We start from the raw sequence: 72,089 nt of genomic DNA on the forward strand, positions 1-72,089 counted from the left end.
CAACAAAGGCGGCTTTGGTATATTGAAGACCGAAATCCTGAAGGTACTATTTATATTTGAGCATGGCACCCATTAAACCCTAAAATCCAAATAAAATAGTATCTAAAGTTCAAAAGATAATATATCTAAAATCCAAAAGATAATTATCTAAAGAACAAAAGATAATATCTGGTTTTATTCTCATTTAATTCCAAATCAAAAGTAATTATGACTTATTCAATTTAGCATTTATAACAATAAATGAGATCACCATTATATAAATCATTTAATTTAAAATAGCATAGGATTAATCTTTGCATACAAGCGATTAACGCTTACAAGTCATACAAGTCCTGAAAATTCCTAATCCTTAAAACGCTCCTCTTATGGCACGTATGTTACACGCGCCTCCTTAACAGATTTTCCAATCAATCAACGCGCAAATATATAACTTTCTTTTTCGAAATGATTTTGTTTCCATTTTTGAATTCATTCTGCGCTTCTTGTCTTCTCTCTTCGATCTCTTTCGTGCGTTTCTCTCTCCCTTCTCCTTTGCCGTTTACGTAAGTTTCTCTCTCTGTTCTATTTTTTCGTTTTCTCATTTTCCATTGTTTCTTAAATTAAGCTCTGAAATCGTTTTGAAGATAATGGATTATTCAACTTTAGATTATCAGCTGAACCAGAGCGAAGTGGATTTTGAATTTGAATTCAATGAAGTTCCTAAGGTGTGGTTTAATTCCAGTTAATAATTGAATTTGAATTTGAATCCAGTTAGTAGTTTATAATTGTGTAGTTGAATAATGTGTGAACCTTGTCTGTGAAATTTTTTGTTTATTATTCCTTGTTTGAATTGAATCTAATGTACTAGTTCTGATGAATTTTCTGCATTTTATATCAGACGTTCGGGTGTAAATCAGGAATATTTGGGTGTATTTTAGGAAAGTTTGGGTGTATTTACAGTTTATGATTTTTCATCTCACTGAGGGTGAATTGTCTTATTCTTTTAGTTGAATTGTGTTTAGTTTCTGTTTAATGATGATTCATGAATCTGATTTTTGTTATTTTTTATGATGGTTTTATAGTTCTATTTGCATTATATAGTTTATGCTTGTTTTAATATAGTGTATTTTGGGTGTATTTTACAGCCCTTCTATAGTATTGATGAGAAATTTGTTCTCCACATACAAGCATTTTTCTCATACCATTACAAGAAAATAGCTCTATTGCCACGCTTTTAAAGCGTGGCGAAAAGCTGAAAAAGCGTGGCGATAGCTTTTCGCCACGCTTTTTGAGCTACCGCCACACTTTTGAAAGGGTGACCTCTGAAAGGGTGGTGGTTGCTCTATCACCACGCTTTTGGTAACCTATCGCCACGCCTTTTTTTGTCACGCTTTTACAGATTGCCCCGCTTAAAAAGCGTGGCTATAAAGAGATAGGCCACGCTTTTAAAGTGTGACGATAGCGAGAGATACGGCCACGCTTTTAAAGCGTGGCAATATAGAGAGATACGGACACGTTTTAAAAGCGTGGCGATAGCAAGAGATACGGCCACGCTTTAAAAGCGTGGCGATAGCCTTGTCAAATTCAAAAAAAAAAAATCCTTTTTTCAATCCTTTTTTATTACCAAACCTATAAATATAGTATGCAATTTTTATTACAAGACAAATCAAACAGTAATTAGTGACATTTTTTGGTATAATTGTTTTATACATTAATCCTCATACAAAACTTTCCAGGTTTTTTCAGTAACAAAAAACCCTTCAACCTCCTATCCAGCCGAAATTCACTAACTAAGCAAAATACATGTATAATTACAAAAGGAATGCAAAATTAATAGCAGGTCTGTGGTCTCAAGATCACGTCAGGGTCCCTTATTTTCTGTATTTTATCTTTTTCTTACAACCTTGTGCCCAACAAGTACATAACCGAGCTCAATATCCCTCTTTCAGAATGATTCCCAGCAATATTTGGTGGAGCTGAAAAAATGACACCAACATCAACAAAATGATTTCATTTCCTTTTCACAGAACATAATAATAAAAATGCTGACAATCACCAACCAAAGACATAACAATGAAGAAACAAGGAATAACCCTATTGGCAAGCAAGCTCAGTGCTTTTTTTCCTTTTGCAAAAAAGAAACAAAAAAAAGGTAAAAGGAACCATTGAATTACCATGCAAAAGGGAGAAAGGAATCTAACCAATTAGTAATGTAGGATGCAATGCAAGTAGGTAGAGATCAAATGTCAGGAAACAATTTAAGCAGAAATTAGGTATACTTGTCATATAAATACGAGAAGGTTCTAAAACTCGACGGACAGAATCAGAATTACCTCTTGAATGGTTTTCTTTAGATCAAAAGCATCTTTCACTCGAGCATCCAATAAGGCCCATGTATCATGGAAGTCTAACAAGAAACAAACGAAAGATGTATTAAGAAATGTCCTCACTTGTTACAACACCACATCAGAGCCACAAACAGCTTGTTATCCATCCAAATATAAGATACTATATTAATGGAGTAGGGTGGGGTGGGGCATAAAAGAATAAATTCCATTGTTTTCCCCCTGATTACATACTTTATCAAGATACTACTCAAATTCATTGCCATGAGAAAATTGGCTACTATGATAGGCTCAGTTCAAGAAAATAAGGAGAGTTTGAGAGAATGGCTACTATGACAGGCTCAGTTCAAGAAAAACTAGTTGGAACATTCACTGGTTGAGCTTGTAATGCATAATAACATTACTTTGTTAATTAGTTTCTAGCATAATTTTCTATTTTCGATCAAATAATACATCAAAAAATTCGTGTAAACGACAAGCAAAAATACGCACAGGAATCAAATACGGTAAAATAATTGAAATTACCAATTCTGAATAATATAGTCACTTATCATAAAAACCTAGCTATAACAAAGGAAAAAAAATCACTACCAAAATCTAGCAGCATTTCAGCAGCAAATTGGCTATTTCCTAAACTCAATCAATCAAATCAAATTTCATATGAATGCTTTAATAATTAAATTCATCAACATCATATATGCATGCATAGGAAGTGAGCAGAAGAGGAAATGCAAATTGAGAAATCAGCAGCAGCCAATGATTAAGGATGTAATGAGCATGAATGCATAATAAGCACAAAGAATCACAACGAGGAAACGAGTTGCTAACACATGGCACGAAGTAGCAACACTTATTAAACAGCAGCAGTAAATAGCATGTTTCCCAGGTTCAAGCAAGCAGCAAATAGAATTCATATGACTTAACCAGTTCCACAAACTAAAATCATTGCAGTTCATATAATATGGACCAAGCAACAAGCAAAGCAGCACTCAGCAACAACAAACCAAGAAAAATTAATGAAATAGTAACACTTTCATAGCATCTATTTTGGACAATGAACAAAAATACAATAAACAGCAATCACAAGTCCAGAATTCAACACCAAAATAGCACAATAAACAAGTTCATCCAGGGCAACATTCAGAGAAAAGACAAATTCATTCCGAACAGCAGCAGTAAACAAAACAAAACCTACATCCACTAACCAGTCCAGATTCTCTAATTAACCACCTAATTCAACTAAACTAAATTAGTTGAACTAAACAAGCTAAACAGAATGAGCTAAACCAGATTAATCAAACAGAAATAAAATCAAATGAGATGAAAGGGGAACCTGAGAAGTAGGGAATTGGAACAGGGGAAGGGAAGAAAAAGATTGATGATGATGAGTGAATGGCCGGAGCAACACGGTGGCGGCCTAGTGGTGGCGCTGGGGAAGGGAAGGGAAAAATTGATGATGATGAGCACCATTGCCTGATTGACTCTTTTAAAAATATTAAACAATTGTATCCAGCATGCATATTTCATTTTTTAGTTTGAGCTATTTTAAGTTCATGCATGATCAATCAATTATTGGTGAGAGCATGGAAACAATAGAGTGCAGTATTACACAAACTACACCATAAATTACATATGAGCTACAGTTTTCAAAGAAAAATAGGGGCCAAGAAAAATATGAGCTACACCATAATATAATACTCTATCAAACAAAAGGCCGTCCAGCAACCAGATCAGAAGAAAAATTAGATCAGACAATAAGGCCGGTGAACAGTCAAGACAACAAGAAAAACAAAAAATAAACACACAAGCTATGCACATTAAATAAAATCAGTCAAGTTCAACCAGATCTTAGATCTCCACAGTAGAAGTTTGGAATCAGAGTTATCAGCATGCTATATACAGTTAAACATAGCATAATTTCTAGATCTACTAGGTCTCTTCATTACAATAAGTGCTAAATACAAAAAGAGAAGTTGAAATTAAATGAGAAAACATAATACATATAGTAGTAGTGGTAAGAGTTGCCTATAGACTATAGGGTTCCCTCCAATCTATATTTCTCTTATTTAATTGCCATGTTACTACTATAAAATTGTACACATACAATATGAAAATAATCCATTAGGTAGCAGGTACCCTATTCTGAATGCTTGTTCTTTATAAACTAACAAATATTTAATTTAACCTTACCATCCTTTACTCTGAGTAAAACCAAACAGATTGCTGATATCAATATCATGGTCCAATCCAGAAAAGAAAAAGAAAAAGGAACAAATATATGTTATATAAGGATAAGAAACACTTAAATATATAAAATTGAAGGTGCTACCTTATTCATAGCTGTCATTGCCTTACTAGCTCCTTGCATACTAGCAGCAACAGAAGAATGGGCATGCATAGCCTGAATCAAAATTCTAACCACACCAAAGAGCATTAAACTGATAAACATCTCTACCTACATAAACAACCATCCGAAAAAGAAACAAAGACATCAACAATCTACCTGTGTGTGAGTTGCTATGCCTCTCATCTGAGCTCGACTACCTTGAAGGTTAGCAATCTGCTGCCTAAGCCTTGCTAACTGTCGAGCAAGAACTTTAGTTGCAGCCTGAATATTGCACAGGAAAAGAAGAATATATTAGCATGTTTGGCACAATAGATTATCTAGAGACTAGAGAGAAATAACAGTTTTTAATACTTTCAAAACTTTTGACAGAAGGCTCTTTCAATATATAAGATGTTTCGAACCGAAAGTAAGCTTATTCGAACACATTCAGATCAACGTGACAGCTTCTCAAGTAATTATGCATAAGAAACCTATGAGAAAACGTGGATCATACCTCATTTCCCGTCTTAGCAGTTATCTTTATCTCAGCAAGAAGCTTCCTTTCCTAAAAACAGTAAGAAAGAAAAATATTAGAGATAATCCCAAAGTTCAACAAGAAAATAATCAGTGATCAATGAATAACTGCTTCACATACTTCCAATTGTAATGCTCCAATTTTCCTCTCTATACCTGAAAAACATCACCAAAAATCAATCAATAAATAATTTCTATGAGTATTATCTATCCCATTCATATGTTGAATTAGCATACTAAAAAGTTATTCAATATGAAAAGTCTATTTTCTATTTTTCTTAGTACACATTACAAGTTTAATGTGACCCTAAAATTAGTTAAATACTCCAAACCTAATCCGAAGCATCAAATTCGTCATAAACAGTAATCCATCCCAATTCGCGAGAAAGTGTAAACGAGAAACTGAATAGAGTAAAGTAACATGTACAAACCTCAAAGAAATCCTGGGAGCAATCTATCGATTCCTCTCAGCAGAGAATCGAGCGAAGCAAAAACGGCGAGGCAGGGAATGGCAGAGACGAACGCACCAGTAGGGAAAATCGAGTAAAGCAGAAATGGCGAGGCAAACACAAACGAGGGATGTAGCAGATGCGAGGCGGAGGCACTGTGGAGGGGATGACAAAGAAGACGGTGGCCAGCGCAATGTTAAGAGTTAGGGCATGGTGGCCAGAGTAGGAAGATGGCCAGAGCAGGAAGGCGATGACAAAAGTAAGGTGAAACCACAAGGAAGGAGAGCAGAGAAGACGACACTGGTGACGATGCAGAGGAGATCGGCGAGGAGGACGACGCTAGTGACGAGGTTAACGAGGACGACGCTAGTGACGAGGAGGAGACGAGGCGGAGGAGAGGCTAATGGCTCAGCAAGGATGGTGCTGGTGACGGCGGGGATCTGAGCGACCAGGGTTGCCATGGAGTTGAGAGTTGAGTGACGATGGTAACTTGGTAAAAGCTGAGAGTGAGAGAGTGCCAAAAGGGTTTTCAGATCGAAGCTTGCTTTGGGGTTATAACTAAGGGTTTTATTTTTCAAAAACCTTTTGGCCACGCTTTAAAGCGTGTCAAAAGAGTCCCTCTTTTCCTCTATGGCCACGCTTTTGAAGCGTGGCCATTCCAACCAACTGCTACCCTTCCAAAAGCGTGGCTGTTGACCCTTTTCGCCACGTTTTTGAAGCGTGGCAAGAAAAAACGTAGCCAAATCTCTATGCAATCGCCACCCTCACAAAAGCGTGGCCATTGACCACTTTTAGCCACACTTTTAAAGCGTGGCAAAAAAAAAAGCGTGGCCATATCTCCAATCAACTGCTACCCTTCCAAAAGCGTGGCCATTGACCCTTTTTGCCACGTTTTTGAAGCGTGGCAAGAAAAAATGTAACCAAATCACTATTCAATCGCCACCCTCACAAAAGCGTAGCCATTGACAACTTTTGGCCACGCTTTTGAAGCGTGGCAAAAAAAGCGTGGCCATAGGGCTTTTTTCTTGTAGTGTACAAGTCTTCTCCTCCTTTTATTGTTTTGAATCCAATCAAGTGGCTGAGGTATGGTTCAATTTAGAAGAAAAAAAGTAGCATTAGAGAAAACATTTTTCTGTACAAAAATGCTATTTGTACACTAAAATCAGCTACTAAAATCAGCCACTAATGTATTTGTGTATAAATACATGTGTGGTTTAATTTATTTTTAATGTATATTTGTATTCCAATATGTATTTTATACTGGTGGCTGACTTTGGTGGCTAATTTTAGTGTACATATAGCATAACTCATTTCTGTATTTGCAGCAAATTTGGGTGTAAAACGAAGATATTTGGGTGTAACACAAAGATATTTGGGTGTATTTTAAAGAATTTTGAGTGTATTTTTATTCTGATAAGTTCTGCATAATTTAGAAATCTTTCTCTTCCTCCTCCTCATCTTCTGCTACTTCTTTTTTTCATGATCTTCTTCTTCTTCTTCTTCTTCTTTTCTTATTCATCTTTTTCTTTTTGTTTACCTTCTCAAGTTTCTTCTTGTTTTACTCTCTTAACAAGAATAAAAATAAAAAATCAAACAAAGAAAAAGAAGAAACACATAATGCTCCAAAATTACTTGGAAAATGATGAACTTACATTCATTTAACTAAAAGAAAGAAATAAATAAAGAAAAGAAGAAGAAAAAAATACAGCATTAGAGAAAATATTTTTCTGTACAAAAATGCTATTTGTACACTAAAATCAACCACCAATGTATTTGTGTATAAATACATGTGTGGTTTAATTTATTTTCAATGTATATTTGTATTCCAGTATGTATTTTATACTAGTAGCTGACTTTGGTGGCTGATTTTAGTATACACGTAGCATAACTCATTTCTGTATTTGCAGCAAATTTGGGTGTAAAACGAAAATATTTAGGTGTAACACGAAGATATTTGGGTGTATTTTAAGAAATTTTTATTCTGATAAGTTCTGCATAATTCAAAACTCTTCCTCTTCTTCCTCCTCATCTTCTGCTGCTTCTTTTTTTTTTTTCATCATCATCACCATCTTTTTCTTCTTTTTTTCTCATTCATCTTTTTCTTTTTGTTTTACCTTCTCAAGTTTCTTCTTGTTTTACTCTCTTAACAAGAATAAAAACAAAAAAATCAAAAAAAGAAGAAGAAGAAACACATAATGCTGCAAAATTACTTGGAAGAGGATGAATTTATATTCATTTAATTAAAAGAAAGAAAGAAATACGGAAAAGAATAAGAAGAAAAAATGCAACATTAGAGGAAATATATTTCTGTACAAAAATTCTATTTGTACACTAAAATTAACTACTAAAATCAGCCACCTTATGTATAAATATATGTGCGCTTTAATTTATTTTCAATGTATTATTTGTATTCCAGTATATATTTTATACTGGTGGCTGACTTTGGTGGTTGATTTTAGTGTATATGTAGCATAACTCATTTCTGTATTTGTAGCAAATTTGGGTGTAACACGAAAATATTTGGGTCTAAAATGAAGATATTTTAGTGTATTTTTATTCTGATAAGTTATGTATAATTCAGAACTCTTCATCTTCCTCCTCCTCATCTTCTGATGTTCTTCTTCATCTTCTTATTTCATATTCTCATAATTCTTTTTGGGAGAAAATAATCAAATAAAGAACAAAAAAAATACAAAATGTTGCAAAATCAAAAAAAGAAGAAGGAGAAACACGACCATGAAAATGAAACACGCGAAGAAAAAAAGAGAAGAAATACAAAAAAAAAAGGAAAAGAAGAAGGAAGAAGAGGAAGAGGAGGAGAAACGCGAAGAAAAAATGACAGTTATAATTTTCATCGAGGAAGAAGAAGAAGAGTCATTCTTAATGGTGAGGGAACGTTTTAAAAATGTGATGCGCGTATTAATACGTTTTTGTGGATGAACGTAACTTCTATTGAGTTTGACCCAACTTATAAAACTTATAAACCAAGAAAACTTATATGTATAATATGATTAATTTTATAATTATAATTAATATATATATTACCCACAAATAAATTAGTAAATTAAATAATTTCCTACCACATGCAAGTCAAACATGTTACTAGGTATTATGAGTAATTTGCCTGATAAAGTATTCTTTCTTATCTATGAACCGGTATTATAATAAATTATGCCACGATTATAATTGATATACTAGACAAAATCGCATTTAGACCCATGATTTATATAAATTTAATATTGCTTTACCTACTTATTATCAGTGAATTATTATCAGTGAATAATTAGAATGTATTTTGATATTCATAAGTATTATATATCACACCTTATTCATATCATTAATGAATATTAATATTATTATTTAATTATACTATATGGACACTAAAATTAATAATTAAAATCAATTATTAGTATAAAATATATATTAAAATATAAAATATATATATTAAAAATAAATTAAATAATATATGTATTTATACATAAATATATGATAGCTGATTTTATTGTACAAATAATAATTTTTATTATTGTTATATTTATTATTATTTTCGATTATGCTACATATACATCAACATCAGTCATCAATATAAAATACATATTAAAATATAAATACACATTAAAAATAAATTAAACTATATATATTTATACACAAATATATTAATAACTGATTTTAATGACTAATTTTAGTATAAACTCCTAATAATATTTTTGTATTATTTTATGTCAAAATATTAATATCGAGCTTTTCCTATCACATAAAATCCACCATATTATACCCAGCTTGAGCCCAGTTTATTTTCAAATAGAAGTCCAAAATCTAACGTCATTTACAATTAACAAAGCCAGCTCACCACTCGTTCATCTAATCCAATAGACATAAATTACAAATATAAGAAATCTTGGGACAGATTATCCTATAAAAAATTTTATCGTACGGATACAAAAAAGACCACTAATTTCGAATATTTTTACCCGTGGTTACAGAACTAGAATTGAGTTTCCTACCATAGACATTCCCTAAACATAAATGGCCGAAAAAATAAAATTAGAAACTAGGATAACAAACCCTAAAACCTGAAATATTTCATATATCTTACTCTCGAAGTTTTTGGCATACATTTCAATTTGAATTGGTCAAATAATTAATATATTTATCTATTTAAATAAGTGTTATTTTGTGTATATAATAATTTATTAGTTAGATTTTTAAATAGGATTCTGATTCGTAAGAAATTAATTATTAATCTACTAGACTGAAAGCGAAACTACAAAATGAATATTGAACGTGATAAACAAGTTCCTCTAGAATCATTAACCATGATCATTGTAAAATATGTTTTTACTTTTTACAGTAGCATGTGGCGGGGGTTGGGTTGGTCATTTCCTTTTTTGGTCAGAGGGTTCATTATTTTTTTTTTTTGGATTAAGGGTTGGTCATTCTTAAATTTGGCTTCTCCTTAGCCGTAGAACTTTTTTTGGTCTGGGCCTCAGCTCTTGAACTTGAACTCAAATACAGAGACCAGATCCTCATTTTTTGGGATGCCTACTTTGCCCTCTTTGAGGGACCTCTTTATTTTAGTAATAATCAAATGACCCAAAGCAAATCTAGACCAAAAATTGATCTACAACAAATATAAAGCCCAACCACAAACGGAAAATAGAAATAAGTTGTAGTTGGCTGATTATGAAGAAAAAACAGACCGATTAATTTTCTTTTTAGAAAAATATATTGTTGACCGAATTGACTCATTTTTATCCAATGCTGTTAATTTTTATTCTATTTCCCAACATTTATTTTCATATAGGTATTGATGCCAACACTCAATTTATCATCTTTAATTTTTTAGGTGTTCCCCAATATATCAAAACACTAAGTCGAATTCAATACTAAAATAAAAAATATTTGACTTTAAATGTACAAGTAAAGAACATCAACACAAATTTGTCGGAGTTTACTTGCAATTAAGCCTAAGTTATTATTGTCAATGTCACAATTTGGAAAAAAAGAAAAATTAAAATCGACGTGGTAGGAGAATATACCAATGATGTCTCTTGGTGCCATTCTGCAATTCTGCCATCACCAATTGCTAAAGGATATACCCTTTAGATGCTTGCACATTTATTTATTTGTACGAGAAAATTCATCAGTTTGTATAATAACAATACACGTTGCTACATTTTTATAATATTAAGGTAAGCCGTAAGCCCGTAAGCACGTGGCTGAATATTTTATTATATATTTTACTTTTACTATATAGAATTAGGGTTTTTCACTTTTTCTAACGAAAAGTAATATTTATATTATTTTTTATATATTTTATTTGTATATTTTTTTATGATATAAAACATGTATTTTTATTTTAGAGTAAAGTATCGTTTTTGTCCCAACGTTTGAGGTAAATTCTATTTGTGTCCCTAATGTTTAAATCGTCATATTTGTATCCCTAACATTTGTAAAAGTGATTCAATGTTATCCTACCGTCAATTACACCTTATGAGCGCTTTAGTTTGAGTTTTAAAAATCTCTTCTTGAAGTTAGAATACATATGTCTAGGATAGAATTGATGATCTACTCCGAAAAATAGCTCATCAAATGTTGAAACTAATTCCTACAACATTTACATAATTCACTTTTCTAAGGACATAATTGAATCTAAACACAAATAGTTGGTATAATATTAAAATCGAACACATCCAGGTGAGATTTTTTTTTTTTTGGTGACTTCAGAATTTTTCAGGTGAGATCTAATTGAGAATAAATACATCTAAATGAGAATAATTAAAAAATATAATATAATTTGTTAGTATAATTGATAGTAGGATAACATTGAATCACTTTTATAAACGTTAAGGATACAAATAGGACGATTTAAACGTTAGGGACACAAATAGGACTTACCCCAAATGTTGGGACAAAAACAATACTTTACTCTTTATTTTATTTCATTTTTTATTAATTATTTTTAAATTCCAAAAATAAAAATATAAAAAATACATAAATAATATATATAATATTCATTATTTGAATTTTGACTTTGACATAATTTTTTCAGCAACCTCATTATTAGTCATTTTGTTATGGACTAAATTTTTATAAAATAAAACAAAAGAATTTAATCACATTTTTATATATGATGAAAATTATAAATTTAACAACAATTTATTATTTATTTATTCTTTATAATTTTTCTTATTATCTAGAGGAGTTTTTCTTATTATTGTGATTGTTGTCATGCTCTACCACGGTTTAGTTTTTTCTTTATTTTTCTACTTTCATGCAAATTTATTACTAGTTATTTTGAGCGGGACAATATTTATCTGTTTGATGAATGATGACTAAATAATTAGTGAAAATTTATATGTAATTATTTTTATATAAAATTAATATTTGAGAATGGTTAAAAAGCATCAGAATCTTTAGAGTAAGTAGTAATAAATACGATAAATGGTCTCAATACATATACATATTTGGTAAAAGGATATATTTTTTTTTTTTGGTGACTTGGTAAAAGGATATATAATAGTAGTTAGTTGCACTTTATTTTCACAAGAAAACACCTTTTTCATAATTTAAAAAATTCATATTATTCAATATATTTATTATTTAACAATATCTTAGTCATCAATTATGAAAATTTGATGCGTAAATAGCACATTATCGTAATTGATGGAGAAAGATGAGACTCTGAAAACATGAAAAGAATGGATTATGGCAAAGTGAAGAGAAATATTGCGAATTATTGGTTGATGGATTACACGTAAAAGTCGTAGAAACACACGCACTTCGGCACTTGTCCATATATATCCATTTGGAAAGAAGAAACATCCAGATTTAAAAGAGATCGAATAATAGACTAGAGAAGAGACTTTAATGCCAAAATTTGCTGTTTAACAATCTCAAACCTAACCAGATAAAAATAATCGGTTAACTGACCAATCACCATCTATCAATGTATGACTATCAATCAAATATTTTATTATTTTTTCAATTATTGTTAATATTATTTAAAATTAATATTTTTTTTACTAGAATTTAACTAAGAAAAGAAAATAAATTGTGAATAAATTAAGTTTGTACCTATCAATAAATAATTTTTAATTGGTATTTTAAAAAAAAATCATATTAGACGTAATCAATTTTAGTACAAGTATCATGTTAATTAATAATTCATTATTTATATCTATTATATTATATATTATTTTAATGAGACTTACATATGTATATTATCGAACCCTAAACTATTATATAGGATTAATAGTCAAAATAATCTCTAAAAAATAGATATTTTTTTAAAATTTATTTTTAAAAAATTTTATCAATCAAATTAATTTTTAAAAATTATATAAATTAATTATTTTTTATCTTTTCATCATTCAATTAATAACTTTCGTCAACAATTGATAATATAAAATGTTAATTGATAGCATATATAATACATAGTATATTTAATTGGACACTAAACAAATATATTTATAAAAATCTATGAATTTAGTCAATTTTTTCAATTATATAAATTCTAATTCTAATATAACATAATATAACGACACTAAATTAATAAATTTTTATAAATATATTTGTTAAGTGTCTAACTAAATATATTAGGTGTCATGTATAATGTGAATTAACGTTCTGTTTTATTAATTGTTGACGAAAATTGTTAATTAAGTGACTAAAAGATAAAAATAATTAATTTATAATTTTAAAGAACTAATTTGATTGATAAAATATTTCAAAGACAAATTTAAAAAATAGACCATCTTTTAAAGACTCATTTTAATATTATCTTAATTTTTAAAGTATATCAAGACCTCAAATCATTTTCAGGTAACGTATATATAATATAATTTTAGTTTTTCTTCAAATATTTTTTTATTTTTTGTTTAGAATTTAATTTTTATGAATTGACAATATAAAAGAATTTATACATTTATTAATCTTGTATTGCCACATTAACTAAATAATTGATTTTTTAATTTATTATTTAAAAAATCATCCATATACATAAATTTGATTAAATAACTACGTTAAATTTTTATATATTAAAATTAAATATTTTTATATTAATTTATCTAGAATAAAGAAATATTTTGATTTACTGAAAATAAGACATTAAATAAGTTCTCAAAGTTATAGCAAAAAGAAATATTCTAGTAAAAAAAATAAAAAATGATATAAATATGGGTTTTTACAATAAACTAATTTTTCAACAAACAATTTGTAAATAAAATAACAAATGAATAAATATTAAATTAAAAAAAAAAGAAAAACAAGTTTCTAACCAATATTTTTTTAAGTTTTCCTTTTAGTATTTTAATTTTTACTCATTAGTACTATATTAATTAAAAAAATTACTTCAATGACAAAATCATTCTTTTTTTTTTTTTTCGTTAAAGACCGGATGGTCCTTGCAAAAATGAATGGCAGCGAGACATTTTGGAATAAGAAATATTTGAAATTAATATTTGTAGTGAAAAAAGAAATTAATTAATATGGATTCAAAATTTCATATACAAGTTAAACATCCAAAACTAATTTAGATTAATGGAGTAATTAGTTAGTTTATCCACTTAATCTCGTCTTGTCTGTAGAGCAAAAAGCAACAGAAACGCTGAAATATATACATACGAAATATATAAAAAGTTAAATACAGTGAAAAAAATATTGTTGAACTACATTATTTATTGAAAAGTGAAGCAGAGATATCATAAATTTATGGAATGAAACGTGTTTTAATTTCAGAAGAATACAAGTAGTTGCAGAATAGAATACTCGAGTCTAGAGTATAACAACACTCGCTACTGGTTCTGGTTGTTGGTTGGTTGGTTCATGGTTGGTTGGTGGTGCATGCTCCATTTTCATTTTCAGTTTCAGTTCTGAGCTCACTAAAAGCCACTCATTCCCATGCCGATGACGCTGTGTCCCTGTTTCGGTGACCGGAACACCGACGACGACGAGCCGGCGGATCGCGACCCCGTGCTTCTTGTCTCCGGCATGGGAGGCTCCATTCTCAACTCCAAGCCCAAGAAGTTCGGCTTCACCACCAGAGTCTGGGTTAGGTTCTTCCTTGCTGACTTGGAGTTCCGCAAGAAGATCTGGTCCGTTTACAACCCCGACACAGGTTCTCTAACTAACTCTAACTAACTTTGTTATCAAGCTCCACAGCCAGTGAGGTGACTCCAGAGTTTGATAAACTTGATTAGTTCTGATTCCGAGTCAGATTGTGTTCAACTTTTCAGGTTACACCGAAACACTTGACCAGAAATCTGATATTGTGGTCCCTGAAGATGATCATGGCCTCTATGCAATTGATATTCTAGATCCATCCTTGGTAATTTATTCAATTGTTAATTGATTAAACCAATAATCAACAGTTCAACACAGCCTGTTTTATTTTATTTTTTTGTTTTTTTTTGGGAATTTTAATTAAGTGATTTGATTTGATTTTCTGCTGTTATGTGGAATGTTGTTGCAGTTTACGAAATGTATACATTTGACAGAGGTGTATCATTTCCATGATATGATTGACATGCTTGTTGGTTGTGGCTACAAGAAAGGAACCACATTGTTTGGTTATGGTTATGACTTCAGGCAAAGCAATAGGTAAATTGCTCGGCCCCTTCAGCATAATATCAAGTTTAATCAGTGATTTATTTATTTGTTTAGTGGTTTCCCAAGGGTATTCCACCTTTCAATTATTAAGGAAGGAAACTAATCCCCTTTTGTGTGTAGTTAGGATCACTCTCCTAATTGGTATTTGCTTCCGGAGCACAACATTGGTTCTCGGGGTGCCACGTCGTGCCTTGATCACTATGCCAACAAATTTGGTTAACAAATGAGTTTAAAAGAATTAACTATGTGCCTTATTTTTGTTGGTGTTGGCAGAATTGACAAGCTGATGGATGGCCTTAAAGCCAAGTTGGAAACTGCTTACAAAGCCTCTGGTGGAAGGAAAGTTAACTTGATTTCCCATTCTATGGGAGGAATCATGATCCTGTGTTTCTTGTCTCTTCACCATGATGTGCGCTTACAAAACTCATGCTATTTCTACTGTATATTGCATAGAGTTAGAGAAGAGAGTTATCCCATGTAGTTTGAAAATACTTACCAGTGAGTTTGGACATTGTTTTGGCAGGATTTTGTCAAATATGTGAATAAGTGGATTTGCTTGGCTTGTCCTTTTCAAGGTGATTCCTCTGTTCTTTTTTTTATGCTCTTCTTATCCTGCAAGTAGGTCGTACTTATTGCTTATTGCTTAATACTACGCAATAAATCGGAATCTTAATTGGGTATTTGGATGTGTGGAACTAAACTCACATCTTCTAATATTTCATATATTTTTGTTGTGCTATCAAATATTTTGATTACTCTATAAACACTCATTTAGGCAGAAACTCGCCCATCTTGAAAGTCGTACATATGGTAGTCCATGCTGCATAATTTCTTGGCAATAATGCATTTCAAATTTATGAAGTGAGAATGCTAAGGCTAAATTATCTTGCCTTTTCACTTCAAAGCTTCGTTTTTTCTTTAGTTCATTATGCTCTTTGGTATGACCTTGGTCTTTTAATGACATTTTCCCCAGATTGCACAAAAATAAGTACCAGAGCATGTTCATCTTCCATTTTTGTTTGCTTCCTATGAATAACATGTCACTTTTCTTTGATGACTTTTTTTATTTATGGTCCAGAGTATAAATATAGTATGTGATGATGAAAGTTACAAAAGAATGCAGTTGGTTGTAAAAATTCCCATACTCTGGTTCATGGGCTTAGCATTCTTTTCCCTATATACTCTTATTTTCCTCCTTTCTTGATTCCATAACCTTCTGGATTTTACGTTCCTCATGAACAGGAGCCCCTGGATGCATCAATGATACTTTATTAACTGGACTAGAGTTTGTTGATGGCTTTGAAAGCTATTTTTTCGTATCAAGGTGGACTATGCATCAATTGGTAAATTCTTGATCTCAAGTGATTTGTACCGTCAGAATCTTTGTCTGTTTGAATTAAATCCTGGGATAATTTTTCCTGACAAACTCAGAAAAGTATCCAACTATACTTGCAAAACCGTCACAATTTTCATGCTCTTTTTGTAACATTTTCCGAAGATTTGAGATAAACTTTCTTACCATGTTAGCTAGTTGAATGTCCATCAATTTATGAGATGATGGCCAATCCGGATTATAAATGGAAAAAGCAACCAGAAATTCATGTTTGGCAAAAGCAAACCAAGGAGGATGGGGAAAGCAACATCAGTTTGGAATCTTATGGACCAGTCCAATGTACGTCTTTATTTGATGAAGCACTGAAGAACAATGAGGTACTAATCTGCACTTTTCTTCAGATTGATGAATGTAAGACGAATGGGTATATACAGTTCCAAAATCCAAATGTTAAATAAATTCCTTGTCTTTAATTTTGTTAAGTGATGCACAGTGAGGTGCTAATCTGCACTTTTCTCCACATGGTTGCTGCCTTCTTGCATCCTCAAGTATTTTCACATTTGATTTCCATTTGCTTTTATTTTAAGATCTTTTTCCTCTCGCAGTTTTAATTTCTCATATCCAGAATACAGTAAATGTTTATCAAGCTTGAAATGGAATGGTGGAATAATGGATAAATGAAAATAGAAATATGATTGTGAGCAGGGAAGTGAACAGAGCAGAGTTTCGGCCAATTATGGTTAGTAGATAGAAAATGAACAGAGCTTAGACCAATCTCAGGTTGAAACACTCAACCAACCGGTTCAATTTGGTCCTGTTCTCAACAGTAGTTCTAACTCAAGAAAAGGCTAAGCAAATGACATTGTGTGAATTTTATACTTAACTCCAAGAAAAGGATTTTCAGTTCAGTATAAAAATGATACTACCCAGTCTCCGTCCTTGTCTAAGTTACTTTTCAATATTATTCTTTGCAGCTAACATATGATGGGAAGACGGTATCACTGCCTTTTAACTTTGATATCCTCGAATGGGCTGCTGGAACTCGAAAAGTAATAAACAATGCTAAACTGCCAGATGGGTTCAGCTTCTATAACATTTATGGAACAGCATTAGATACACCTTTTGATTGTTGGTATGTGAATTAATTGCTCATGAAAAAAATGAATATTTTTGTTTTCGTTAATACCTATAAACAAGGCAAATGAATTTTTAGGTTGAGAGATGAGAAAGTTAGTTTATAGGTGGAACCTGGATCTCTTACAAACTTGATATTGGGGTGTTTATAATTCTTATCTGGACTTTACTATGCTCCAATATCAGGATTTTATATTATGAATTTTACTAGTTAGAATCGACTATTTCTTTATAAAATATTACTAGTAGAACTTCTTATCATAATTTTAGTCCTTATGAGAAGAATAATCTCATCCTCGACACATAAGAGGATAATAATCTTATGTGCAATATGCAATGCTCAAATGGTCAGAACTTTGTACAATGATTTTGCCTGACCTGTCTGTGTCTAATGCAGTTATGGTTCGAAAGAATCTCCAATAGAAGACTTAACTGACATATGCCACACCATGGTAAGCCATTTTGATCTCTTATATGACAAAGGTGGAGGTTACTAATGAGTTTATATTTCACTATAAAACGTATTTCATTGATTCTGTTTTATATCTCAGTCAAGAGCCTTGAGCAATTATGATAATCCTAAAAATTAACACTCATATCCTTTACATAGTGTTTCTTTTTAGAATAAACAATAAATGTCATGAGGTAGGACATACTATTCAGTAGTGTTCATAATGAAAACTATGATATTATTTAGTAGAAGCTCAGTATTTATTGATGAAATAATGAAGCAACAATGAACTCAAATATGCTTTGGTGATAGAAGATTGTATGCCTTTTTTTTTTTCTTTTTCTTCCTTGGAGCAGTTTCTTTTTCTTGGTTTTAACCAACAAGAATAAGGAGGCCATGACTCTAGGGCAGGCTTCTCTTTTTCCTTCATGGATGTAGTTAGAAAGGAGCTTGTTATTGCCCTTGCATTGTTTGGTCATGTTTGTTTATCAGGACTTTATGTCACTAATAAGACAAGAGATCTAATGACTATGGTGCAACTTTAGCCATTTTAGTTCTGTATCGTCCTTCTGTTTTATTTCCTAGGAGGGTTTTGTGCATGCACTTGTGAGTATGTATATATGAAAAACTTTTTCGATGTTTTCAGCCGGAATATTCTTATGTGGATGGAGATGGAACAGTTCCTTCTGAATCAGCCAAGGTATTTCTTTGATCTCTCAGGCGTTCTGCATGTTCACTCAACTGTAATCTGTAGCTAACTGCTTTGCACACTGCTGTAATGAATGGTTGTAGATGTTTGTTCTTGGAGCGTGCATTAAATATGTTTTAGAAGCATGCAAGAATGTCTTTATATGAATGCTAATAATTGAGTGATTTAGATGCTAGTAAAAATTATTTATGAAGGTTTCATGTCATGAATTTGACTAGTTTTGTTTTGATTAGGCTGATGGACTTGAAGCCATTGCAAGGGTGGGAGTAGCTGCTGCTCACCGCGAATTACTACGACACGAGAGAGTCTTTGAACTCATAAAAAAATGGTTAGGTGCTGAGCCAACAGATACCAAGAAATCCAAGACATCAAAGGTTGCAGATGCTGATGCAGTTAAGCCTATGGTTCTATAAATTTGTTGCATTGTAAAACTAGAAATTTATTATTAGGTGATTATGGAGCACATATGATTAGTCATACATGTGTGTTGTGTGTGTACCATATTGATAAAAAAAAAAAATACAGTATCATTACTCCATATTATATTCTCTTAAGGAAAAATTTGGAAAGACTATGGTACTGGTATTAGGGTGAAATAATGTAGTTTTGGTACATATTTAGGCAATCCAAAATTACATGGGTATGGTACTTCGTTATTCATTGTGTAACGTTGTATTGTATTTTGGATGTACAATAACACTATTTCAGGTCTAATGGTTAATGCACTTCTTTTGATAATGGTGATTTGATTAACTTTGCACGTACAAAAGGCTTTATCATCATGAAGTTGGTGTGTGGAAACATGAAACATCTCAAACTTCAATTTCTATGTTTTTTGACATTTTTCTTTTTTAATTAAAAAAGACCTTGTTAACAAATCTTCTAAAGACATACCTTATAAGAATATCGCAAATAGGAAATTTGAATTAAAAATCTAAATTAATTGTAATTTTTTAAAGTTTTCTATGGAAAATCTAAAATTGTTCACTTTTATCTTTTTAACTAGATATTTATAATATATAATTTTGAAAATGATCACTTAATGTATGACTGTAATGGAAACAACTAACTTCTAAACAGAGAACTATTAAATTTATGCTATTAATGACCCTTGTGTACATATGACAACAATTAATTAAGGTGTGAACTTTTTTCCTTTTTTTTTTTTAACAATTTTAAGCTGTGAACTTGAATGCAAATACGTGTTTCTTTAAATTGATAGATTTGTAACAATTAGATATGTATACAAAAAAGAAAAGTATAGATAAATAACTCCTAATTAACCAATTTTAAACAACTGCAATTAATATTTATTGATTTTATATTTTAAAAAATAAAATTTAAATAATTACTAATTAATGACAAGTTAGCTAGTAATTAATTGATTGAATGTTAATTATCTAGTAAAATTCATACAAAAATATTTGGTAATAGAAAAATAAAAAACAATCATAACTTACTTTATTTAGTTTTCATTAATTGTTGTAACAATTAATAAAAGCTACCCTATGTATAAATAAACAATAAACATACTAAAGTGACACTCTTTCTTTTTATTATATTATGATAAAAAAATTTAAAAAAAGAGGGAGGGAGATGAGAGAAGAATATCCATATTTTGGTATCTAACAAAAATATATGTTCAAATTTCATTTCTCTTGCATAAGCCCTACATAGATATAAGAAGAGAAACTCATAAAGAAGTTATTCATCAGCTGAATTATTAATGTGTAAACGAGTGGCATTTTACATGGTGAGAATATTACATCGAAACAAGGGTCTGATTTTCTCATAATGATTTATATTTGTTACAAAACTTTTTTCAGTCAGCAAAAAAAAAAAAAAAAAAAAGAGAGCAAAACTACATGTGAAAAGTTCCGATTGACGCAGCTCTTCTTATGGCATGCTTGCTTTTCACCATCCAAATTGCTTAGGATTTTTTTAATTTAATAAAAGAAATTATCATGTGATGTTGATAGTGGCATTTTTTAGAGAACGTTAATTGGGCTTAGCTTTCACGTGCACTATAGGAAATTGAATCTCAACAAACTAAGCAAGTAAGCATTATTTTTCCAACATTTGGTTCATGTCCCCTTCAGTTGGCTGAACCAAGTTTAATTTTAAGAACTAAACTTAATATATCATTCTTATTTTCTTGAATGTTACTGAATCATCATGCAAACATATAATAAGAGGTAGATACTTGGATAATGATATCTTCACATAAAAATAAACTGTTAAATGATTTGATACATTTGATTGAATATATTTAATTAAATTATCTAATAATTTATAATACTATTTTTATAAAAAGATGTCTTCATATAAATATTTTTTTCGTAATAAAATATAGAATTATTCTTCACATACAAACGTTTTTTTCATACAAGTATTTACAAATCATTTATATTCACGCGTTTCGTGCCGTTACTGCACGTTTTTCTTCTTCTTCTTGTTACTGCACGTTCTTCTTCTTCTTCTTCTTCTTTATCGTCGTCATCAACACCACCTCTTCCTCCTCCTCCTCCTCTTCTTCCTTCTTTTTTCATTGAAATTTTTTCTTCTCCTTTTATTGTTTTGAATCCAATCAAGTGACTGATGTGTGGTTCAATTAAGAAGAAAAAAATGTAGCATTAGAGAAAATATTTTTCTGTATTTGCAGCAAATTTGGGTGTAATACGGAGATATTTGGGTGTACCACAAAGATATTTGGGTGTATTTTTATTCTGATAAGTTCTGCATAATTCAAAACTCTTCCTTTTCCTCCTCCTCATCTTCTACTGCTTTTTCTTCTTCTTTTTTTTTTTATCATCATCACTATCTTCTTCTTTTTTTTTCTTATTCATCTTTTCCTTTTTGTTTTACCTTCTCAAGTTTCTTCTTATTTTACTCTCTTAACAAGAATAAAAACAAAAAAATCAAACAAAGAAGAAGAAGAAACACAATGCTGCAAAATTACTTGGAAGAGGATGAACTTACATTCATTTAACTAAAAGAAAGAAAGAAATAAGAAAAAAAAGAAAAAAAATGCAGCATTAGAGGAAATATTTTTCTGTATTTGCAGCAAATTTGGGTGTAACACAAAGATATTTGAGTGTATTTTTATTCTAATAAGTTCTGCATAATTCAAAACTCTTCCTCTTCCTCTTCCTCATCTTCTACTGCTTCTTCTTTTTATTTTATCATCATCACCATCTTCTTTTTCTTTTTTTTCTTATTCATCTTTTCTTTTTTGTTTTACCTTCTCAAGTTTTTTCTTGTTTTACTCTCTTAACAAGAATAAAAACAAAAAAATCAAACAAAGAAAAAGAAGAAACACATAATGCTGTAAAATTATTTGGAAGAGGATGAACTTATATTCATTTAACTAAAAGAAAGAAAGAAATAAGGAAAAAAAGAAGAAAAAAAAGCAGCATTAGAGGAAACCTTTTTCTATATTTGCAACAATTTTGGGTGTAACACGAAGATATTTGGGTGTAACACGAAAATATTTGGGTGTATTTTTATTGTATAATTCAAAACTCTTCCTCTTCCTCCTCTTCATCTTCTACTGCTTCTTCTTCCTCATCTTCTTATTTTGTTTTCTTATAGTTCTTCTTGGGAGAAAAAATCAAACAAAGAAAAAAAAATACATAATGTTGCAAATCAATAGAAAGAGGAGGGAAAAAAATACAGCAATAATAACAACAATAAAAAGAACCACGATGAGGATGAAAACGCGAAGAAGAAGGAGGAGGAATGTGAAGAAAAATGAGGAAGAATGCAAAGAAGAAGGAGGAGGAAGAACATGGAATACAAACGTTGAAGAAGAACCGTTTCTGATTTTGCGCTATTCAAAGTTGAGGAAGCGCGTGTTTACACACTCTTTAAATTGAGAGTTGTTTTTGTTGAGCTTGTACTAACTTGTATAGACTTGTATGCCAAAAAGATTTGTATGTGTAGTAAGTCTCTAAATATATATGGCCTCGTTATATCATTGGATACGATGAAGAAAGAAAACAACAATATGTCTGGCTTTATCTATACTAGTGGCTCAACAGGTACTATCGTGCATGTTCAGCCGCTTATCTATTGTTTTTTAAGAAATCAATTTTATCTTTTTATTAATATATTATTCACCTCTTAAATTTGTCAAATAAGTAGTTTTTTTTTCATCATTTCAAATTTAACGTAGTATTATTTATATGATAGTTTGGTTGAAATTAAAATTACTATAAAAAAAATACTTAGATTGCTAAATTATAAACGCACACAATAAAGATATGTATACATGTTATTGGAATTAGATATATAAAATAACGACAAAAATATTATCCTAATTTAAAAAGAATATATATAAACCAAAATCATGTTACTTATTTCAAAAGGTTAATTATGCATAAATATCATGGATATTTATGATTGTCTTCATCTTTTTTAAGTGGTAGGCTAAAATATGGATCTGAATCTGAAGAAGCCTTCATTTTCCTACAAATAGTTGAAGGACAGAAGAAATGAATATGTTTTTTTTTGTTTTTAAATATCAAACTATAAGATAATTAATTAAAAAAAAGAGAATAGAAAGATGGTGCACCTGGAAAAAATGCTTCGTAATTCATCATACATCTCCTTGTCAATAACTTCTTGCGTCTTGAAAAATTGTCAGATTTTTTTTTACCATAAAAATAACTATATAAATGCTTCGGGTATATTCAATTAAATGGAATCTTTATTATAGTGAAAAATTCAATTTAAACCTGTAGAATTGAGATATCTTATTTTGCATTGAATTTTCTGAAAGGACAAAAAAATTATTATAATTCGTGAGTTATTATTGACAAAATGTAAATTAAATGATGTTATATCTGATTTGTTAGGTATTTTTTTTAATAACAATTACCTGCAATGATATTGTCTTGTACCGAATGAGTTAGTTGTGTTTTTCTAAGTTCATGGCTGAAAAAAAAAAAAAGTTAAACTTTTAACATACTTGGTATATAGATCGAAATAGACGGTTTTATTTATTATATACTAAAAGTTTATTGTATTACCTTTGATTTTTTTGATCCAATATTTCTCTTTTTATCATCTTCCATAACTGAGTCTTATCTGCTTTAACTATATACCTCCCCAACCAATATATATAGAATAAATTTTGAGTGGATGAACCTGATTCAATTTCACGTGTGAGTAATAACATTAAAGTAAAAATATGTATCATCAATGCAATTGTTACTATCATTAATACTGTAATATTTACTTTATTGTCGAATAGTCTCATTGATGCAAGTGATTGCCCATCTTTTCATGTATTCCATTACGATTAGAATCTTTCTTCCTGTAATTTATTAAACCAAATATGTATCACAATATATTTCAATAGTGTTTTATATATTAATTTAGATTAAGTAATTATACATTTCAAATAAGACATATCTATACTTTTTATTGGTTGCTAAAATTTAATTTTTATAATTTTTTTTTAAATCATGAAATTGATATCAACATTTAAAGAAGTTAAATTTTGAATTCGTTTCAAAGTAAATATAAAGATTGCATACCATAATTTCTTAAAAAAACCAACATTGATATATTCAATGATGTATCATAAAATTTCTATAATTTATGTGAATCTTAGTTGGTGCGTACCTGTTGGGTAAAGGAGATGTTCGAGTTTCTTTCTCTTATCTCTTGACGTATCCTGATGAGCTCTTGTGATATCAATTTATCTATTAAAAATATTAGTAATTAGTTGTTGAAATTAGTGAACAAATCTATCTATTCCAATGTTGATATTGTAATGATATAATTACATAATACACGGATTATACTTGTAAAAAGGCGGATGTATTTGCTAAGTACATAAATTACCTGAGGTGCAGGTAACAAAATTTATTTGAACACCACATTCTTTGTGAATTGTCCGCTTTTTCTAGCTACTGTTTCTTCTTTGACTAAGATTTTTGTGGTTGACTGAGAAACACTTTGAGATAGTGCAACGTATAATTGACCACGGCTGAACATATGTTTAGGGAGATAGATCCCAACCTTAGGAATAGTTTGCTCTTCTGATTTATTTATCATTAAGGCAAACTCAACCTTATAGAAAATTGCTTCCTGATAAGCACAAAGGGTAATCCTGAGTTCTCAGTTGTTTTGTGTTTTTTCCGAGGCAGAAAAAGCTCTTTGTCCAGAGTGATGGCCTGTTAAGATTTTCACGTCTAACATGTTTTGAAAAGTTCTTCGACACATTAACCTTGTGCCATTGCATAAGCCTACCTTAGGATCTATGTTTCTCAGTAACATCAAAGGAACACCTTTTTTTACCTTCAATGTATGAGGTGGCAATCCACCCATGGAGATTGAGTTAAGATATTCCTGTTGATATAAATTATTTGTATCTCCTTCTACTTCATCAAAAGATGCTAAAATTTGTTCGTCTTTCGAAATTTAGTTGATGATTATATCATTGAGCTGTTGTACATCATGATTTTTGGGTGTCAATATTGCTCTCTCCACCATGTAAAATGTATCCCACCCATGAGATTACAACTTTGGAAAAGTTTCTTCTATTAATTTGTGTAATGATGCCTTACTTTTCCATGGTATTGCCATGTGTGCTTCTATGTGTAGCAAGTCCTTAGATATGGTAGGCTCAATCCCATCCCCTATTCGCATGAGATACTCTGCAAAATTATGATCATTAAGAGATTGCATATTTTGTCGCAAGTGGAGAATTTTGGTGAATGCCCACAAATGTGATTTAACAATAGAAGTTGAAATCATTTGCGACTTATTTCCTTTCGGCACAACAGGTAGTACTTGGCGGAAATCCCCTCCCATAACCATCACCTTCTTCCAAATGGATTTTTGTTTTCTAATATGTCTCACAATGTGCAGTCTAATGATTCCATTGTCTCTTTATTAGCCATTGGCGCTTCATCCCAAATTATCGATGTCGTCTGCCTAATCAGTTTTGCGAGATCAGATTGTTTATTTATATTGCACATGGAGGATGGCTCTGCATTGATTGAGATCTTAAATCTAGAATGAACTGTTCGACCACCAGGCAGTAAAGTTGTAGCTATTCCTGAGGATGCAGTTACCAAGACAATATGCTTTTTACTTCTTAAGTCTGTAATTATAACTCTGTAAAGAAATGTTTTACCTACTCCTCCTGGTCCATCAACAAAAAATACTCCACTTTCTCTTCGATCAACTGTATTCATATTACACTTGAAAGTTGCAGACTGGTCATGATTCAATCTTTCTATAGAACACAGGTCTTCTTAAGGAACTTTAATGGACATTTCTTCTTAAATAATTCTAGGCATGAAGTTGTCGTTGTCGGTGTCTGAGGTTAGAGCTGGTAAATCCCTAAGCAAACGATTTGTCAACCCATGGCATGTTGTAGTGCTTGTTGATGCGTAATCATCCACCATACATGAAAGAAACTCGTCCCACAGACTTTTTACATCTGCTGTCTCACAAAAAATTAAGATGGTGGAAAATAACCTTCTTAAGGCACATGGCATTCTTAAAATGGATGCCTCAACCAAACATGATCTTATACTACTATCACTCTCCAACAGTCCTCGATGCTGAGTGGATTGCTTAAAGGACGAATATTGGACACCATTCACTGTTAGCAAATCATCCTAACCAGTTGGGCCTCTTACATTTGACAACAGAATACGCAAATAGAATTTTTCACCTTCTGTTGGTGAAATGGTATAGATTCGACCGATAACTCTCTTTTGTGACCTGCGTTGACGCCGTTCTTTTTTCTTGTTGTGCCAACTGTAATATTCTGGGATTTTCCTGTACAAAAGATGCCTAGATTGTTGGTCATCGGTCCAATTAAGTGCAAAGAATTCAGTGAGCATTGTTTTTGAGAAATAGTCATTATTAACTATTTCAAAAATAGTTTGGCGCTCATAAAAGCTCACTTGATGTTGATTTGGCAAATGAACTTATAATCTTTCAACTGATGGCTACATTAGGTAAAGGTTGAATTTAAATATCCTTCAGCATGCCTCTAGAGAAGCAATCCATCTTGCATCAATAAATTGTTGCACCTCATCATAATGAGAGCTTCTGTGAACCTCCATTGCAACATGGTCTGGTCCCTTATAGCAATACTTGTATAGATAATTATACTCTTGATACTTCTACATATCTTTACATTGATATGACAATCATACTCCAGTAATAGTCAAGGATTGTACAGAATCACCCATCTATTTTCAATTGTGACATTTTGGTTTATAGGGATTGGAGTTTCAAATCGCTTCCTATATTGAGGATATGAGTCATCACCTCATCGTGTCTCTGGTACGAACTCTTTTGGGTAGTTGCGTTTACATTGACCATTTTCATGCATGGTGAAGATTGATTAAGTATTCCACAAGGACCATGGACCATATGCCTTAGCACTGCCTCATGTAAGTGTGGTTCTATTTCTTTACATGGTATTTCCGCTCGGACCAAACTATCATATTGGTCAGGATCACTCAACTTGTCATTATTTTCTAAGATTAGCAACATATGTACGCGTGACAATCCTCTTTTCTGAAACTCAGTGACATAAATATAACTTTTTATCTTTTTCAATACACCTTTGGTAATAACATCCTCCTTTAATTGTTTGAAATTGGCTCTGAAAATCCTAGTTGTTAAATCCAGGCGATCCTATGGAGTTTGAGTAGGAATGAGTTCCAAAGCTATTTCTAACCATGATGGATTGCATGTCATAGTGAGAAAAATATTCGGTTTGACTTCTTTAAGAACAACAGTCATTCCATCCTCATACCGCTAGGTCATATCTCGATGATTGCCCATGAATGACGATGGTAATATCGTTCTCCTGCCAACACTTTCTAAAACCAATTTTAGAGAAGAGTATTATTAGATTGAAATTTTAACTTCAGGAACACGTAATGATCAATCGTGTGGCCATTAAATTGAATAATAGTTACCAGCATTATTCTCTCCTGTGTGCAAAACATATTGTAAGTCTTGATATAGTTCAGCTCGAAGTTTCTTTTGTCTTTATTGAACCCATCTTAACTCGCCTGTTTCTATGTTCACATAGTTGTCAACAACATATTGTTGAAGAAGTTGCCTTGCTTGCATAACTGTTGAGTGATCGTTGGAGCAGATCTACAAATTTTGAGGATATTAGAAAATTATTAGAAATTGTGAAATGATATATTGGTACAAACTATCATCTAAGGAAGTCTATAAATAATATAACAAATATATGAGTTTGTACCTGGAGTATATAGCTATAATATGTCCGACATGATACTTTGTTCCCACGTTGAGTTCGAGTATTGATATCCCATCCATGGGTTCCAAATGGAAAAAGAAGAGGATATTGTAGTGGATCATAATAGCCAACAAACTCCTGAATCCTTCTGAGGTTACCAGCATGAATTTAAACCTTGATATATTGTTCGCGCACCATTGTTTCAATGTCATCACCGACTATTATGGCTGATTAGCAGGTCGCTCTCTGATCACCAAACTACACTCTTGCACATCTAGTCATTGTGCAAGTTGGCGGAATACATGGATAAAAAGATTATATCGGTGCAACAATTGTTGTAGCTTCAAAACCAAACTTTTATGTAGTTGTGTGTTCTCCAACATTCTATTTTGTAACTCATGCTCAGTATCGTATATATACAGTTGCAAGAAGCGTGGCTGTGCCCCTTGATCCGGATGAAATCCTCCTATACTGTGGTACATTGATCCTTGAGTACGGAATGTATATATACCGTGATTTGCTATAGCTAATTGTTCGTCTATGTGTACACCGTACGAAGTGAATGAAAAAACATGATTGTAACCACGAATGTATTTCCTGAAATAGTTCCCTTCTGCAGAAGGGTCTAAGAAGATTTCAAGTAATTTATGAGGATCATTTACTTGGGGCAAAGAGACTTTTTTCCCATTACAACACATGTCAAATGTTTCTTGGTGAAACAGACGTGCGTTACAGTGTGTATACATGTTCTTGGAGTAGGTAGTGTAGTTTGAAGCACTACTATTGTATTTCTTACATTATTAAATTTTAATTTGATAATTTTTTTTATTATCAAGGGTTTATTCCCTGGTTACTGTAATTACGTTAAAATTTAGTTTTCATCACTAAATAATATTATGTGTCTCATGATTTTTGCTATTGGATAATAGTTATAGTAGCATCTTTTTTAGTTAGTACTTAAATTAGTTATTCATTAAAAATTTACCCTGTAACTCATAAAAAATGTATACACCGTTATCTATGTTTTTAATTTGAGATTTACATTATTTAGTTATCTATTGACTTGTAACATTTAATATAATATTTAAATTTTTTTTTAATTTTAAAAAATTAGAACACATTGTGCCATCACCAAATTTCATCATTTATTAAATTTTTAATTTGTTAATGACTTTATAATAAAAAGGACCCATATAATCTGTACAGTATATTTTTAAATACATGAGATAGGTCATTAATATTTTTGTAGTATCCGTTAATTGTCGTTTTTGTGTTTAAATTATATTTTTTTTGTTTAGTTTTACCTTTTAATTTTAAAAGATATATGTTGTTACAAAAATTTTATTACAAAGTTATTCTTCTTATTATTAGTTTCATGAATGTATCTACTATTTTAAATATTTTATTTGTTAAGTATTTATTTTAATTTTTTTATTAAATTCAGAATTTTGTTTACAATGTATAGTAAGCATAATTTAAAGAGCAATACTGACAATAAACATAATAAAAATTCATTTGTTATTATGATAACTAATACGCATAATAATACAATAAGTTTAACTAAACACATTTTATTAGTAGTGTACATTAATAAAACTTTATATTTATTCAGTATAATAAATGTTTTAAATGATCATTATATGATGATAATAAAATATTAGAAATATAAATAGAATATTCACCATTCATGTTTGCATGACTTCTAGCATTGTTTGTATTTGGTTTATAAGAACCAATTGGTTGAGGCATTGAATTAGTAGCAGCACCGGTGTCTCGACCTACACCTATATTTAAAAAAATGCGAATTTTATATGTTGCGTACTTTTTTGAAAAAATAAAAGATTAGTGCTTAGCAACAAAATAAAGTGTGTTAATTAAGTTAGTTAATATTCTACGTTAAGAAGATTTAATGTGCAGACAAAATAACTTATATCGACGTATTTACATGTTTTAAGCATATGAGATACTAATTAGGGGGATCTGTTACTTGGACCAGCTTCATTATAATGTATTTCCGTACCTATGTTTTTAAAGAGCAATATAGATAATAAGCATAATTTAAACTCATAAGAAAGGAATTAGTTATCATAATATCATCACTGGTTAATTTTTTAATTGGACAAAAATTTTAACTTAAAAGGAGTTAATCTTTATTTATGCAGTGTTTTTTTAAATACAGAAAAATAAAAAAGAATAAATATCTTTATACTCTTTCTTAATCGTTATGTTTGTATGTAAGTGAAATATATCCTAATTTTATTTTTAATTTTTTAAAAATATATATTATTATCAAAGCTCTAAAATATGAGAACATAAAAAATAAAAAATTAAAAATTAAAATGTTAAAAAATTTAATGTTACATTGATTTATTATTTTAATATATAAATTTTATTTTGATTATAAAATTATTATAATAAACTTTAATATAAGAGTATAATTTAATATCTTATCAAATTTTGTGTAATGTGTTAGATCAATAGATTGAATTCGAAGTGGTCGAGAGGTTTTGACCGTTATCTTATATAAAATAGTATTTATATACGAAGGAATTTTATTTATTTTTTAATATAAAAATACACAGGCATATTTTTTTTTTGTTTTTAATTCTTTAACTCATACATCTACATGAATTTAAAATATGAATATAATTTTTCGTAATAAATTTATAATAAATAAAATCATGCGTTGAAGAGTACTCGTTAGTTTATTTTTTTATAAGTTATAGTAATAAATTTATTTTCATTTCATAGTTTGGTGAATTCTATGATGTCTATGGTATGGTGCCTAATTTTTGCCTAATTTATTTGATATAATAAGTTTTGAATATTTAATAATTTTTTATTTTTATACTTTTAAAATTAAATATTGATTTTTAACCCTTTTAGAAAGTTAGGCAAATATTTGTAGGCACCATAACAACCACCTCATAGTTTATATTTTGTAAGATATACTTATCTATTCAAATTAAAAAATATACCCAGCATGAAATTAGAGATGTATGTTTTGTGCTTCTTATTCTATTTGTTATTATTAGTCTTAAAAGAATATTTTTTATTTTAAATTTTTAAAATATTTATAATTGACGTGATTATTGATTTGGTGAAATTTTTATTTCTATTCATAAGATAGCAAGGTGAAGAGAAGAAAAATGTTTGCGAGACTAATATTAAAAGTGAAAGAGTAATTTAATTCTCTTAGGGACTAAGTAAGTACGATACAAGGTGGAACAATTTTTTTATTGAAAGTAAATCAATTTTAAAATATGTGGTGGAATTAAAAGTAAATCAGTTTGATATTCTATTGTGGGATAAATTATTTTTTTATCAAAAAAATAAAAAAAATGGAAGACGTAGTAACAGTTTGTTATATTGAATTCAGTATTTAACAAAAAAAATAGAGATAAAATAAAAAGGATGAATTGAATACTAAATTTTTCTATTCCCATTATATATTGGTATAGCCAATTATATATTAGTATAGGTATAGATTTTATTAAAGAGTACGTACTCTTTTGTGTGTAATTTTTTTTTAAAAAAATAAATAATAGACATAAAAAATATGTAAAATTAATTGGTATAGATTTGATTAAGAAGTACTTTTTTATATGTAATTTTTTTTAAGATAGACAATACACATCATATATTGGTATATATTTTGGGTTTAATTTTGAAGTAATTGCATCTCTACCAAATTTCTTATGAATGAACTACTTTAGTCCCACATGTTAGGATTTGGTTGAATTAGTCCCACATTGCTTAGGATAGCAAATGGAGTGGGTGGCCTAGGCTATAAATATGAGGCTAAGTTCTCCATTTGTTTTTGCACCAGTCAGAAACACTTTAAGCTTGTATCTGATTTTTCTTTTCCTCTGTACTCTTTGATTAGAGAGTGTTGTGAGGTGTAGTTAGATATTTGCTTTGAAAGAGTGTGGGTGTACTGGGGTGCCGGTGAGAGAAAGAAGTCTATGTGTTGTAACAATTTTCACATAGTGATATTCTCTGGTTGTCATTTGACAACGGCCGTGGTTTTTTCTCCGGTAATTGGAGTTTCCACGTTAAATTCTTGTGTTGTGATTGTGTCTATTTTATTTCTCTGTCAAAGGTGTTTTCTCAAGGGGGAATTGTGTCTTATTCCCAACAAGTGGTATCAGAGCTTCGGTTCGGTGGGATTTATTCTTAGTATGCTCTGTGGTTGCAGCCTAGTCTGACCTTCCACATCAGAAAAGAATTTTGTCCTGTGGCTTGAGGTTGATCTTTGGTTGCTGTTGTTGTTGCTGGAAGGCAGTGTGACACTGTGAGAGTGCAGTTTGGAAAAGGTTCTGGCTAAGGAAAGACTTGGTATTTAAGTGTGTCCATTGTGACCCACCTCTCTTTCCTGGGGACCCTTCCTAGTGCACGGTCTACAGTTGAGTTATACTATTCCAGTATACGGTTGCAACAATGTCTGGATATTCAAGTGCTGTGAAGCTTGAAATAGAGAAATTTGATGGAAGAATCAATTTTGGCTTGTGGCAAGTACAAGTCAAGGATGTGTTGATACAATCAGGTTTGCACAAGGCGTTGAAGGAGAAGATCTCTGGTTGCTCTCTCTATGAGAGAAGATGATGTTCTCTAGAAGACAAGAAGTATCCTCATGGTATTACCGCACTGCCATGGATAAGGATAAGTTGTGGCAATCGGGTCCACAATTGCACACGGGCATTGGTTGGCGTTGAGATGCAAGGTGTGTGGCGGAGTTAGGTCGATGGCTGAAGAACTTCCAGGAAAAGCCAATTTGGAAGTTGCACCATGAATTTTCAGCAAGGTTTCGATCTGTACCAAGGCGAAATTCTTGGAGTGGTCTAATTCCAAGTGAGTATACTTTCATGGTGGAGTATGATAGTTCTCTGAACTATGATTGTCGGTATAGACAATGGCAGCAAAGAATTGTCGGTGTTGACAATGGAAGCTGAAGATGTGTGACTATTTCAATCAAGGTGGAGATTGTTAGGATTTGGTTGAATTAGTCCCACATTGCTTAGGATAGCAAATGGAGTGGGTGGCCTAGGCTATAAATATGAGGCTAAGTTCTCCATTTGTTTTTGCACCAGTCAGAAACACTTTAAGCTTGTATCTGATTTTTCTTTTCCTCTGTACTCTTTGATTAGAGAGTGTTGTGAGGTGTAGTTAGATATTTGCTTTGAAAGAGTGTGGGTGTACTGGGGTGCCGGTGAGAGAAAGAAGTCTATGTGTTGTAACAATTTTCACATAGTGATATTCTCTGGTTGTCATTTGACAACGGCCGTGGTTTTTTCTCCGGTAATTGGAGTTTCCACGTTAAATTCTTGTGTTGTGATTGTGTCTATTTTATTTCTCTGTCAAAGGTGTTTTCTCAAGGGGGAATTGTGTCTTATTCCCAACACCACATCGGGTAACTACAGTAAAAAGTTAGGTAAAAAATTATGAGAGATTCTTTCGATGCAGGAGATAATCCGCAGAGACCTAATCGCAAGAGGAAGGCTCCTCCACCACCCGAGGCCGCTGTTTGTCATAATGCTGTGTGTTATCCATATTCATTAATGATATATATAAAAAATTTTATATAAAAATAGAAAAACAGAAATAGATTAATAATATGAAAACAAATGATATATGAACATCAGCGATAAAACTAATATATTTGTCTAAAAAAAGTTACAAAACAAATGATTAATAATATATAAAAATTAAATTAAAATATAAAACCTAAAGAAAAACAGAAATAAATTAATAATATAAAACAAATGATATATGAAAATTAATATATTTGTCTAAAAAAGTTACAAAACAAATGATTATGATATATATAAATTAAATAATATTATAAATAAAAATTTTAATTTATTATTTTATAATATCATTTCTTAAAAAAATGGATGTATGTATATAATTTTTTATTTATATTTGTTAAAGATAGAGATCGAATTACAAATCAGAGTACGTATACCATAGAGTACGTAGTGAGTACTAAATCATATAAATTAAGACTTCTTTTTTGTCTTCATCCCTTTTAAAATTGTTATAAATATATTATGGGAGAAAAAAAAGTTCATTTTCTTAAAAATATAATTATAATATATTATTAATAATGAGTTGTTGGACAGGTAATGTAATGAGCAGTTTAGTCTCTCTTAGAAGATAAGTTCACTTTGATTAGTTTTAATTATCACCTTAATTTTAGTTTATTATCATTATTAATTTATATATATTCTTGTTTTTTTCATTTTTCATTAGTTTGCTTAAACTGTATAATTGTATATAAATCATTAATTTACTAACCCTAACTAATTAAACAAAGAAACTCCTTTATCTCTCCTCCTCTTATTTTTTCTTTGTCGCCGGTCATGATATCAATAATCAGTAATACTATTGAATGACTTGTGTATGTACTTTGATCTTTGGCTCCTTCTTTTTATAGAATAGTATTATGAATCCGTCATAACTATACAAAACACGATAATTTAATGAAACAAAAAAAATTATTTTATTAAATATTTATTAATTATTATACTAATTAATATATATTAAATAAAATAAATTTTGATTATTTTAATTAATTTTTTTATTATTAAATATTTTCATAAAAAAAATACAGAGACTAAAGTATAGCATTTAAAATAATCTTTTAGATTGATAATATATAGTAAACGGCAACAACAATAAATAATATTTTTTAAAAATTATTATTGTTATTACATAATTTTTTTTATTAAAAATTTAAAACAACCAAACAAAAAAAAAAGAAAATAAAATCTTAAATTAGTGTTTAGAAGAGAGATATAGATTGAGAGACTGAGACTGAGAGATAGAGACTGTGATAAGTTTTAATATTGTGTTTGGTGTAAAGTGAGAAACAGAGACTGAAATAAAAATAAAACTCTAATTTAATTTACACGAAGAATAAAGTTAGAATTAATTAATTGAAATGAGGTATTTTAGGTATAAAATGTTATTAAAGTTTTAGTCTCTATTTTCAAAAATTTCAATTTTTTGTGTCTCCACTCTTTAAAAGGACTGAAATACTAAAATTTTAAAAACAAAAATTAAAATTTTAATACTATTTTTTAAATTAATAAACATAATATTAAATCTTAGTCTTCTAATCTTCGTTCCAATACCTCAAAATAAATATTACCTAAAAGAATAAAAAACCGCAGAACAATCTCTCTAAATATTTATCTCAAACTCTTTCTAAAGCAATAGAACCTTTACATACATAAGTTATTGATTAGCGGAAGCTAAGATCTAAACGTCATTATTCTATTATTATACTTCTTAAAGGACTAATTAAAGCGGTGGCATAATAAAACCATAATTTTTTTACTATTTTCAATCTTCGAAACTAATATGGCAGCAACTATAGTTTTTTTAATTCAATAATAACAATAATAATACAAGTGTTGGTAGATATGGGAACCCTGGTCAAAGTCAAAAAAGTTGAAATCCCAAACAGAGTTTCCACAATCACAAAGCTAGGGCATTGGATTTGTTAAATAAATATATACGAGCTCCCAAGAAAAAGACGAGAATGAGCATTCCTAGGGCTTGTTAGCTTATGATAGGATTCTATTTGAGAAAACAAGGACACAGAAGCACATGAAGCATGCACCACTTTTATATAATATTTCCAACCCCACATCCTCACATACATCAAATTAAATTAATATGAGAAAGAAATTAAAGAAATATTTAAAAATGGCCTTTTAAGTGAGGATCTTTTAATAAGTGCTTTAAGGAGTAAAGAGACAAATTTTAAATTTTTAATATTTTAAAATATATAACAAGTTTCAATTACTTATGTTATTTTAAAACTTTTTAAGACTTAAATAAACTATTTGTCTTTATAAAATTTTGTATTTTTTATTCTGGTCCAACAAAATTTAAAAGGCCTTATTTTAATTTTCGCTGCTAGTTTACTCCTTAACTACTAATGCGGCAAGTTAAATGTTAATATATATGACATGATATTTGACATTAGTAGTTTAGTTTGTCGTATCAAAATTTAACTTGTCATGTTAATGCTATTAAACGAAATAAGCTAATAGTAAGAATTAAAATAGAAATATTTTAAATTTTTTGAATTAAAATTGAAATATTACAAAGATCAAAACTACAAGAATAAGTATTTTATAAAAACAAAAATTTATCTAAGATATTAATTAACAAAAAACCCTTTGAACTATCTAAAGGTTACTAACTACTAACTAGCTAGGTCCGTAATTTCTGGGTTTCAAGTTTCAACTAGTGTGGGGTCAAAATTAGAGGGTTAAATTAGAAGTGCTAACTTGCTTAGACTATGGTTAATGAATACTACTATTGATGATGATCACATTTAAAACTCATGAAATATCTTAGTTTTAATATAATAAATTATTAAAAGAAACTATACTAATTATAATTTAGTATGTCAATGTTATGGTGGTTATGGTGACTATAATATTTTAAAAAATATTTTACTAAAATTAAAGTTAGTTTTTTTTTTTATTATTTAGCAACACTTTTTAAAATATATTGCTAAAAAAATATTATCAAAATAAAAATAAAAATATGACTTTAATTTTTAAAACACTTATATAATGACTATAATTTTATCTACTAAATTAACATATAGATATATATAGTGAGATAATACATAATAGTATAGTAGGTAGGGTGCAAAGGGACAAAAAGTAGGGAAAGGGATTGTGACCCACTCACAATAGACGCTAGTATAGTATAAGTGTGTGTATATAACTTTAGTAAAAGATTAATATGAAAGGTTGCACTTTATTTCTTGGAATTATCTTGTTTGATGGGAGGGGTAGGGTTTGTGGTTGTGCATGGATAATGCTGCAACCAAGCAGAGAAGATGCGCAGAGAGAAGAGAGAAAGAAGCAACACAGTTGGTAAAATAATTAAATAATTATTAATTATTTAAAATAATAATTATATGTGGTATTCTTTCCAAGAAGGCACGGGCACTCCGCTGATTTCTCCTATGCAAATCAAATAAATCCCGCTTCCCAAATCCCACTAGCTCTAAGTTTAACTTCAATTTAATTTAATTTAATTTTTACTCTCTTTAATATACTACTATCTCTACAACTATATCCTATATCTTACACTTACATTAATCTATCCTCGATTTTCTTGTTCTTTTTTGTGTCTATATGTGTGTGTGTTTGTTTACTTTGATACATTAATTAGTTAGTACTAGTTAATTAGATAGTTTAGTTAATTAATACGTGTGTTAATAAACAAATAAGGGGCCATAGGCAAAGAGTTAAAATGAAAAGAAAAAGAAATGGCAGATCCATTTTGTTGTTTTCTCATTGAATAAATCAGTCGACAAAAGACATTGATGCAAGTAACAAAGTCCTAGCTAGCTAGGTAAACGTAGAATGAATAAGTTAAGATGAAAATTAAAGAGCATTATTTTTGGAGCATGCATGAGATTTAATTTATTTCTATGATTATTAATTTGAATGGGCCTTCAGCCTTGAGTATTATCCTTCATCACTAGTTTTTTAATAGTGATTTTATTTATATTCAATATCCCATGCATGGTCCGAAAATAACGTTCTTTAATTTTTCATCTTATATATTAACTTATTCATTCATCACCAACTCACTATATATATAGTTTAATAGAAGCATATGAACAAAAAAATTATTTAAAAAAAAGTTCATTTTCCAATTCTGGTTCTACCAAAGTATATATTGTCAATTATTTCTGTTCTCTTTTATATGATATTATCACAATGCAGTTATCACAATGACCACATATATAATAAGACAACATGATAGATATTTCTTATTGGTTATTTCATTTGAAAAATGTCACAATCTATTCAAGCATATCATCGGATCATGCGAAGAATAGCAAATCCATCGACATAAAATTAACATATAATAATGGAGATCAGGAAAAAATTTATAACCCTCTATATGATTCATTCATGGGTTTAATTTACCTATTTTGTGTCTTAAAAATAAATATTAAAATTATAAATTAAATTCTTTTATTAAAATATAAAAAATTTAAGTTTTCAATATATTTGTTTTATATTTATTAAAAAAATTACTAATTTAATAGTTGAAAGATTCAAAAGCTGATAAAAAGATTCTAAAAATTGTTATTAACAATTTTTTTTAAAAAGATTATTAATTTTAATAAAAGTGATCAGACGTTAATTGAGTTAACTAAAGTTAGTGTCAAATGTTGACGTGTACTTAACAATTATTATAATAAAATAAAAAGATAAATAGGCCATTGACCTTTTATCTCGCGGACATTTAAATTTTTGAAAATTTGAAAATACATTTAAGTCCCTGATATTATCAAAATCTGGACATATTGATCCCTAGATTTAATTTGTCCCATTTTAAAGACTCTCTCACGTATGCATCTATATATCGGTCAAATCAATACAACGGAAGTCACGTTTAATATTTTCGTTAGGTCTAATAGATCTAAGTGAATAGAGAGATCAATATGTCCAGATTTTGACAAGGTCAAAAACTTAAATGTATTTTTAAATTCTCATGAACTTAAATATCTGTAAACCAAAAAGTTAGAGATCTATTTGTCTTTTTTCTAATAATTTTGAAAACACCCAAATTTAAGTTTTTTTTAGAAAAAACTCTTATCTCTTTTTCTCTTCTTCTTCAATAATCTCCTCACATCCTCAATCTCCTTAGCCATCCATCTCTTCCTCCTTTACTGACAACCTTCAAATCAAATATATAATTTTAAAATTAATATATATATAATTTTCCTTTGAATTTATTCATTTACATGTATCATCTAAAATTATAAACTTAAAAAAAATTCGGGGGTAAAGAAGATGTTAAAGAAAGAAGAGAGATGGAAGTGCGAAATGAAATTCTTCTCTCATTCCAATTTGAGTTGTCTGCTCTTCTCATTACCCTTTGTCATTGTTGTTTCTACCTTCTTCTTTCTTCTTTTTCTCCTCCTTTGACCAACCTCTATCTCTGTCTCGCTTTGATGGCGGCGTTGTTGACATCTCCATCTCCAGGATGGAACCCAGCAGTACCGAATTTGAGAGTAGATTTGAGACAGAGAATGGAACCCAACTATAGAAGCAGTATAGCACTATCTTTCGTCGCTATCGTTCTCCTCCTTTCTCCTTCTCTCTTTTTTTTTTTTTTCTCTTTTTTCGTTTTTTCTGATTTTTTTTTATGGATATTGTGGTTTTGACACTGAGATTTGAATCAGAATTTTATTGTTGTGATTTAATATTTGAATTTGAATTTGTTGTTGTAAGTGAAGGAGGATGAGACGGATGACCGAGGAGATTGGAGGTGTAAGGAGATTAGAGACGAAGAAGAGATGAAAGTTTTCGAAAAAAAGAAATTAGTGTCCTTAAAAAAAATTAAAATTGGGGTGTTTTTAAAATTATAAAAATAAAATATGGGTAATTTTATAATTATAATAATTGTTAACTACCACTTCAGCATTCAACATTATTTTCAGTTAACTCAATTGACGGTTGGTCACTTTTGTCAAAATTAATTATTTTTTAGGAACTTTTTTGTTGATAACATCTTTCAAAATTGTTTTTGTCAGCGTTCGAATCTTTTGAATACCAAGTTGATAGTTACCTCTTTACTAAATAAAAAAATTTAAAATTTTTCACTAATAGTAAGCTTATTATGTCCGTTCACTACAAGAAAGTCGCCGGATACCGTCGGAAGTAATGCGACGATATAAACCTCACCTGAAAATGCTTACCAACGGATTTTTCTAATCCTACACTAATTTTCGTCGGAACTAGCGTCGGAATATAATGGGGGTAGGATGACAAAATATATAGTTAATTACTGTTGGATTAACCGACGATAATGTTGGCGTCATGTTGCATACATTCGTGACATTTTATCGTTGAATTTATCCCACGGTAATTCTGACGAAAGGTTTTTTGGAGATTTTCAAAAAAAAAAATCTATTGGTTGTTACCATTGGTAAATTCCGATGGTAATGCCAACGGAAAATCTTTTTAAAAAGCAATTATTTTTCGTCCATTTAAAGTAAAACCTGATGACAAACATAATTGAAACAGTGCTTTAAACCTGACGTGAAATATCAAACAAACAACATAAAAGTATAGAATGATATATGGTAATTGATATATTTGAAACAATGTTAATTGCAATACGTTCTTCTTAATGTTTGATAAAGAATTAGACATATCATAGAACTATATTTACAATAACCCTATTCAGATTCATTATCTTCTTCTGGTTCACCATCTTCCTCTTCTGAGGTAGTTTCCTGATCATCGAACTCGTCTTCCTCTTCTTCGTCCACGTCAACCCCATCTTCTTCTTCAAGATCGTCGTCCTGTTGTGGTGGTGCGTCGTCCTATAAACCAAGGTCAATGATATCATCATCCGTAATAGCAGAGCTAAGGGTAATTGCCTCACCGGTATCAACCACCATTCTCAAAAGGGTTGGGTCATCAATCTAGTAAGGTTCTTGACCCTCGGTCCTATCATCAGACTCGATGCGGCCTCTTGGCTTAGTCTTAACCACAACTACCCAACTAGACTTGCATGAACCCGAATAAGGCAAAAAGTACACATCTCGTGTATTTTGAGGTAGAATAATATCCTATATTTACTGGCTACATTAACTTAATGATATCGTAGTCCTCATGCTTTCGTGTTCCTTGTCGCGAACTTGGATCATACCATTCACATTTAAACACAAACACCTTGTATGTAGTGCGACAGAAATACTCTAACTCAATTATATTGTGCAACACACTAAACCAATCAGAGTGACCCCGCCTGAATCCCCACGAATCCAAACTCTGGTGTTATAAGTTTTCTTCCATATCGACCACTGCAAGGTATGTAATGATATCTATTAACATTGTACATCAGGTAGCTAGTGCCCTTATTTATTTGGTCCCAACTAAGTGCAACTAATTCCGAATCTTTTGTGTCATGTAGATGTACACTGACGCACTCTCTAAACCAACGTGAAAAGTTGTTCAATGAGGTATCAGGATTCGCCTCTTGGAATAACCTATATGATAGAATAGGATAAAGAAGTTTTGATTACATTAAGAAGTTAGAATGTTATTGATTGCAATATTTACGTAGACTTAATAAACTCACATGAGGTACAGTGAAATCTGGTCACATTTAAGCAACACATATAGATGTGCGGCATCGATTTCCTTCTGCTCTAACTAATAGTCATTTCCCATACCCATTGTAGCTCCTTCCAAGACAAAGATCGGGTATGTTGTTCCCTCGACGGTGAAATATGTGTGCCTGATATTGTCAAACACGTTTTTCTCAATGTGCATCACATCAAAACAGTTCCACGTGCTAAACACATGCCCAACAAATACGTCAACTCCCTCAAAAAATTCAGATTTTAATCCCCCCCCCCCCAGTCTACCGTTATCTCTGTCATATATCCATAGACGATGACTTAGAATCATTTTGAATCACACACCCTAGAATTCAACGAACAAGACAAAATTATTAAAGTTTTTACAAAATCTAGCATAGCATATCCTATAATTAGTATGTTCTGCAAACCAAACAAATTTTAAAACAAATCGCACGAAATTTCAGTAGAACTTTCCCTTAACTCAAAGAGATCCATCAAATAAATATAACAATTTTCATAAAGAAAACAACTGCAAGCATGTATTAGAATAAACACAAATTCAATAACATATAAAATCCTAATTGTTCTAGTGTGTAATCCCTCATAATTCCATAATTTTTTAGCAAACAAGGGTTTTGAGAAGGTGCCTCTACGCGACCTTCTCCCACTTTTGTTCTAAAACTCTATCGTAAGAAAAGTAAGTCAAACATAAAAGTTAAACAATTGATTACTACAAGAAAATCACTCATTTAGTTACACGTAAAAAGTGTAGCCAAAAATTAAAAAAAATGATGCATTAGGCTAAGGCTACGCTTTTTAGGCTTTGGAGACGCTCTAGTGGGGATGCTTATACCAGTGTTGTCTATTCTTAAAGGCTACACTTTTGATGTTTGAGAATATGGTGCACTTTTCAAGTGATACTCTTTAGGACCGAAGGCTACACTTTTTAACACTAATGGTTACCAGAATTCAAAAGAATAGGCTACACTTTTGTTTGCTACGGCATCACTTTAGAAATGTAGCAACATTATATACTTATAACTATTCTATATAAGTGTAGCCTTACCATAATTTCGAGTATTTATATATCTCACACTAAATTAAGCATACCCATATCAAAATATGCATGAGACCACTTAGAGTTTACTACTAATAAACTACAAAAATCCAAAATATTATATCCTACAAAGGTATCATGTAATAAAAGCCATCATTAATCAATCATATAGATGTTGAAATTGAAGGAGACAGATTTGATGGAGGAGTAACAGGAAGAGAAGTGCATCTTTTCTTAATTACAAACTGCATTACCCTATTTTAATCAATAATTTGATAATAAAGTACATAATAAAACTCTATACTCACAACAAAATCTGGGAAAACTAAAAACTACAAACCAAATCCTAACCACAAACTTCATTATCATAATTTAGTCAACAATTTAGTAAAATACCTAACAAAATTCTAAAATCACAAAAAAAATATGAAAACAGTAAAAAAAAAATACCAAATTCTAGTCACAAACTTCATTACATTAATTTAATCAATAATTTCATAAAGTATTTGCTAAAAAATCCTAAACTCACATAAAAATCTTAATAAAATTAAAAAACTAGGCCAAACTTACCTTCGATTGTGGCTACAGGATGCTGGAGCAGTGGTGGTTCTGACGGCAGTGACCACCAAGAACAGCAATGGCGTGCCCAGCCTCCCAGTTATGACTAACAGCTTCAGGGGCGACAACATCCAACGACGATGGCACCAGAGGCTCCAGCAGCACCTCCTTCGATGGCGGAGCACGAGAGAGAGAGAGAGAGAGAGAGAGAGAGAGAGAGAGAGAGAGAGAGAGAGAGAGAGAGAGAGAGAGAGAGAGAGAGAGAGAGAGAGAGAGAGAGAGAGAGAGAGTTCGCGTTTGAATTTTATAACACGTTGCCGTCAGAGTACTCCAATGGTAAATTGGTGCAACACAGCGTTTCATTAAATCCATTTCGATGGTGAATTCGCTAGTAACTGTAGTGCGAACAAAATCATATATTTCGCGCGACTAATCATAGTCGGAATTAGCGTCGGAATGTGAAATCTGACAGTAAATATTTTTGAAAAATTTAAGCTACCTTAGATTTGACGCAAAATTTGCCAATAAACTCGACGCTGAATCTGACGATACTCAATATTTTTCTTGTAGTGATTGTTGTGTATGTTAACTAAACATTTCATTTAGTCATATCACCTGAATTCTTATAAGGTGGATTCTATGGTGCCTTTCATTGTAGTGTCTAAATTGCTTAACTTACCTTTATAAGTAAAAAATAAAATATATAAAATAAAAATAAAATATTTAAAATTTATTAAATATTATTTTTTTGCCTTTTTTAAAAAATTAGACACCATGTTTTAAGCACCATATTATTCACCTTCTTATAATGCTATTACATTAATGTTGCATGCGCTAAGATAAAAAGATCACTAGCTTTTTCAATTTTAAATGTTATAAAATCACTTACATTTAAAAAAAAATTTCTAATATCATATTTCAAAATTATTTATTTTAAAAATTGAAACGCATAAATAGAAATATATGATTGATATTAAATGAAGAATAATACAATAATATATATTGACAAAGGTTCTAAAACACAAACACTTTCCTGAATTGTTGTCATCGTATTTGCGCATCAAACATATTTTAAATACAATACTCATCGATATTTGTTTGATATGCAGATTTTTTATATTCAATTATGTCTTAATAAAAGGAGTGAATATCTAACTTGGCTCTGACAATTATTTCGAAGGGACAATGAGATCCTTAACAAAAAAAATATATCATTTTCGATGCTTGATTTTTATTTTTATGAGACTGATTACCCCTGTGCCAAAAAAATAAAACATTGACTTTTTTTTGGCACAGAGACTAATCAGTCCCATAAAAATAAAAATTAGGAGTCGAAAAGGGTATTTTTTTTTTTTATTAAAGGTCTTGTTATCTTTCGAAGTAATTGTCAGAGCCGTTTAAGATTTTTCTCTAATAAGAATAAATTCTTTTTTTTTAACATACTTAGACATAACTAAATATCATGTATTAGCGTATTCAGCCTTATATTCTTTAACATATAATTTTGAAATCACTTTAAAAATAGAATATATTATTATTTGTTTAAACAAAAAATATTTTAAATGACAAAAAAGACATTAAAAACAATTAAAAAATATATTTATATTTAATATCAATAAAATATTAAAATATTATTATAATTTATCTAAAAATTAATTTATACTTGATATATACGTCGTTTCTCCGTATCCGCGTGTTTATATATGTTATGTCATGTTATATATTATCATATTCTATATCTATGTTAGTGTCATACATAATATGACAAAGAAAATTATTCCTCCTTAAATTTGTATTATCCTTGTTATTCATTCCAAAGGGAAAAATAAATACAAAAAATTACAATAATTAAACTACCCAATAAATATATACCCATATTTTCTCAAAGTTAGTAGTTCCCAAAATTCATATAGCATCTTTGATATATATAAATGAAATACTATCTTCCTTCTTCAATCACTAATTAAGTAATGATTTCATATTAGATGAATAAAGAAGAATAGAATTAGGCCAAAAAGGACTAGGAAATTAGTGAGTAAATGTATGTATACATCATATACTTTTTTTTTTTTCGATCTTGGCTATGACTCAGAAGTTCTAATAAACTATTCTTCATGCATTCATTCATTCATTCATGCAATAATGTGAATGGTGGAGCCCCATGGCAGAGACCCCTTGATGCTGCAAGAGTGGGTATTGCAGTTGGAACCCAATTGTTGGAACCACCACCATGATGATGATGATGATCATATGGGCTACCCTTAACTACTACAGCTCCATTATTGTTATGATCCATTGCTGATGATTGTTGCTGATAATACAGATGCCTTCCATGTGTTTGATTATATGCCTCACTGCCAAAAACACTTTCATAGCCAAGTCCCTTGATTTCATTGTTATCATTGCCAATAACAGCACCCATTGGAAACACATAACCATTGACATCACCACCACCACCACCACCCCCACCATAAACCACAGAGCTTGATCCAGAGCTGTTATTGTTATCCATGGAAGCAGAATGATCCAATGTCATGATACCATGCTGAAAGAAATTGTGGGTACTACCCCCTAGTTGCAAAGGATGAATCTCTTGATGAAAATTGTGAGACACATTGTTTTGATCAGAAGAATCTTGCTCTTGCTTGCACCAGAACCTTTGTGATGATGATGATGATGATCCATAGTTAGCAGGGTAGTGTTGGAATGCAAGGGAAGCAGGCCAACCACCATGATGGGTGGCGGCCGCCGCAGTTACAAAGTTGTTGATTCCATCAGTTAGAGAATGAGAATTGATGTTGTTGCTGTGATCTTCTTGGTGTTGTCTTTGGTGAACACTATTGTCTACATTAATTAGGTCTCCATTGTCCATGTCCTTCAACCTCTTGGCGGCGCCACCAATGGGCAAGGTGCTGCTCTCTAGTATGCTCTTCACATCGTATCTGTTCATGTCGAAGTTTGTAACTGCATTCAAACCTCGGAACTTTATGGCTGCTATGTCATATGCTTCTGCTGCCTCTTCCTGAGTGCCTGCAAAAAACCAACATGTTAAGAGAATTGAAGTAACATAAGACATATAAAAAATTAAGTATCTACGTTTGAAATAAGTAGAAATGATTATAGAAATATTCTAAAGTTAATTGGAACATCCGTCCCAAGAATAAAACAAACACTAGAATTTTTATATGTATGTAAATCTTCTAGAATGAATGAATCAAAGAAAAACATTTAGCTTGTATAGAAAAGAAATCATTAGAAAAAGTATAAGTAATTAATTTTTATTTAGAAAATACTAAATTTTATATTTTTAAAATTTTCATTCTTTTAAAAATTTATAATTTAAAATAAACATTTTTTTAAAAAGATTAATATTTACTAAAAATATTAACTACCTAATATTATTTAAAATATTAGTCACAAGTTTTATTTTAACCATCAATTATTGCTTTCATTGATTGTATATATAGGTGTACCTAATGAGTCATAATATTTTAGGAGGTGATATAATTCAACGCAATTGAAAGTGAGACACACAGAATTTGTATAATCATGCATGGTTCTTTTTCTTGTTTTAGTTACTTGGAGGTTTCTTTGCCCATAATTAAAAAATATGGTTGGCATGTGCTAGTGAATTATCATACATGCATAGAATAGAGAATAGAAGTGGAATAGAATAGCTAGATGCCTAAATTTACTTACTAAAAGTTCCTAGATAAAGATCTTTGTTGCCTGCAACTCTTCCAATCCGAGCTTGCCATCTACCATGTTGATGATGCCTACATTCATATTTTAAAATATAATAATGAACTCTCTACTAATAACACTGTGATATTTGGATAAGAGCAAGCCTTAACACAGTTTGGGGTAGACAAAAAAGAATACCATTAATTCTTTATATTTTAATACTTCACATATCAATTAAGTTCACTACATTAACAAATTTTAATTATGCCGGTTATTATAAATTACATTATACATTATTGCATAGATATATTTTAGATTCTAATAATCAAATGTACCCTGTTACTCCACGATAAATGGATGCACCACGGGAAAATCCACTACTCTTCCTACGGTACAAAATATTATTTATATATAATTCATTATTCATATTTTTGAATAAAATTAATCAATAACAATAAGGATATATACAATTACAAATACACATACCTTCTCAATGACGCAACATACTCTTGCCTTGTCATGTGCTTCATTTCTTCTAATTCTTTTTCATATTGACTAATCTGAAGTTATTATCAAAATTATATTCCAACAAAAATAAAATATAAGAAATATATAAATTATATTGCAACATACACAAAACTGTTGTACTTCTATATATTTACGTTCTTAACAAATATTTGATAATTAAATAAATAGTGTAAAATGAATATTCGTTTTCCTTGATTACCAATTATATATACGGTAACATAGTTAGCTTGATAAGACAAATAATCTAAATTAGTTTCTTCGATGAGCAAACAAAACCCATCAAAAGAGGAAACTTTTTTCAATATTGCACATTGACACAAATATAGAAAGTGCCCTCTATCTAGTAGTGGATAATAGCTTATATGTTCACAACATTGTTGCATGTTAATCCCAATGCCAATAATGTTTGTTGCCTATAGAGCTTTATTCAACACAAACCCTTAATTGAGGGTAATACTATACAAGGCAGTTAAGAAGAGAATTAACATAAAAAAATGTGCAAAAGAAAATTAAACTTACCGGAAAATTTGTTGTTGTTGTGGTTCCCCAGTATTTTAGGGCTGCTAAATCATAGGCTCTAGCTGCTTTTTCTTCTTTGTCATAACCTCCTGCAAATAAGCATCAACAAATTAATATTTAACTCAAACAGAAAACATGGCATAATTCATTTAAAAAACAAAAAAAAGAAGGGGGGAGGGGGGGGGGGGGCTTTAATTTTATTTAATTTTTTCTACTCACCCAGGTAAACTGCAAAAACCATCAATGTTGATGAAGATCATACACCATTGGAGTGGAGAGGGTAATATACAAAGATGAAGAACACACAAGTTAATATAATATTTCATAAATGAATAAATAAATGTTAGTTGTTTTTTTTTTTAAAGGACAAAGAGCACAAACTAAATAAATAAAAATATTGATAAGGTCCATGAAGAGATTTGGGAAAATGAAATTAGCAGCATAATTAAAAATAAAAATAAAAAAAAGAAAGGAATGGTGGGTGATGGTAGCTGATGATGTTACATACCTTGCCTCCCTTTGCGAGTCTGTCCCTCTCTTCTACAACTATTATCCCACAAATGAGCTTCATATCTCCCTGTCCACCTATGCCTATTTAATTTATTTTATCAAAAAATCAAAACCCTAATCTCCCAATAATAATAATAATGTTAATTAGAAGAAAAAAAAAAAAAAGAAAGACCTTGTTACACCACGGTAAATGGAAGTTCTTTGTCCAAAAGTGTCAATGGATTTTTTGGTCACATTGTTATTCTCAACAATACTTCCATTTTCAACTGCTCCCGTTGATGAAGACCCTCCTGCTACTACTACTATCTGCTTGTTGTTGTTGCTGCTGTTTATTTCCGACGAAGAATAACTGTCTCCGCCTCCTCCTCCGGCACCGGCACCGGCAACACTAACATTATTATTATTAGTAGGTGGTAATAGTGGGAGAGATTGTGAGCCAGTACTCATAGAAAGCGACAATGTTTGAGTTGTTGGTGCAGTAGTGTTATTTGAAGATGCAATCATGGTTTCTTTGTTTTCTGATGAGTGATGATGATGATGAAGTGGTTGGTTCCTCAGCCATGTTTTTATCATTGACAACCCTATTGAGTTTGTGCTTCCACCGCCGCCGCCGGCGGAGCCTTCTCCTCCTCCTGCTGTAACTTCCGGCTGAGAGCAGTTTTGGAAGAGGTAGTCTCCTGATGAGTTGGCACCGTAATCATGATGATGATCGGCGAAGGAGTGTCCACCGAGGAAGTTCTCGAGCTTGGGTTGTTGGTGGTGGTGGTTGTTGTCGACATTGTTATTGTTGTTGCATGAAGTTTCCAATAGCAGGTTTTGGTTGATGTAGTTATTCTCCTTCCAATCTATGATGATAAAGGAAAATTAAAATAAAGAAAAAAAGAAATTTGTAATAATAATAGAGAAATTAAAGGAGAAAACAAATGATCAAACCTTGATGAGTAGAAAGATGATGATGATTGTTGAAGGGTTCTTGATATATGGGAAAAGGAGGGAGGTTGAGAGTAGTAGCGGCATGAGTGGAAGGAGTGAGATCGAAGCAGTTTCCATCATCAGCAGCAGTTACATCATCTTGTGCAGTGGGATTGAATAGCCCAAAACGAGTTTGATGATGATGAGTAGTAGTAGTGTGTTGTTCTTGAGGGGAGAGAGAGAAACCCAGCAAGTTCATTGAAGCCATAGAAAAAGAAGAAGAAGAAAGGTTAAATTACTACTCGTGAAGAAGAAGGAGAAGAAGAAAAGAGTGCAGAAAATGAGAAGAGTTGAGATGAAACAGCATTTATACACATATTATTCTTTGTTCCCCCTTCTCTATATATCTGAATATAGTCATAGAGTCATAGATACTTTCATATTAATTAATATTATCGATAAATGCAACAACAAAATTAATTTTTATACAAGAAATTGATTGTAACCTATTTTTCAATTTTTCTATTTACAATGTTATCTAAATATAAAAATATGATTGGACAAAGTTGTAAAATTTTTCACACTATTAATATATTAAAATTAAATTTATAAAAAATAATAATTTATATCAATAATACAAAAATTTTAAATAGAGCAATTTTGTCATTTGATAATATCTTTTTTTATTATAATATAATATTTTTGAAGTACAGACTCGTAAATAATTTGTCTTTATATAAAATTAATAATTAAAAATTATTAAATAATTTAATAACTTTAATTAGATTGATATTTAATAATTTTTAATTATCAATTTCATATTTTAAATGCCTAAATTTTTGTTATTTTTCTAATATTTTTATACTTGTATTTCATGTTTTTGATGTGCTAGGTGCAGATACATGAATTAATGAATATTATAGTAATGAATATGGGGCTCTTCTCATTCTAGGGCACACTATTGGGGATCTTTTCAAATCACATACACACACCAAAATCAATGAAAAGAAGAAGGATTGATGATAATGATGATGACCATTTCGTAATTAATGCTCAACTGATGGAGTTCAAACACGCTTTCTACTCTGATCTTTTCATCAAAATAAGTAAATAATATCAATTAATCCTTTCGACTTAAATTTACACTTTAGTTTTCATCCAACAGTGTCAACAACAACTCTTATTTTACTAGATAAAATCCATCGGTTACATAAATTAAATAATATTATTAAATTTTATTATATATTATATTTATAAAAAAACTATTTATATGTAAATCTAATTTGATTATTTTATAAATAATTTTTTTAAATTTTTTTTACCATTCACCTTTTATTTATCTTTTATTTCATCTACTTTTTTTTACTGAGAGTTTATTAATAATTATTTCATTAAACTATATTTGATGCTATAAAATTTTTTTCGTTAAAGTACTTTAAGGATATTTACTAATAATTCAAAAGTAATTAAGTTGAGTCTTACTAATAACAAATAAAAAATTTGAATAAGAAAGGCATATATAGGGCCGGCAATTCATACCCTATTCGCGGGTACCTAACCCGATTCAATCCGTTTGATAGGGTAGGATATGGTCTGGGTATGTCTGCGGGTAGAGTAGGGTATAGATTTAGGGTGTAACCTACTCTACCCTACTCGCACCTCATATATAACACATATTTTATAAAAATTAGGTATATAGTGAAGGAAGTGAGAGTTGAAACTACAATCTCCCTTATATAATGACTTATAATAAGTGAATAACCACTAAAATTAGTTAGTTAATTTAGTAATTTAGGGCAGTAGTTTTTTATTTTTTATGTTATTAATATGTATAAAATTTGAAATGATTGAATTTTATATTTACTTTAAAAAAAATTGATATTTATGCAGGTAGAGTAGGGTAGGGTAGAGTTTAGAATTTTAGGGTGCGAGTAGGGTTAGGATTGAGAGATTCTCAACCCGCAGATAAAGTAGGATAGAGTTTTAATAAAATTTTCAACTCGTGGATAGAGTTTGTTAAAGTAGTATCCTACCCATTACCAGTCCTAAGCATATATATATTACTTATAAAAATTTTTAAATTGTTTCTGCATTGGAAAAACAAAGATATCTATCAATTTCATCTTCTTAGTCAATGCTCTTAATCAAGATAGTTTAATCTAAACTCAATTATCTTTACAACAGAAAAATAAGCTTATTTTAACAAAAAAAATGACAATAAATATTTGAATTCCATAAACACTTTCTAGCTACTTTTGAATTTTAATGTGTGTTAGGGCACTTGATCATCTACAAAACAAAACCTAATATAAATAATTTCAATGAAAGCATTTATAGTCTTATTTATTCATTGTAAATAATGTTTCAAAATAATTTCAAAACAACACAAACGCATCCAAAATTTGAACGGAGTATATATTTTTAACAAAAATATTATTTGTATATTAAAATTAATCAATATATTTGTGTATAAATATATGTATATATAGTTTAATTTATTTTCAATGTATATTTATATTTTAACATATATTTTATACTAGTAATTAATTTTAATGACTGATTTTAATATACACATAGAATTATTCTATTTTAAAAGAATAATACTAAAAAATCAATATTATAATGGTCAATTTCAACCAATACACATAGCATTATCGATGCAATATTTACTCTTAAAACTTTTTATTTTAAAATTCTACTTAAAACCAAATCCACCGTTTTTTTTTAGGGGAATGAAGAGTGTATTCGTCTAAAGTTCAGTTTAGTAAACAATTTAATTAAAAAAAAATTATAAAAAACAGTTTAAACAATAAATATTTACATTAAAAATAATTTATAAATAAGTTATTTTGTATTTATTTTTTTAATTTTAAAAATATTTTTTTTTAATGATAAAAAAAATTTTATTGTAAAAATGTTATTTTTTAATTTTTTATAAGTATTTAAATAATTTTTTAAAAAATTATAATTTAAATTTAAAAATTATGCTAAATATTAATATTATATCTTTTTAAAAGTTAAAAATTAAAAAAAAATACTTATAAACTATAAAAACTGGCCAAAGTTATAACTTTTAAGTAAAGGTGTGTATATGTCATGAGTCATATCTCTCTCAAGTATATGCTTTTGTTTTTCCTTAATTTTTCCTGAAATAAATCCTCTAATTATATTCTATTCTATTCACACATCAAATACATCATTCACTTTTTCTTAAAAGAAAGTGAAAAGTTACAAAATTATTCTTCAATTCCCATAAAAATGAGTGAGCTTTATTTATATATATCCAAGTTTTTTGTGCATATCCAAAAAAAGCCACAACGACAAACCAATCAGTTGATATATTTCGATAGACAAATTTGAAACTATATTATTTATATAATTTTTGCTTACAAAGATAATCTGATCTCTACTATTATATATTTTAATTAATTTGTATGCATAAAATACGTGCGAGTTCTAAGTATATTCTAGTATTTCTCAAACTGTATTTTTGTACAGACACTGATCTAATTATTGTGCATGTGCATGATATCTACGGTATGTGCCAGTTGTGTGCAGAATCTAATCCTATTAAAAACAAAAAATAAAAAACAATGCATAACAATATTCTTGTAAGAAATATAAATAAATATCACATTATTAGAAAACCATGAAAGTGACCGATTTACTTAGCACCCTGAAGCATGAAACATTATTGAAATCTTATATTATGATCTTATAAACCAGACAAGTAGCTAGTTATTATCCACTACTAGTTTAATCTGTCGGTAATGCTAATCCTTTTTTTTTTTTTAGATGAATTAAGCCAATATATATAACTACACTGCTTACTTCATCTCTTTCCTTCCAAGAATATTTACCAGTTATTTTTATAGAGTAATTCATGCATCCAGACCTATCTACTTAAATAATGTTAAAATTTGGACTTCAAATCCCTGAATTATACTTTATACTTTTGTTAATCGTCACATTAAATAATTACCACATGCTGCAAAATCGTTTATAGCAAAATATTTTTATATCATATATATTAGCAGAATAATATTTTTATAATATATTTTTTTTAAGTTTTTTTTTTACTAATAATCATTGTTATTTTTCATTTTTTAACTTTATTAAATGCCTTTTTAATACAAGATTTCAAGTTATCAAATAATTATTATTTAACAAAATATTATTTATATATTAAAATTAAAAATTATTAAAATTAATTATTATATATTTATATATAAATATATATAATTTAATTTATTTTTAATATGTGTTTTATATTTTAATATATATTTTAAATATGTGTATAGATTATTTTATTGGTGTTTTCTTGGCTGTAAACACCTGTAGTAGGGTGAAGATTGAAAATAATAATATATAAAATTTTGCTGACAGATTTATATAGCGTGACAAAAAATACACACGCAGCCCCTCTCCTGAGCCATTTACAATTGAAGCCCACTTGGACATTAGTCACCTCATGTCAGATGCTATTATCACAATTCCGATAAAAATAACCCTCTCTCTTCACTTTTCCATTAATAGTTACTGTGAGATATTATTAGTAGTGAAATTTGTATTTTATTTAATAGATATATATAAAAATGTAAATTAATAAAATATCTGACGAATGCTTTGTATGTTGAAATTTTCGCACATTACATGTATATGTATGATGTATACATAGTTACATACTTTGAGAGGCAGATTTGTAAGTGTTATGATAATAATGGATCTGCTCCCATCCCCCGCTACAAACGGGAGTGTCTCTTTCTTTTTGGAACTTTTCTTGCATGTTATGGGAACACACTAAGCTAAGTAAGATACTCTCTCTCTCTCTCTCTCTCTCTCTCTCTCTCTCTCTCTCTCTCTCTCTCTCTCTCTCTCTCTCTATATATATATATATATATATATATATATATCTATGTATACAGGTACGGATCCAGAAATATTACTATAGGGCAATAATATATATGATATTAAAAATTATAAAAAAATTATATAATATAAGATGTATTATAAAAATATATTGATAAAGAATATACTTTAAAGTACAAAAAATGCATGTACTTTTTACTAACGAAGTGATCGATTTTTCGTATCATAAAATTTATCGATAATAGAATATGTGTCAAAATTTTCAGCAATTTTCTTTTTAATATAATTAAAAGACAATTAGCAAAAAAAATCATCTTTCATCTTGTTTTTGAGTTATTATTCACAATATTCATAGTTGAAAAAAATCTCTCAGTTGTAACAGTTGAAACAGCAAGAATTAATACCAAATGAATTAAGATGGACGATCACAAGAAGAAAAAGAATCCACTTTATGGGATTTGAAAAATTTTATTTAATTAAAAAATATTAGTAATAATATCTTTTTCATATTTTTTTAATATTGTTACTTGTTTTTTAGATATTAGAAATCATTAATATTTAGGTTATACTAAACTTTTATTTATACTAGACTAAATACTAAATACATTTTTTAAAAAATAAATCATACTTAATAACTTATTACTATTAATTTTTTTTAAAAAGGTTGGGGAGCCGAGGCCTCCACTCATCCCCGTAAATCCGTCCCTATATATATATGTGGCCTGTATTATTTCATCAATTTTTTAATTAGATTTTATATTTTTTAATTAAATTCTTATATTATTTTTAATTTTGTATTAGACCATTTTCATGTTAAAAACTGTTAAAATTAATAGAATATTTTTTCAAAAATACATGCAGCAAAAAATCTAGTTAATTTTTTAATTATGAATATCTTCAATTTGCGAAAAAATATTCAGTTAATTCTAATATTATTTAGACTAAGAAGGACCTAATTACAAAATAAAAAATAATGTAAAAAATTTAATAAAAAATATAAAAAACTAACTAAAAATTTGGTAAAACTATATAGACTAACAGAGTAAATAAACCTAAACTAAACTATATAATAACTTTTATCTACTATTTTTCATGTATTTTGATATAAAAATATTAATTTATGAATTTATAACACATATTTTAACTCATAATTTTGTACTTTATCTAAAAAATATAAAAATTAATTTTTAGTTAGTCAATATTATTAGTTAGTTTTATTATTTAGATTTACGATGTACTCATTTAAACTTTAAGGAATTGTGATTTAAAATATTAAATTTAAAATAAATAAAATAATTTTTTAAAAATTGACTTGTATTGACAAAAAAAAATTGGTACATATAGACAAGGAAATGAATAAGATGTTATATTTTGCACAGCCGCAAACCAATGCAAATAATTATTCATGTAAGACAGCATACTTTGTTTTCTTCTTTGCTTCAAAATGGTTTCGTTTTCAAAGTTTAGGAATAATACTGTGTACACCTATACATATACATATGATTGCTTTTCTATGAAACATAAAGCTAAGGAATAGATAGTAGAAGCTCAAAAAGAAAAGAAATAAAAATAGAGCATAATTATTGTAAATATAGAAATTCGAGATATGCATATATATCATAGGAGGAGGAGTACTAGTAGTGTGGATTTTTCACGTTGCACCCCTATGAGAGGACAACCACCCTTGTCTTGCGGGTTATATTATTTCATTCTCCAAAAAAAAAAAAAAAACCTTGTGGAGAGACAAATTCAATGAAGGAAATTGGATTAATTTTTTCCATGTGGATGTGTGAACAAAACTACAAAAAATTTAGGGTTTTGCTAATAGTAAATAATTTATCATATTTAATAACTTCATAATATATAAACTATACATGTATTTATAATAAAAAATATTAGAAGATTAGTATAATTTATTATTTTTTGTCGGCATTTAGTTAGCAATTTTAAAAATGTAGATTAAAAGTATATTATTAAATTGTTAGAAAAAAAATTGGACGAAGAACTAAAATATGAATAAAAAATAATTTTTTTTAAAAGAAATTTTATATATAAATATATCGACCGATTTTAATGTGTAAATAATATTTTTTATTTTATTACGATATAAGTTTGATTACTTTAATATTGAACCCATAAAAAAAATTTTCTTGAATGAAGTCAATATCATTAACTGCCCCATATAAAAAAGTCAATTGGGTGTAAATACTATTTATTTATTTTTTCTATAGTAGCATTACCATACAAATTGAAATGATTAATTGAATCACATAAGATAGAGATCAAGGTAATTTGAAATGCAAGGTTAAATAATAAGTATGAAAAGGAAGAAAAACAGTACACAGATGGAGACACACGTACGAAGAGAATGAATACAAAAAGAAAAGTTTTAATAATAGATATGAGTTGATGACAGATAAAAGATTAATCTCGAAGAGTGGAAATTCAATACTTATAAGTTTGACTGTGAAGAAAGGAATCAAAGAATGGGTAAAACACATGGCCTTCAAACTACTTTTTCTAAGATACAAAAAATAAAGTAAGTGGATTATTAAAATCAAACTTGTTGTTCTGCCATCCCCTTTTGCCACCGTAAAAAACATGCTTAATTAATTACCTTGGTAATGTAAGTAATAGGCATGCAACTTATCTTGGACCTGCCTAATCCATTCCATCTATATTTATAGGAGCATTTATACTTTATAGACGTGTATGTGATCGTTTTCTTTAAATTAAATTAAAGACGTGTATACATTTAATTGGATTTTTTTATTTAAATTAAATAAATATAATAATTACGAAAATAAATGAATGATGACGTATTTATACGTTTATTTTGTGCATTTATTTATGCACATATCTCAGATGTTCAATATTCAATTTTAGTTCTTATACATATTTTAAATATATTTTTTCAGAATGAATTAGACTAATTTTTTTAGAAATAAAAAAAGATAGTGTGTAATTCAGTATAATAGTTAATTAATATATTTATTCTGATATAAATTTTAATTTTTTTTAAATAATAAATTAGACTCTTAAATTTGAGAAATAATAAAGTTTATAAAAAAATAAGAGTCAAATTTTATAGTGTATAAATAAAAAAAATTAATTTGTGTTGAATTTTTCAACGTAAAATAAATCGAAAAATCTAATTTGGACACTTAAAATTTTTTTAATGCTAAAATAAAAAATTGAGATTATATTTGTATATTTAAAAAAATTAAAATAAAAAAATAAATTTAACTCAAATTTATAAATTAAAAAAAAATTAAAAGTCACAATTAAATTTATGATCTATTCATACAAAAAAAAACTAAATTTTAATATTACTAAAAAATATCGCTAAGAAGACAACACCAAAATTAAAAAACAATTCCTAAAAGTCTACAAAAGCATAATTCTTCAAAGTAATTAATTATGAATTTATCAACGGATGGAAATGAAAAAAATAAGTACATAAAAATTTAAATTTTGCATGTAATAAACACACGACAAACCGACCAGATTAGCAGAAGAAGCCCTTGAATTAGACAGAAATAAAGCTAATTTTGACCTACTTCTAATAGTACCATCACCTATAATCTATGAGCATTATGATACATATAACACAAATCATGGGCCTTAACCATTTTTTATTATTTTTTCTTCTTATATGATTTCATGAGCTCATTTTACTATATGATATCCATCTTGGTGAATGTATTTTGTTTTTTTGACAAGTCTAACAATATATAGTGGCATATATAGTGTTAAACGTTCGTGAAAAAGTTTCATGAAAGTACGTAGAGTTGTGAAATGGAATGAGTTTATCTTATGAACCAATAACTAACCTTAGTGAGTTGGATCGGACTTTCTCTTTTTTTCAGTTTCTAAAGTTTTTTTTTTTATCAAAAGCCGAAAGTGTGCCAAATTGTCCTAACTGATTCTTTGACTTTTTCCCTTCACTTGTCATAGGCCACCCTAATATCGAATTAGGTTGATCACTTACAATGCGTTAATTAAAATTTTCATTTATCAATTTTAGTATTTCGTAAGAGTTTTATTTCGATACATTGACCGTACAAAAAATTTTACATTATCATCTAATTAGATTCATGAATTTAATAATTTAATAATTTTTTAATTAGTCAATTTGAAATTTTGTTATTTTTATGATATATAAAATTTTTTATGCTAATAGTAGTACATAAAAATTAATTTTTTCTAATTATAAATATGACAATATTGAAATTTAAGTTTGAAGCATTTTTTTCATTTTCTTTTAAAATATGATCTCTAATTAAAAATATTATATAGAACAATTAAGAATAAACTATTAAAATAGTACTCTCGAAAACTTTACAATGCTGATAAAAATAATCCCAAAAGATATTAATTAATGACAAATAAATTTTCAAAAGATTTAAAAATACGATAAAATAGAATTAAATATTAAATATATATTAACAAAAAAAAATTTTATATCATATTTTGATATAATTTTTTGCAAGCATCATTAGAAAAATAAGATATTTTCATTCTAAAAAATTGATAATTTTATATAAGTTATTTTTTTTAAAAAAAATATTGTGAATAACCAAATTTAAAAAAAATAAAAAGAAAAATCTATAGATCAACTATTGTTTTGAATTTTTTCATACACCTTCAGAATATTTATTCAAATGTTGCTATAAAAATTCAAATGAAGTGGATAAGTCATTTGCTAAATACAAAGTTTTGTCGCTTATAAAAAACACAATATTTATTGATTATTTTTGTTGTATTTTCAAATCATTTATAAACTATTTTATCGATAACATCTTTTTGAGATTTTTTTATTGGTGCCTGAATCTTTGGAGTACTAAATTAGTAATTAACTCGAATAATTAATTTTGTTTTTTGCGTTCATTGGGTTAGACTTTTTTTTTTGGACAGTGCCAAGGCCCACCAAGGGCCCAAAGCACAATAATTGGATGGACTCCCCAAGACCCACCCAACCCAGAAATCAAACTCTATCAGATCCCTTGTGCACCATTCTTCCTAAGGTTGCCAACGAAGCCAAACCCTCTCCACTATCATCTCCCACTTGCAGACGCCTGAATCCCGTTCCAGATCAGTGCAACATCGCCGTAGGGACTAAGACATTTGCGCGCTATGAGGTTCAGTTCAGATCTCAGAGATTCCACTTCCAAATCGACAGTTTGAGAGCTAAGTGGCTTCATGTATAACCACCAATACACATGTCTTGTTGGAAGCCATCATTAGTTGAATAGAAACCATAAACCAGAGCTAGGTAAGAAGTGAAGCGTCAGAAAGCTCTTGTTGGGCTCGAGAATGTTGTCCTATGTTTTATCATGGTACTGATTAAGCTTCCCTTCCCTTTCTCTCTTTTTTTTATAGGGGTTGGGACCGGAATTGTACTTCATTTGGCACCCCGGACCACATCCTTCCAATTACATACCTTCCCTTCAGATTAGTTGTCGGAAGATGCACCCGCCACAGCCCTCCAACTACCAAGTCACATGAAAACCGTAGATCAAGGTAAAGAAGCTCACCGTAGCTAGTTCTTTCGGCAATGCAGCAACTCCAATCTCTGCGTTAGCTGTTAGCACTTACTCCTGGAGCATTGAGATATCCACCAGAGCAGCCTCAACCCCCTGTCTTCCCAAAAAGCTCCTGCCTTCAGTCAAGAATTGTTTCCCAACCTTGAGACGGCCAAATTATCCTTGCGGAGGACGTTCCTGATGGAAATTGGCTTATGCACGACCCAATTTTGGTGGAGAGTTCCCTGATGTGTGAGTCTCGCCACTTCATGCGCTAATGAGTTTGCTTCTCTGGGCACCCAGGTAAAACAACAACTTGGAATGCCTCTTGCTAAATGTCGAATATTATCTAATACAACTTGAATTTCTGCAATTGATGCATGTGACTTTAGTGCTTGAATGAGAATCTGATTGTCTGATTCTACGATAACCTTCTGCATTAGAAAATTCTGTGACATAATTAACGCTGCCCTAACCGCTAATGCTTTCGCAGCCAATGGCTAGGCCGCAACTATGGTGGAGTTAATTCCTAAGAGGAGGGTTCCATTATGATCTCTGAATACTGCAATGGTAGCACCCACAGACTGAGCTCCAATGAAAGCTGCATCAACGTTGCATTTGATCCAACCTTGCAGCGGCGGTTCTCCAGGTAACCCTACTGCCTAATCTTGTTACAGTAGTTACATGCTTTACTGGTTCTTCTATTATTTTCGCAAATTCTAGCTCCATTAATTTAGCCTTGTGAATCACCATTATAGGATTAGGATTGATCTTTTGATATATTGCTAGATTTCTCGCTTTCCACACCTCCCAAACTAGAAACCCAACCTTACTGCTGCAAAGATCATAATTAGCCCTTACATTCAGCCTCATTTTTCTTAGAAGTTCCATCATCCACTTTCCAAAAGAAGAAACTGTTAGGGCCGTAGGACAGCATTGAATTTGTGCTCCAAACCAAGCCGCTCTAGTCCAGGGACATAGTAGCAATGCATGCTCAATGGTCTCTGGTTCCTGCAAACAAATAGGGCACATAGGGGTATTAGTGATTCTTTTATCAAAAAGATTTCCAAAGACAGGAAGAATGTTATGCGAAGCCCGCCATAAAAAGGTTTTGATTTTTTGAGGAACTCTTAAATTCCAGATCTCATGCCATAAGAATTTTAAGTCTACACTGGTGGATGGATTATTGTTCTGTAGGCTCCTTTCATTCCGAGCAACATGATATCTCGTTTTGATGGTGTAAATGCCATCCGATCTGAAAGGCCAACAAAACCTATCCTCCCTACCAAAAAGACTTACTGAGGTTCTAAGGATTTTATCAACTGAAGCTCCATCAAAATACAACTTTAACTTATTTATATTCCACCCCTCTCCTTGAATAATTAGATCCTTCACAAACTCAATATCAAGGTTTCTAACAGCAAGATCCTTATCTAAGTTCGTTATCCACTTATCTTCCAGAATTCTTACTCGCTCTCCGTTCCCAATCAGCCATCTACCATTTCTCAAAAGAAAATTCCTACTATGAATAATACTTTTCCACATCCAAGATGCTGCCCTTCCCACCCTAGCGTCTTTAAAGTCATCCCTTGGGAAGTAAATAGCTTTTAGCATCTGTACCCAAATCGCTTTAGGATTTTCGAAAATTCTCTATGCTTGTTTAGCTAAATGTGTTATATTCTGACAAGATAAGTCCTTAAACCCAAAACCTCCATCCTTTTTACTGGCACATAATTTCTCCCAACTCTTCCAATGAATACCTCTCTCCTTACCCGAGGACGCCTACAAAAATTTGGCAATTTTCTACTAAGCCGTTCACAAAAACCTTTAGAAAAAAGAACCACATTCATAGTGTAGGCAGGTAACGCTTAAACAATTGATTTGATGAGGACCTCCTTCCCAGCTTGATTAAGAAGTTTTTGTTTCCACCCTCCTAACTTATCCACCACTCTATCCTCGATCCAACTAAGAGCACTATTCTTAGATCTTCCCCAGTGAGCAGGGATCCCAAGATACTTACCTGGATTATCCCAAGCTGACAAGCCCAAAATCTCTTCTATTTCTACTCTAGTCCTGATAGGAATTAGGTTTCCAAACGTGATCCCAGACTTGTCCAAATTGATTCTCTGCTCTGAGACTTCGGTGTACAAATTCAAGATGGTAATGAGCTGGTAAATTTCCTCCTCATTGTCTTTTGAGAAGATTATACAGTCATCCGCAAAGAGGAGGTGTGAGATGGCTGGTGCCGTAGGGGCAATTTTAACTCCCAAGATTCTGCCCTCTTCTTTAGCCTTATCCATAAGAATGGTAAAAACCTCAGCTGCTATTATAAAAAGGTACGGTGATAGGGGATCCCCCTGCCTAAGACCCCTCCCTGGCTCAAAAGTCGTCGATAACAATCCATTAATCTTAATCTTATAACTTACTTGGCTCACACACTTCATCAACAACTTTATCCAATGCGAGTTAAACCCAAAAGTCCTCAAAGTTGCTTCTAAGAAAGACCACTCCACCCTATCATAAGCTTTGTTCATATCAATCTTAATAGCTAAGTTCCTGGAAGCATTTGTTCCTTTTCTATTTAGATCATGAAACATTTCCTGAACTATAACCAAGTTATCTTGGATCAGGCGGCCACCCATAAAAGCACTATGGATGGGGGAAATGATCTTATCTATTATTTTCCTAAGCCTAATAACCAACATTCTAGAAATAATCTTATATATAAAGTTATAGCAACTAATCGGTCTTAGCTGATTGAGGGTTTCCAGGTGATTAATCTTAGGAGCCAAGACTATAAAGGTTTCCCCAACACTGCTTGGTAGACTACCATCATGAAAAAACCTCTTAACAACATCACAGACTTCTTTACTAATAATTGTCCAATACTTCTGATAAAAAAGACCATTGAGACCGTCGGGACCTGGCGCCTTAAGATTTCCCAGGCTGAAAGTAGCCTCTTTGATTTCCTGATCAGTAACCTTCTTCATGAGCTCCGCATTCATATCCTCAGTCACTCTAACAGAAATATGGCGAATGCAAGCAGACATATCCAAGTTCTCCGAGGCCTTAAACAGATTTTGAAAGTGCCCTACTGCTAGCTTGAGAATATCCCTTTCCCCACACACCCAATTGCTTGTAGAATCCTTTAAACTCTCTATCCGATTTCTGTCCCTTCTTTGAATGGTAGAGGCGTGAAAGAAAGATGTATTCTTGTCCCCAAATTTCAACCATTTTACCCTCGACCTCTGACTCCAATACTTCTTCTCTTGCCTCCATAATTTGGTAATCTCCAATTTCAGATTGTTAATCTCCTCTTGCCGAGACTCAGAATAATCGGCTTCCTGCAGATGTTTGAGGCAACACTTTAAATTTCCTATTTCAACATCAGCCCTCTTAAAGCTGTCTCTACTCCATTTGACCAATTCTTCCTTATAATTTTATGTTCTTCGAGTCAGATTTGTCCAAATGTCATCCCCAGTATTTGCAGCACTGCTCCATCCTCTCCTTATAACAGAGTCGCAATCAGCATGGTCCACCCAAAAAGCCTCGAACTTAAATTTTTTTCTCCTTCGTCTTCTAGGATTAACATTGAGAATTAAAGGAGTATGATCCGAACTAATAGGAGGTAAGGCTGAGAGCGTAGCATTTTGGAAAATTCTTATCTATTCCCAATTAGCAAGAACCCTATCTAGCATTTTCTTCGTGACACAACCATTCCTTGGATTACTAAACCATGTGTATTTCATCCCTTGTAGCTCCAAATCCAAGACAGCATTGTCATGAACAAAATTCCTGAAAGATTCGATCTGACTACTCGGTTTAGGGTGCAGACCTACTTTCTCATCTTATGAAATAACATCATTGAAATCCCCAATCAAAATTCTTGGCAGTGCTAAGTTATTATCTACGAAGGATAATTCCTTCCATAACTCCTTCCTTTTCTTATAATCTGGATGCCCATAAACAAAAGTAGACTCACAATCCTCATTATTACCACTACTAACTTTAGTTTTAATAAAATTATCACACCAGGCATAAACATGAACATTTACATTACTTTTCCAGAAAATACAAAGACCTCCGGATAGCCCCCGGGACTCTACACAAAACAAGTTATCAAAACATAACTTTCTCCTAACCCTATCACAACTAGCTTTAGTCTCCATAAGAAATAAAATAGACGGCCTGTGGTATTTACAAATACTTTTTAACTCATGCACTGTCGAAAGGGCCGCTATTCCTCGACAGTTCCAACTGACAACAATCATGGCTGATGGTGGGGCATGTCAAGGCTCGCCTCCTCGGCCATGTCTGTTCCAGTCTCAGATTTGTACTTCTTACCTGGTTGTTGCACACAAATTTCCTTGGAATTCTTGATCTCCTCCTCATAATCTGCATTGATGCATAATCCTCTTTTCCTTTTGAGGTTCAGATGCATTCCCAAGTTGTAAGGCAGCTCCAAGGCCCATTTGACATCATTCCTCTGCTGAGCCTTTGCAATGCAATCCTCTTCCATTTCTTGCTGATCTTCTAGTAGCTCAACAAAATACTTCTCCCTAGTTCCTACCCTCTGAAACACAGTTCTGGCACCTGCATTGATAACTCTTTTCATTTTTGGTTTTTTCCTGTAGCTCCACAACTGATCAGCAACTTGACTCGTACAATCTGTCCCCCTCCCTGTTGATTGCAGCATTCCATCTTTGAATTGATGATTCTGCTTGAACCCCTTCTTGCCAAAGAGCTCGCTCAACTCTTCTCTAATTGATAAGCACCTAATATTGTCTTTGTTACCTTTCTCTACCTGCTTGCTTGCTGTCTCTTCCTGAGTTACCGTTAGGCCAGCTAGTCCAATCTCATTCTTTGTTGTTCTCATATTAAAAGGTAGGGCCTCATTATTTTCGTACACTTGTGCACGGATCTGATTGCCCTCATCCCTTTGCCCACCATCCCAATTATCCTCTCCTGACGCTTGAAGCTTATCCTTCCCTTTCCTAGTCCTGTTTAAAAGGTCTGCTAGCCTCTCACCCGATCCTGATTGTTTGTCTTCATACAAATCACGCCTGGGTGATATACTTACTGAATCATCATTGATCCCTGGCTCTCTTTATGACTGAAATTTTGTTGCTCCAGGACACATTCAAAAGTTCTCTGAAACTCTCCCCTACCCTGTCACCCGAACACCTTGCATCTGCCCCTCTCTCCTTGGGAAGCTCCCATTCTCCAGCACTCTCCACCACCCGTTTGTTTATTCTCCGACACCACCCTGTTCTCCTCATCTTCTCTCTGCTCTACACACCTGGATGGAATAGACTTAGCTCTGTTAACCCCCAACCCCGGAGCATACCTTGGTTTCAAAGGGTCCCAACATGCTGTTGCCATTGGGTTCCTACAGTCCTTCTTATTATGACCAAGAATTTCACAGTTTAGGCAATAGCTATCCTGAATCCTTTCATACTTCAAATCAATCCACAGATCAGGAGCGTTTTCTCTAGCTAGCCAAAAACCAGTAGGTAAAGGTTTAGTGACATTCAAAGTTACCTTAACTCTCAAAAAGGTTCTTTGAAGGATGTTATTCCATCTAGGGTTTTCCATTTCCATCACAACTCCTAGTCTTTTACCAATAATTTCTGCTGATTTGGTCGTTATGTACTGAAGCGGAAGCCCATGAATTTGTACCCATAATTCCATGGTTTTGTGGTCAACATCATATACTGACTGTCTGCCATTCCATATCTGCAAGTTTACAAGATTCTCTCTGATGCTCTAAGGTCCACCTTTCCATATCTGAACACCCTTACTGGCGTCTCTGAAGCTGATCATAACCTTGTTTCTGCCCACCTCTATGATGGCCACTCCCTCCGGATTTCCCCAGATTCCCAGCAGTGTTGCTTTGCACGTGTTGAAGCTGACTTCCTTGTCAGAGATAATCTTGCCTACCATGTTCAAATTTCCTTCAATAAAGCACTCATCATATGCTGGGTTGAGGCAGACCACATCTCCCTCAATAGATAGATCCTCTGCTTGTGCCATGACAAGAAATACAAGAGTAAAGAAAGCAGAAATGTCAGATAAAAGAGAGATGAACGAAGACACTCTTAAAAGAAAGATTCTCCTGAGAAAAAACAAAGGCGGTCTATACCACTTACTAAATTATTGGGTTAGACTTTAAATATATGATCCCGAAGCTAGAGAAAAGTATGCTTAATTTGGGCTTTCACTTGGGTATTTTTGCATAATTTTAAAACAACAATGATGAATTCTCCATACCAAAAATAAACACACTACAAATGAACAACACGCCAAAAAGGGACAACACAATTTGGAAGTAAATTGCTATGCCAAAAACATACACGTATATTTGCCATGACAGAAAAAAAGAATATACTTTGGTTATAATTCTGTTCAAAAGTACATATATTCATAGTATATTTTTATCATATTTATTTCAGTTTTAAGAAAATTGTATATTATCTTAAACTAAATTCCTTAACTGATAGTATGTAAATATTAAACAAATAATTGATAATTTTAATATGACTCTTTAAACATCCTCTAATTTCTTTATTTATTGAAAAATTATTTGTTTTTATGATGTTAAATTATCTTGCTGCACTAGAGAAGATGTTTGAGAAAAAAAAAGGATAATAGTATTAATATCCACTCTTTATTATCATCAATAATTTAATTGGTACCTTTTTAAAGAAGTTAATTAGTTTGAGGTTAAAATTTTAAGGATATAATTATCATTTTAGTCAAATATTTATATAGTTATTATAAAACTACTTTAAATTATGTTAATTAATTATATTGATTAGTTTAAAGAGAAGTGTTAAGAGGTCAACAAATTTTGTGATTTGTAGTCATCAATTAATTATCATTAGTGTTTTTAATTGTGTGAAATTTCATCCAATAGTGTGAAATTATTCACTTTTTTTTTGTTGATTAAGTACTGACTATATTTTAATAAAAGTGCTGGTTATTAAAATTTCTTAATTTAAATTTTATATATATTAATTATGAATTTATCAACGGATGGAAATGAAAAAGTTAAGTATATAAAAATTAAAAATTTCCAAATAATAAACAGTTAAACACACGACAAACGGACCAGATTAGCAGAAGAAGCCCTTGAATTAGACAGAGATGAAGCTAATTTTGACCTACTTCTAATAGTACCATCACCTATAATCTATGAGTATGATACATATAACACAAATCATGGGCCTTAACCATTTTTTATTATTTTTCCTTCTTATATGATTTCATGAGCTCATTTTACTATATGGTATCCATCATGGTGAATCTATTTTGTGTTTTTGACAAGTCTAACAATATATAGTGGCATATATAGTGTTAAACATTAGTGGAAAGTTTCATGAAAGTACGTAGAGTTGTGAAATGGAATGAGTTTATCTTATGAACCAATAACCTTATCTCAACTAGTGAGTTGGATCGGACTTTTTTTTTTCTTCAGTTTCTAAAGTTAGAAAGAGAAAAAAAAAAAAAAAAAACTTATCAAAAGCCGAAAGCGTGCCAATTTATCCTGACTGATCCTTTGACTTTTTTTCCTCTTCACTTGTCATAGGCTACTCTAATATGGAATTAGGTTGATCACTATTCACTTACAACGCGTTTATTAAAAAATTTTCATTTACCAATTTTAGTATTTTGTAAGAGTTTTATTTCGAGACCGTACAAAAATTTTTACATTATCATCTAATTATATTCATGAATTTAATAATTTTTTAATTAGTTAATTTAAAATTTTGTTATTTTTATAATAGATAAATTTTTTTATACTAATAGTAGTACACAAAAATTAATTTTTTCTAACTATAAATATGATAATTGAAAATTAAGTTTGAAGCATTTTTTTCATTTTCTTTTGAAATATGATCTCTAATTAAAAATATTATATATAACAATTAAAAATAAACTATTCAAATAGTACTAGAAAAATTCACAATGCTGACAAAAATAATTTCAAAAGACATTAATTAATGATAAATAAGTCCTCAAAAAATAAAAAAATACGACAAAATAGAATTAGGTATTAAATATATATATTAACAAAAAATATTATTTAGATCACATTTTGATATAATTTTTTGCAAGTATCATTAGAAAAATAAGATATTTTCATTTTCAAAAATGGGTAAGTTTATATTAAGTGATTTTTTTTAAAAAAAATTATTGTGAATAACCAAATTTTTTTGAAAAGTAAAAAAAAAAATTGAAGATCAAATTTTGTTTTGAATTTTTTTGTACACTTTTGAAATATTTATTCAAATATTGCTACAAAAATTCAGATAAAGTTAATAAGTCATTTGCTAAATACAAAATTTTGTCACTTATAAAAAACATAATATTTATTGGTTATTTTTGAGATTTTTTATTTTAATAAATAAATTAAATGTAATATTTACGAAAATAAATATTTTTTAGAAAATTACCGATTTAAATTCTCTTGTTATATCTCGTTTACAGTGTAAACGAGATATGACACGTCAGCTTGACACGTATATATCTCGTTTACAATGTAAACGAGATACGTGCATTGTCATCTCGTTTATACTGCAAACGAAATATGGCCCGTACGCGCTTATATACAGAAGTCGTTTACAGCGGACTTCCGGGTCCAATTTCACTTTGTCAACATCTTTCTCCCCTCTTTTAACCCTTTCTGATTATATTTTTGACCCAAGCGGTGATGGCTCGCCAAGTGGGAGAATGACGGGGACATAATCAGGCTAAACGAGACGATACATTCTCTCCCTTCTGTCCCACCAAGCTTGCTCAATATCAAACTCTTCAAATTCGACAACGTCTCCACACGTTGAGTGCGAAACAATATCGGATCCTGACACTCAAATGTCACCCTATTGTCGCTATTTCTCATACGACAATTCGGATAAAGAAGCACAACTATGAATGGATTATTATTGGCCATTCAGCTTTGTTTTTGAGACAAAGAGGAGACAGAAAAAGAATATGAAATGTGTGTGAAGAATACCAAAGGTTACACATCCTTTTATAGATACTGAATTTGTCTTATATATATATATATATCTCGTTTACCGTGTAAACAAGATATACACGTGTCAGTCTGACTTTCCATATTTCGTTTACACCGTAAACAAGATATGACAAGAAAATTTAAATCGGTAAATTCTCTAAAAAATATTTATTTTCGTAAATATTACATTTATTTTATTTATTAAAATAAAAAATTTGTTATTTTTATCATATTTTAAAATTATTTATAGACTATTTTATTAATAATATTTTTTAGATATTTTTTCATCGACCTCTGAATGTTTTGAGTACTAAATTAATAATTAACTCCAATAATTAATTTTGTTTTTTGCCTTCATTGGCTTAGAATTTAAATTTTAAATATATAATCCCCAAGCTAGAGAAAAGTATGCTTAATTTGGGCTTTCACTTGGGCAGTTTTGCATAATTTTGAAACAACAATGATGACTTCTCCATACAAAAAATTAATACACTTCAAATGACCAACACCAAAAAGGGACAACACAATTTAGGAAGTGAATTGCTATGCCAAAAACATACACGTATATTTGCCATGACGGAAAAAAAGAGTATAGTTTGGTTATAATTCTGTTCAAAAGTAAATATATTATCATAGTATATTTTTATCATATTTATTTCAGTTTTAAGAAAATTGTACATTATCTTAAACTAAATTCCTTAACTAATAGTATGTAAATAACTAAATATTAAACAAATAATTGATCATTTTAATATGACTCTTTAAACATCCTCTAATTTTTTTATTTATTGAAAAATCATTTGTCTTTTAAGATGTTAAATTATCTTGCTGTACTTGAGAAGATGTTTGAGACAAAAAAGGATAATAATATTAATATTCACTCTTTATTATTATCAATAATTTAAATGATCTCTTTTTTTAAGAGATTAATTAGTTCGAGATTAAAATTCTAAGAATATAATTATCATTTTACTCAAATATTTATATAGTTATCATAAAACTACTCTAAATTATGTTAATTAATTATATTTGATTAGTTTAAATTATATATATATATATTCAATATTTTGGAATTAACACGATAAAATCTAAATATTTAATCAAGAATACAAATATATTTTGCTTAATTTAGAATATAACCTGTTTTCACTACATCACATTGCTTTTCATGAACCAAATTAAGGGTTTTGGACTACCTCATCAACTTGCTTTGCCCAAAGTCAATTTTTACCACGTAAAAAAAAAATATATAAAAAAATTAAAATTCCGGAATCAAAACCAAAATCAGCGAAGGGTAGCACGATTTCACCTTCAACGAAGAAGGAACATGAACCTCCTCCTTCTTATTCTCTGTTTCATCTCCTTCTACACTCCAACAACTGCTGGCAATGGAAGCAAAACAGAAGAAAGGGTGATTCAAACAAAAGGTGTCTATGATTCTGTGCTTTGGGTGGTTCAATTCTCCGACCTCCATTTCAGTGTTCACCATCCTGACAGAGCCATCGATTTCCATGACCTCGTGGGACCCGCACTTTCCTTCATCAACCCCTCCTTGGTCCTCATCACTGGTGATCTTACTGGTATGTCTCTGTTTCGATTTTTCATGTTTCAATGAGCGAAGATGTTGTTTTTTCTGTGTGGGGTGTTGTTATATGACATGCTATGCTGATGTTGTAAACAATGTTATGTAATTATGTTAATTTCATACATGATAATCATCTGAATTTATTAGCATTTTTCATGTTTCAACGAGGGTGTTGTTAGGATTTTATTTCAATGTTGTTTATTGTGTTATGTTGAATTTGCCACTGTCCAGATGGAAAAAGCAAGGACTTATTAACAATGAAGCAAAATGAGGATGAGTGGATGGAATACTAAGAATTTGAAATTTTAATGTGATATCGATCATGCATGCCAATCTAAAATAGGACAATCAAAAGTATTTACTATCAATCGTTTACATTTTTTTGTGTGGGGGTGGGGTAATGAAATTCACGGTAATAGTGACGTATTCATAACATGTAATTTAGAAGATTTATACCGTATTTATTTGATGTCCGTTTTCATGCATTTAAAATTTTGATTTAAAAAAAGGATAATTCTTGTGCTTGAATTTATGTTTTTATTTCTTTATAAATTCTTGAGAAAAAGAAATAATAAAAAATAGAAAGAGAAAAATCAAGCAAGGAGTTCCACTTAGACTTTGATCCAATAACAGACCCTGGTTATGAGTCAAATTTGTTATAATCAACGGTTGATTTTTTCGAAGAGCATGCTCTGTCAAACTGTTTAAATATTACTGATGTCGAAGTAATGCATAAAACTCCTCATTTTCATTGTCATCCTTGCTGCTTGGCGTGCTATCAACCCCCTCAGTTTCAATGTCAATTTCCATTCCGTCCACTTGTGCACCCTACATATGAATAGACAGAGTTAATGACGCTCAGGCATATAGGAACATACCAAAAGGTCCAAATTGGAATCACTGAATTCGAAACATAACACATGCAAATTGAGTACAACACTAGCACAGCCTCTACCTCATCTTCTGAGAGATATCCGTCAGGTACAAAAAACCCATCTTCACTTTCTTCATCAGATTTGGGACAGTCCTCTGGAGATTCATCTTCATCTTTGTCACAATCTGAAAGACTTTCACCAGGTTCCTCCTGGAAAATTATGCACGTTAGCAGGTGGAATCCATTTGATATTTCATCAACTTAAAATACAAAAATTCAATGCACCTCTTCCCATTCCTCATCGCTGCTGACATCATAATCCAGGATTGGGTCCTTTCTTAAAGGATGGCGTGGTCCAACAGCATTACTACAAATACATATTTCAACAAATAAGCAAATTCAAGAATTTAATCAACAAATGAGGGTTTAATAGTGATGACGAGTAAAGGGCTTTAAGTACACATAGCACTAACCCCAAAATCTACTCGAGCATAATCTAACCTTTTTGTGGGCCAAATACCATAAAAGGCAGGTCTATGAGCTTTATCAAACTGCAATAATTGTTTTGCCCGAGAGTACTTCTTAGCCTCAGGAGGTGAACTATCAACATTCATTGGGGATGATCCAATATCAGAACTGCATTCTCCCGGTCTGTCTTCAAGTCCTTCCATGCCCAACTCATCATAATTAGCATCAGATTTAGAACCCGTCAGCTTAAGTTCCTTAAAAATCTCAGTCCTGGGTTTTGACGTAAACCCCATCTTTGTTTTCTGTTTGACCTAATTAACTGACCTAAATTGCGCCATGTTGAAAAGTGTAACCTGCAAAGTCAGATTTTTTTCTCCTGGGACCTACAAACAACTTGGTTAAAGACTAGACCCAAAGGAAAAGAAGAGAAAAAACTTACTTGCGAATATTCTCAAGCACAATTTCACTACTTGATGCAAAAGTACTATCCATTGAAAGAGTAGCTGAGTCAGTCACACTTTCACTCTTATTACTAGACAAATCAGGTGCAATTTCTTTGGGTGGGACATCATCATTCTGAAATGCAGGGTTACTATCAGTTTTAGTTCTTTTAAGAAAACGTTCCATGAGTGAGGCTTGCTTTTGTATAGAACGCTTCTTTTTCAGTTCAGCTTCTTCTTTCTCTCGGCGACGCTGACTCTTTACTGCTTCATCT

The 72,089-nt window shown here is 30.4% G+C and overlaps 4 protein-coding genes and 1 long non-coding RNA gene across 15 annotated transcripts in view; 2 read left to right on the forward strand and 3 right to left on the reverse strand.

The window, feature by feature from the left end:
* Positions 1-4,552: 4,552 nt before the first annotated feature.
* LOC140178752 (vacuolar protein sorting-associated protein 2 homolog 3-like) lies at positions 4,553-6,094 on the reverse strand. Its single transcript, XM_072215991.1, has 5 exons — positions 5,905-6,094; positions 5,306-5,340; positions 5,165-5,215; positions 4,828-4,932; positions 4,553-4,725 (listed from the first exon to the last, which is right to left on the reverse strand). Exons 1-5 carry the CDS (start codon positions 6,092-6,094, stop codon positions 4,627-4,629), a joined length of 480 nt encoding a protein of 159 aa, XP_072072092.1. The 3' UTR covers positions 4,553-4,626.
* Positions 6,095-14,050: 7,956 nt separating this feature from the next.
* Positions 14,051-19,607, forward strand: LOC112744291 (phospholipase A(1) LCAT3). Its single transcript, XM_025793863.3, has 11 exons — positions 14,051-14,751; positions 14,870-14,961; positions 15,106-15,233; positions 15,516-15,651; positions 15,766-15,817; positions 16,485-16,585; positions 16,770-16,952; positions 17,550-17,707; positions 18,107-18,161; positions 18,807-18,860; positions 19,103-19,607. Exons 1-11 carry the CDS (start codon positions 14,535-14,537, stop codon positions 19,280-19,282), a joined length of 1,356 nt encoding a protein of 451 aa, XP_025649648.1. The 5' UTR covers positions 14,051-14,534; the 3' UTR covers positions 19,283-19,607.
* Positions 19,608-44,784: 25,177 nt separating this feature from the next.
* On the reverse strand, positions 44,785-49,410 carry LOC112744292 (AP2-like ethylene-responsive transcription factor BBM2). Its single transcript, XM_025793864.3, has 9 exons — positions 49,056-49,410; positions 48,295-48,967; positions 48,121-48,203; positions 47,832-47,840; positions 47,613-47,701; positions 47,052-47,125; positions 46,901-46,951; positions 46,581-46,657; positions 44,785-45,911 (listed from the first exon to the last, which is right to left on the reverse strand). Exons 1-9 carry the CDS (start codon positions 49,300-49,302, stop codon positions 45,010-45,012), a joined length of 2,205 nt encoding a protein of 734 aa, XP_025649649.1. The 5' UTR covers positions 49,303-49,410; the 3' UTR covers positions 44,785-45,009.
* Positions 49,411-69,880: 20,470 nt separating this feature from the next.
* Positions 69,881-72,089, forward strand: part of LOC112744295 (uncharacterized) — an 11,876-nt gene continuing 9,667 nt past the window's right edge. The window contains exon 1 of the long non-coding RNA XR_011871424.1: positions 69,881-70,027. This is a non-coding gene — a long non-coding RNA (uncharacterized lncRNA). The remainder of the gene's footprint in view (positions 70,028-72,089) is intronic.
* Positions 70,626-72,089, reverse strand: part of LOC112744293 (chromatin assembly factor 1 subunit FAS1) — a 5,309-nt gene continuing 3,845 nt past the window's right edge. For 5 of the 11 annotated variants that reach the window (XM_029292339.2, XM_072215059.1, XM_072215060.1 and 2 more), the window contains 4 exons: positions 71,408-72,089; positions 71,192-71,273; positions 70,988-71,116; positions 70,626-70,860 (listed from right to left, as the gene is read on the reverse strand). The exon at positions 71,408-72,089 is cut by the window's right edge and continues 80 nt beyond it. In XM_029292339.2, coding sequence (XP_029148172.1) covers positions 70,744-70,860; positions 70,988-71,116; positions 71,192-71,273; positions 71,408-71,667 — 588 coding nt within the window. In that variant the 5' untranslated portion in view covers positions 71,668-72,089 and the 3' untranslated portion in view covers positions 70,626-70,743. The remainder of the gene's footprint in view (positions 70,861-70,987; positions 71,117-71,191; positions 71,274-71,407) is intronic. The other 6 variants (XM_072215064.1, XM_072215063.1, XM_072215069.1 and 3 more) reach the window with 2 other exon arrangements.

Source organism: Arachis hypogaea, chromosome 14 (genome assembly GCF_003086295.3).
Source record: "Arachis hypogaea cultivar Tifrunner chromosome 14, arahy.Tifrunner.gnm2.J5K5, whole genome shotgun sequence".
NCBI classification, from domain to species: Eukaryota; Viridiplantae; Streptophyta; class Magnoliopsida; order Fabales; family Fabaceae; genus Arachis; species Arachis hypogaea.

Excerpts from the sequence above, each read along its gene's own strand:
- LOC140178752 (XM_072215991.1), bottom strand. The coding sequence starts at position 6,094 with ATGGCAACCCTGGTCGCTCAGATCCCCGCCGTCACCAGCACCATCCTT. Across the intron at positions 5,341-5,904 it reads CTCTGCTCTCCTTCCTTGTG|GTATAGAGAGGAAAATTGGA; the intron begins GTTTCACCTTAC and ends GATGTTTTTCAG. Across the intron at positions 4,933-5,164 it reads CTGCTAAGACGGGAAATGAG|GCTGCAACTAAAGTTCTTGC; the intron begins GTATGATCCACG and ends TGCAATATTCAG.
- LOC112744291 (XM_025793863.3), top strand. The coding sequence starts at position 14,535 with ATGCCGATGACGCTGTGTCCCTGTTTCGGTGACCGGAACACCGACGAC. Across the intron at positions 15,652-15,765 it reads TCTTGTCTCTTCACCATGAT|GATTTTGTCAAATATGTGAA; the intron begins GTGCGCTTACAA and ends TTGTTTTGGCAG. Across the intron at positions 18,162-18,806 it reads CTGACATATGCCACACCATG|CCGGAATATTCTTATGTGGA; the intron begins GTAAGCCATTTT and ends CGATGTTTTCAG.
- LOC112744292 (XM_025793864.3), bottom strand. The coding sequence starts at position 49,302 with ATGGCTTCAATGAACTTGCTGGGTTTCTCTCTCTCCCCTCAAGAACAA. Across the intron at positions 48,968-49,055 it reads TCATCTTTCTACTCATCAAG|ATTGGAAGGAGAATAACTAC; the intron begins GTTTGATCATTT and ends TTATCATCATAG. Across the intron at positions 47,126-47,612 it reads CAACAACAACAAATTTTCCG|ATTAGTCAATATGAAAAAGA; the intron begins GTAAGTTTAATT and ends TAATAACTTCAG.